Genomic DNA, 72,089 nt, shown 5'->3' with positions numbered 1-72,089 from the left:
GGAGCTGAGGTAGAGCTATCAGTGGCTTGGCAAGCCGGAGGGCTGCTTGGACCAGGTGGTGTAGTGGCACGTGGAGATGCAGTCATGCAGATGGGAGACATGGTATGGCTGGGAGATTGTGGAGGGGTGCCCTTCCACTTCTTGGGGATCCTAAATGGCTTACCTGACTTGGGATCAATGGGAAGTGGTGTGGGCACAACAGGCACACTCACCACCACTGCTGCAGCAGGTGCAGGTGCTAGCAGCCCCTCTGGTGATGTGCTGGACCCAGTGGAACGCTTCGCCTTGCTTCGCCTCTGCCCCCCTTCCCCTGTTTACTAGGTGTTACCCCTACAGTGCCCTCCGTCCCCTGCTTCACTGGACTTGGAATGGAAGTCGAGGTGGTTGGTGATACTGCCTTGGAGCCCTTCCTAGGTGTACCTTTGGCATGCACCACCTCCTTGGTGGGCACAGACACTGTACGATTATCTTTGCGCAATGCTTTAGGGGCAGGAGAGTCCTTGGATGGAGATGCCACTGTGGCATATGGGCCTGAGATCTGCTGCTTTGCTATTTGTCCACTGGTGTCACCTGACGGGCTTTATCTTCCTGCGCTCTTGGGTGTCTTTGGTCTTCTGTGGGGATGGTGTCTGCGCCCGGGACCGCTTGGGTTGCTGCTGCTGTGTGCTCTGTGTGCTGTATCGTGACTTTGATGTATGTGGACCGTGGTCACTATCGTCAGACGTGGCCACTGCCAGGGGTGTGGACAAAGGGACTGGAGCTGGACTGTGAGAATGTGCCTGTTGCAGGGCAGACATCACTGTTGATGACAAAGCCTGGACTGTCCGGTGCAGCCCACTCACGTCGGAATGTATGCCCTCCATGAAAGCAACCACCTGGGCCAATTTCTTGTCGTGGTCAATGAGGGCATTGAGGATAGCTGTCTGGCCTACACACAGCTGGCGCAAAAGGTCCACAGACTCAGCACTGATGGCAGCAGGGGGGACAGGGGCAGGGGCAGCAGTGCCAGGGGTGAAGGACACTCTTCCCCTCTTACTGAGGCAGACACGGGCAGCACCAGAGGAAGTGGCTGGTAGGGTGGGCAATGGCCGCTGTGTGGTGGAAGTTGGTGCAGAGTCGCCGTTCCCTGTGCCCTCCAACATGGATGCATCCCCGCTGGCATCAGATGATGTGGTGCTTTGCGTCTCAGGCAGGGACTCCTCCAGCAGACTCCTGTCCCCCTCTGAGGTGCTGGTGACATCTGTGTCACTGGGCTCCTGGGCAGCTGTGGTGCTAGATTCACCCCCACTGGTGTCCGTCTCCTGTCCCTCCGTAACCACAGGTGATGCTGCATGGGAGAGAGAGATGTAGGGTCAGGTCATTGGCAGCAACACAACAAACATATGCAAGCAATGCATGACAAAAGCTGACCAAATCTATATGTTGCACACCACCCTGTGCAATCACATTGTGCCAACTCACTACATAGACTCAAGCAGTGCGTGGAAACAGGATACTCAGGCATGAGTGAACCATGTGATGACCACACAGCACAACACCCTGCTTATGGCACTGTTCTAACAGACACACAACTAGTTCTGAGCACACCTAGGGACATGATGGGGGCACACTACTTGTTGCCAAAGACAGAACTTGATGGAACAGAAGAGGACAACACAGACCTAGACTACTACATGACAGTCCACAATGGACATTAGCCCATGCCACCCACCATGTCGTACCTTGGGGACAATATAATCCTGCACATTGCTGTAAGATGTGTAGGCCTCCCCAATATGGGTGCATGCAATGGACACATTGATGTACGCACAATCAGATTGGGCACACTGCCGTTCCCTCCCATGGGATTCCCAAGACTACCAATGCAGAAGAAACCTGAAGAGCACAACTCATAATGTAATGTGAAGGCACTGTATCCAAATCAGCTTTGTAAGTACAGGTAGAGCAAATGCATGCCACAGGCACCCAGGCCAGCAGCCACTTACATGCCACAGCATCACACTACCAACATCACAGAGACCAGCGCTGGCACAGGCTCTGTACACATGCAGCTCCTCACAGCCAAATTCAGACTCCCCAAATGCTCACCCCTGGCTTGCTGCTGAAGGTCCTTCAAATGTGCATCCAGCTCAGGCTGTGTCACCGCCAAGATGACCCCCATTAGTGGTGTCATACTGCGCCGTGCCAGACGCTTAGTGCGAGGAAGCAGCCCCAAGATCCTCTCCGCCACATTCTTTGCCAGCCGGCTGATGTTGTCCCATCTCTTGTGGCAGTGGGTGCGCCGTCGGTTTGAGACCCCCAGGGCTCGCACCTTCACTGCAATGGGCCTCCACACGGCTTTACGCTGGTGTACCTTGAGCTGCAGGCATGGGAGACAAGAGTGCAAAATGATCAGTGACACAGTGCCATGTACCGACATCTTATCAGTATAGCAGCAAGATACAAAATCATCACATGTCCAACGAAATTGGCAATCAGAGACTATAGTACAGCTCCCATGGGACATCTGCATGGGAAAAGCTGATGTTAAAGCATGCAGGTGTGAGGGGGAACACAGTCCCTGCACATCACATGCAGGATGCCAGCACTGAAACACCCATGTAGCCTGCCCACCCTCCAGTCCATTTTTGGCTTGAGCAACACATACATCACGTCAACCTGTGTTTGGGGGTGGACTTACTGTGTCCAAGACTGCGTAGCCATCAATATCCCTGTCCTGTGAATAGTTGAATGTGTCATGGTGGTCACATTGAGGGACATGATCACACAAATACAAAATGCCATTCACAAGGGCAGTTGTGTGGAAAATACAGTGCTGAGATGGCCCATAGCTGGAGTGCAATGTGAGAAGACTGATACTCTGTAAGTTGAGTGAGGTGTCCCTGTCTTAGTAGGCAGGGACTGTGCAGGCCAGCTGGACTCACACTGAGAAGGACTACAGGGGCACACACCGCCATCCAGCCAAGCAATCACTGTCCTGACTACAGCATTAACAACCTTCTGTGTCACTGTATGGCTGACAACACAACACAGGTGATTCATACATACATGTGCAGGGAGGGAAAGCTGTGGCATTGGGTACACACACCCTCCCACTGGAGACAGCATGTCAGGCAGTGCATTACACTACCCCACACTCCCAGGCACCAACTGCATCAGTCCAACTACATGTGTGGCCCCCCTGCCCTACCCCACAACTGTTGAAGACTTACCACAACATTTGGGGCACCATATAGCCTTGGGTACTGTGTGAGAACCTCGTCCACCAGGACCTCCAGCTCCTCGCTCGTGAAGGGACTGGTATGGATCTTCTCTGTCCTTGCCATCACTGTGGACGTGAGACAACAGCGGCGGAATTGGGTGGTGAGGGTTCTCAGGCAGCAGTTCCTGGAGGCAGCAGCAGGTGAGGGGTCTCAGGCAGCAGTCCCTGGAGGCAACAGCAGGTAAGGGGTCTCAGGCAGCAGTCCCTGGAGGCAACAGCAGGTGAGGGGTTTCAGGCAGCAGTCCCTGGACGCAGCAGCAGGTGAGGGTTCTCAGGCAGCAGTCCCAGGAGGCAGCAGCAGGTGAGGGTTCTCAGGCAGCAGTCCCTGGAGGCAGCAACAGGTGAGAGGTCTCAGGCAGCAGTCCCTGGAAGCAGCAGCAGGTGAGGGGTCTCAGGCGGCAGACCCTAGAGGCACCAGCAGGTGAGGGGTCTCAGGCAGAAGACTCTTGGAGCAGTGGAACTGTGAGGCTCACTCCCCCTGGGGTTTTTTCAAAGGTGCCAAGCTGCAGCAATTGGTGGTCCAGGTCTGCCTCTTTCAAATGCATCCAATGACTGCCTCCGCAGTGGCGGAGCACGCCTACCGCGATTTTAAAAAGTGCAGCATGCCACCGCAATCATGGCTCCCATTGGCTGTTAGGACATGCTCCATAGCGGTGACAACGCAGGGACCCGGGGTGCGCTACCACGATGGTGTATCTTTCAAATGCATCCAATGACCGCCTCCGTGGTGGCGGAGCACGCCTACCGCGATCTTCAAAATTTCATCATGCCACCGCAATCATGCCTCCCATTGGCTGTAAGGGCATGCTCCATGGCGGTGAAACACTGCCAGGGCCATGCGGTAGCTACCGCGATTTGGGTGCCATACATTGACACGAGGCTCCGCCATTCAGGTGGCGGAGAATGCCAACCGCCATTTCCACATGTCTCCATGCCTCTCACTACAGCACTTGTGTGAATGGGTGTGCTGGTGACACACCACCGGGGCCAGGCGGCAGCTACCGCGATTTGGGTGCCATACAATGGCGATAGCCATCTGTCAAACATTAACAGTGCACAGTGCCAACATGGTCAATGGAACATCATCGTGCACATGATGCCAATGTTCAATTTACTCCACTGATGGCTACACATGCCATGTTTGTGTGTGTGTTTCGTAGATTGGCCTGTACCCACTCACGTCACTTATGGATTTGATATTGGTGTAGGCAGGACAGTGTTGTTCTGGACTCTACAATATGTACACGTCAATGTGTAGAGGTCCAGTGACAATCACAGCGATGTTCGTCTCAATGAATGATGATCTATTTAGCATTGCCTTTCATGTCTGTTCATGAACAAATTTGTCATTCCAGCGCCGACAGTGGTCATTGTGTGGTGGATGTGTGTCAGGTTGTAATGACGCATTAAGGTGTGACAGGTACAGCAGCTAGGTATGAGACAGTGGTTTTGATAATTTGCACATATGCTGGATGCTATACTCTCAGCAATGCCCATGTGTACTGTGGCCATATCCCTATGTGCATTCACATTGACCAAGGTGGTGTTTGAGGTACTTGTCTTGTGTAAGTTGACACGTGTGCCCTTTGTGTAGCTGAAGGTGTCACTCCATGAAAGCTGATCTGTTAGTCACCATAGATGTTAGTCATTGTTGTTGTTGTGTCATCCAGAACGTGATATGCTGTGCACACCTCATGATGTATTGCATTGACATGTGTCCACTATCATCTCAAATAGGAGGAGGCCAAATTTGACTCGTCATTTGACAGTACTGGAGGACATGGAGGATGTTGCGATCATATGTAAATGCCGCCTGCACAGAGCCACCCTGAAAACCCTTTGTGATCTGTTGGAGCCCCACCTACAGCCCCGCAGGACATATCCAACAGCTTTCACCCCTACTTATAAGGTGACGTCAGCCCTGCATTTTTTTGCCAATGGATCATTCCAGGAGACTGTGGCCAGCGCTGGTGGGATGTCACAACAGATGTTCCGCATGGTGCTGCGTGATGTACTTTCCGCCATGATGCTATACAAGGACAGATACATCCATTTCCCCAGGGGTGCAGAATTGCCAGCTGTGAAGGGAGACTTCTATCCCCTTGGACACATCCCCAATGTTGTTGGGGCTATTGATTGCACCCATGTCGGTCTTGTGCCACCAAAGGCAAGTGAGCACATTTTCCGCAATCGCAAGCATTACCACTCCATCAATGTGATGTGGTATGCCTGGTAGATATGACCATCTCACACATGTGTGCCAAATTCCCAGGCTCGGCCCATGACTCCTACATCCTGCTGTACAGCATAGTGCCCCAGCTGATGGCTAATCTTCCCGAGCGTGCATGGATTGTGGGTGAGTATGCCTAGTTGTGTGGCGTGCTGTGCGTGTGACCTGCTGCCATGAGCCTCAGTGACATTGCAATGTCTATTTGTGTTTGTCATACCTAGGTGACTCTGCATATCCCAACCATCCCTGGTTGCTGAGCCCACTGCGGAATCCCAGGTCCCTGGTTGAAGTCCGCTACAATGAAGCCCATGGGAGGACACGTCTTGTGGTGGAGCGTACTTTTGGTCTGCTTCAGTCACGTTTCCGCTGCTTGGACAAGACCAGAGATGCACTGGCATACTCTCCCTGGAAGGTATGTCAGATTGTTGTGGCATACTGCATGCTCCACAACCCAGCCATTCGCAAGGAGATTCCCCTGCTCCTGGATGATGGGGAGGACCCAAGGCCCCAGCCTGCAAACCAAGCCATGTCCAGTGATGCGGACAGTGGAGAGGAGGAAGGTGTTGACCTGCATCAACAGCTCATCACCCGCTACTTCACGCGATGGTGGGTGTCAATGTGCAACATACCCATTGTCTGATGATATTGCTGTTGTCGTGAAGGGGCATGTGAGAATTGTAGCATCAGCCAGTTGTAGACTTAGTTGTGGCTGTAAAGGTTTCTGGGACATGTCATTTGAGAACATCAACAGGACGTGTATGTTGACACTTGTTGGCCATTGTGACATGTGCATGTTGGGTTATCCTTATGGTAGGGGCTGTGTGATGTCTGTGATGCCACACCCAGACCAGTGACAGTTGTTCTTTTGTGTTTCCCTAGGTGCCTTCGACTTCTCCTTGCCTACATACAGCCCTGCTCCTGGTACATTGTGATCATGTTGAAGACTGTACATCCTGCAATAAAGACGGAGTAGACATCACAACATGTGTGTGAGGATATTTTATTTACAATGGTGAGATGTGAGGGGGGTGTACATTTCCATTGGGGGTGGGGTGGAGCAGTGAGTTGACAGTTGTGGTAGATGAGATAGTCGAGTAGTCACCACATTGCTGTGGTGACCCAGTTCAACAGACAGATGCCATTCACAAGGCAGTGTGGGGGAAGGACAGTCCAAAAAGTCAATGCAGTGGTGGAGAGGGTTGCAGTCATTGCTGGCTCTGTGCCTGGCGTCTGGCAGGTGCTTCGCCTCCAGATACTCCCAGGGTCTTCTTTGGACAGCCCCTTCATCGTTTGGCAGGGGTGGCCCTTCTGTAGGGCCAGTGGGGTCTGAGGACTCACCCCTCTCTGTGGGCACAGGGGAGTATGGTGAACTGTCATTGTGCGGCCCACCAGAGGTGGAGGTGTTGTCTATGGCGCATGCCTGTCCCTCAGTACTGCCACTTGCTGGCCCAAGAGGTCCACGATTTTTCCCATGCAGGTGTCGATGGACCTCATCAGCAGGATGAGCTCGTGCAACAGTTCGTCCGACCGGCCTGTTCATCCCTGGGCCTGTTCATCCCTGGGCCTGTTCGTATGCACCCAGGACGCTGGTGATGTGTCCCAGGGAGTGGGCCCCAGCCTCCTGGTGTCCCTGGGTGACCCTGCCCCTCCCACCTGTCCTGCTGCCACAGACCTGTTGCCTCACCACGGTGTGCACCCGCATCCTCTCCCTGCCCTTCTCCATCGGTGGTTTGTGCTGGTCATCCTCTGGGACAGGGAGGGTATTGAAGGCAGCACTGGTGGTGGTGGTGGCGGGGGCCACACAGGCCCTGACAGCAGGGGTCTGCTGTGCAGTTGTTGTTGGCGCAGATGTAGTGGAGGGGAGACAATGGGGTCCTGGGACCTAATGCTCCCTAGCACATCAGATGGGCCGGCCTCGAGCTCATTGTCCATGGAATCCTGGGAGTCAACATCCGAGACTCCTTGTACCAGGGGTGGAGACTGGCTCTGCAGGTTGCTGGTGTTGTCCTTTGCAGTGAGTTCTTGGTCACCTGTGGGTCAGATGGGAAATGGTCATTGCAATGCACCCAACAAGCTTTGTGTTAGCTGTGTATAATTCACTGTTTGTACACTGCACAATTGACAGATTATCACATTGTTGACTATGTTCACTACTGTGCTTCCTGACATGATGCAGTGGTACAGGCATTACTTGTCCATGGTGTGAGGTGTCAAGTAGGCCTGGGCTAAAAATCCGTTCCGCTCTCGGAAATTGCGATAATTTGACATTTTCGCGTTCCGCGGAGAGCGCAAAAATGTCGAAATTTCCGCAATCCGCATTTTACGGGAAATGTTTTGCTTGCTCACGCTGTAAAATAATACATTCTTGCGTGCGAGTGATCGCCTTACCTGAATCCCCTCGTTCGCCGACAAGTTATCCCGATCCGGTCGCGTTCTCCACAAGATGTTGGATTGTTGGTAGCCATTTGCGCTGTCTCGCGACAGTTCGCACCCGCAGTAACATCACGTGATCACGTCTTTCTTCTCCCGATCATGCACCGCGAGACAAGTGAAAACAAGATGGCCGCTCCCGTGAGCAACCGCATGGGTAAGTTGGCGAGCCGCGACCACGCAGAACATACCGCGAATGGGCGGGAAAAAAACGTCCGCATCTTCGCGATATTTCCACATGTTTGCGGAGATTTTTAACATTTTCGCGATAATTTGCAAGAGTGAATTTCGCAAATTCCGCCCACACCTAGTGTCAAGGCATACCATGCAACCCGTGCACAATTAAGGTTTACAGGGACTTGTTGCTATCTAGGGCCTGGCACAACATGTGTTTAGTTGTGAACTCATTGTTTATTTGTCTGACCTGGAAGATGTCACATCTGGCCATGGACTGGCCATTGTCATCTCCTGCATACCTTTGTCCTATCATGTGCATATCTTGATTTGTGCCACCACACATGCTTTCATATTTTTCTAATGGTCCTTGTTTCACTTGCCCCATGGCGATGCACATGTAACTAGGTGCTGTGCATGATTGTGCCCTGCCTTTCTTCTACTTGTGCATTGGTGTGTCACACTTTGGTAGCTATGACAGTTTCCTTAGCTTACCTGTGTGCACACTGTGCTTGGCAATGGGGTAGCTCTGTCTCTTTGTGCATGAGAGGGCTGGTGTTGTCATATGGCACCATTTAATTTGTGACAAATGGGTGGGTGCACGTACTGGCTACTTACCTGTAAGTTTGTTTGGTGTACTGCAATGGCTTCCAACTGCTTCTGGGTGGGGGGAGTGCTCCATCCTGCTCAGGTGTGAGACAGAGGGGATGTTGGGAGTATTGGTGCAGGCCCCCCACCCCAGACACCCTCCCAGGCAAGATGGCTACCTACCTGTAAGTTTGTCTGGTGTACAGCAATGGCTTCCAACTGCTTCTGGGCGGGGGAGTGCTCCATCCTGCTCAGGTGTGGGACAGAGGGGATGTTGGGAGAAGTGGTGCAGGCCCCCACCCCCAGACACCCTCCCAGGGAAGATGGCTACCTACCTGTAAGTTTGTTTGGTGTACTGCAATGGCTTCCAACTGCTTCTGGGCGGGGGAGTGCTCCATCCTGCTCAGGTGTGTGACAGAGGGGATGTTGGGAGTATTGGTGCAGGCCCCCCACCCCCAGACACCCTCCCAGGGAAGATGGCTACCTACCTGTAAGTTTGTCTGGTGTACTGCAATCGCTTCCAAATGCTTCTGGGCGGGAGGTGCTCCATCCTGCTCAGGTGTGGGACAGAGGGGATGTTGGGAGTAGTGGTGCAGGCCCCCCACCCCAGACACCCTCCCTGGGAAGATGGCTACCTACTTGTATGTTTGTTTGGTGAACTGCAATGGCTGACACATGCTTCTGGGTGGGGGGGAGTGCTCCATCCTGCTCAGGTGTGGGACAGAGGGGATGTTCGGAGTAGTGGTGCAGGCCCCCCACCCCCAGACACCCTCCCAGGAAAGATGGCTACCTACCTGTAAGTTTGATGTGGGTTGGGTAATGGCAGACACATGCTTCTGGGTGGGGTGGGGGGAGGGATCCATCTTGGTAGGCTGTGGGACAGGGGGCATGGTGGGAGTAGTGGTGCAGGTCCCAGACACCCTCCCAGGGAAGATGGCTGCATACCTGTGAGTTTGATGTGGGTTGTGTAATGGCTGACACATGCTTCTGGGTGGGGTGGGGTGGGGTGGGGTGAGGGATCCATCTTGCTGATGCTGTGGGACAGGAGGCCTGGTGGGAGTTGTAGTGCTGTCTGCCTGTACACATGTCCCCATGGTAATGTTGGTAGATACGTTTGGGGTGAATGGGAGTGGGTGAATTTTGGATCTGTGAGCCATGTTTTTGTGAGTGTGTGGTGCAGATTGATGGTATGTGTCCTAGGTGGTGTAGCTTTGTAGTTGTGCAAGACAGTACATAGCAGAGTGGTGGTAGTCATTAGTTTGTACTTACCAGCCTCCACTCCCCCGGCTACTCCTGTGAGACTCTCTGGATGCAGTATGGCAAGCACTTTCTCCTCCCATTGTGTGAATGGTTTTGGTGGAATGGGAGGGCCACCGCCAGTCCTCTGAGCCAGCTCACGGTTCTTGCTCCTCCTCTCCTTAACCACCCTCTTCAGATCATGCCACCGCTTCATGATCTCCTTTTTTGATCTTGGGGTGGTCCCAACTGCATTAACCCTTTGGACTATCCTGGCCCACATTTGTGTCCTTGTGGCTAATGGTGTCTGTTGTATCAGGGTAACAAAAATCTGTGGTTCCACTCTGACTATCTCTTCTACCATGACCTTCAACTCACTCTCAGTAAATGTGGGCATTTTCTCTGTGGCCATGGTGTGTGGTGTGCAAAGTGGTTGTGGGTGCACGAGAGTGAGCGGTGGTTGTGCTGTGTATGGTGTGTGTTGTGCAGGGGGGTTAGTTGTGCTGGTGTGGAGGTGGTGGTGGTGCTGTGTGTGGTGTGGCTAGTGATGTGTCCTTTGCCGCTCCTGATAGCTGGGGTATGTGTCCCTTCTCTCCTGGAGTATTGCAAGGGATTGTGGTCAGGGAAGGGGCTGGTTTTATACTCAGCTATGTGGGTGTGTGCAATTGGGGTGTTGCTGACAGGTGTGTTGTCCTGGGATTTGTTTTTTTTGTTTTGCCATGTGCTTGTGTTATTGAGGTGTGTTTAGTGTATTTGGGGGACATGGCTAGTTTTCTGTGTGCACTTTTTGGCCTTCTTGTGGGGTTTTGGCTTCGTCCGCCATATATTTATCGGTTCGTCCACATCGGTGGCTGTGCTTCAGCTCTTCCGCTCATCCCATTGTGCGACAGCGGTGGTCGGAGACAGCGGTACATACCGCGGGACCATCGGGGATATCCTAATTTTCGGTGCGGTGTCTCCGCTATACTTGCGGCGGGTTGGTGTTTTTCCCCCGCAATTCTGACCGCCACAGACGGATTTGGGCCATCTCCGCCCGCTACGGGCAGTTTTTCTTGGCCTCGTTCTGCCGCGGTCAGATTATTTTGATGGTTAATACTAATTTACCTGCCGGTTTTCCCACGGTGCCGCCAGGTGGTTGTTTTCCGCTTCCATGGCGGTCGGGGTGTTTTTCCGCCCGCCATCCTAATGGGCCTCTAAAGGTTGATACCAAGCTCCATATATAAACTTTGAGAACTAATAAGAAGTATAAATATTAGGGCCTGATCAGGATGACGGTGAACCCGCCACCAGCAGGCTGCCGTTGGCAGGATCACTGCCATCGTAAGGCCATTCCCCGAAACAATCGCAATGGACCGCACTCCGCTAGCCCCTCCTCCGGGTCGCCCCTAGGGAAGCTGGTACATGAAGTTCTTGAGTGGTTCACCCCAGTGGGTGCAAGTAAGTACTTGTTGAACTGATGATCTCTGATGGAGTTCTTGAGTGGCTCACCCCAGTGGGTGCAAGTAAGTACTTGTTCAACTGATGATCTCTAGACCCGATACATGTCCCGGGTTTTAAAATATCGCCCGAGACATGGCTCGGGTTTCGGGATAACTTCCCTCATCAGTAGAGAAAATAGTTAGGGGTGGAAGAGAGGGCCGCCAAGCAACCGTCAAAGGCCTCAGTGCCCGCACAGGCACGCAGGTGCGCCGTCCAGGAGCTCGTCAGCTCAAAGCTCGAGGGAGCCATTTTTAGAAACAATCGCAATGGACCGCACTCCGCTAGCCCCTCCTCCGGGTCGCCCCTAGGGAAGCTGGTACATGAAGTTCTTGAGTGGTTCACCCCAGTGGGTGCAAGTAAGTACTTGTTGAACTGATGATCTCTGATGGAGTTCTTGAGTGGCTCACCCCAGTGGGTGCAAGTAAGTACTTGTTCAACTGATGATCTCTAGACCCGATACATGTCCCGGGTTTTAAAATATCGCCCGAGACATGGCTCGGGTTTCGGGATAACTTCCCTCATCAGTAGAGAAAATAGTTAGGGGTGGAAGAGAGGGCCGCCAAGCAACCGTCAAAGGCCTCAGTGCCCGCACAGGCACGCAGGTGCGTCGTCCAGGAGCTCGTCAGCTCAAAGCTCGAGGGAGCCATTTTTAGAAACAATCGCAATGGACCGCACTCCGCTAGCCCCTCCTCCGGGTCGCCCCTAGGGAAGCTGGTACATGAAGTTCTTGAGTGGTTCACCCCAGTGGGTGCAAGTAAGTACTTGTTGAACTGATGATCTCTGATGGAGTTCTTGAGTGGCTCACCCCAGTGGGTGCAAGTAAGTACTTGTTCAACTGATGATCTCTAGACCCGATACATGTCCGGGGTTTTAAAATATCGCCCGAGACATGGCTCGGGTTTCGGGATAACTTCCCTCATCAGTAGAGAAAATAGTTAGGGGTGGAAGAGAGGGCCGCCAAGCAACCGTCAAAGGCCTCAGTGCCCGCACAGGCACGCAGGTGCGTCGTCCAGGAGCTCGTCAGCTCAAAGCTCGAGGGAGCCATTTTTAGAAACAATCGCAATGGACCGCACTCCGCTAGCCCCTCCTCCGGGTCGCCCCTAGGGAAGCTGGTACATGAAGTTCTTGAGTGGTTCACCCCAGTGGGTGCAAGTAAGTACTTGTTGAACTGATGATCTCTGATGGAGTTCTTGAGTGGCTCACCCCAGTGGGTGCAAGTAAGTACTTGTTCAACTGATGATCTCTAGACCCGATACATGTCCCGGGTTTTAAAATATCGCCCGAGACATGGCTCGGGTTTCGGGATAACTTCCCTCATCAGTAGAGAAAATAGTTAGGGGTGGAAGAGAGGGCCGCCAAGCAACCGTCAAAGGCCTCAGTGCCCGCACAGGCACGCAGGTGCGTCGTCCAGGAGCTCGTCAGCTCAAAGCTCGAGGGAGCCATTTTTAGAAACAATCGCAATGGACCGCACTCCGCTAGCCCCTCCTCCGGGTCGCCCCTAGGGAAGCTGGTACATGAAGTTCTTGAGTGGTTCACCCCAGTGGGTGCAAGTAAGTACTTGTTGAACTGATGGTCTCTGATGGAGTTCTTGAGTGGCTCACCCCAGTGGGTGCAAGTAAGTACTTGTTCAACTGATGATCTCTAGACCCGATACATGTCCCGGGTTTTAAAATATCGCCCGAGACATGGCTCGGGTTTCGGGATAACTTCCCTCATCAGTAGAGAAAATAGTTAGGGGTGGAAGAGAGGGCCGCCAAGCAACCGTCAAAGGCCTCAGTGCCCGCACAGGCACGCAGGTGCGTCGTCCAGGAGCTCGTCAGCTCAAAGCTCGAGGGAGCCATTTTTAGAAACAATCGCAATGGACCGCACTCCGCTAGCCCCTCCTCCGGGTCGCCCCTAGGGAAGCTGGTACATGAAGTTCTTGAGTGGTTCACCCCAGTGGGTGCAAGTAAGTACTTGTTGAACTGATGATCTCTGATGGAGTTCTTGAGTGGCTCACCCCAGTGGGTGCAAGTAAGTACTTGTTCAACTGATGATCTCTAGACCCGATACATGTCCCGGGTTTTAAAATATCGCCCGAGACATGGCTCGGGTTTCGGGATAACTTCCCTCATCAGTAGAGAAAATAGTTAGGGGTGGAAGAGAGGGCCGCCAAGCAACCGTCAAAGGCCTCAGTGCCCGCACAGGCACGCAGGTGCGTCGTCCAGGAGCTCGTCAGCTCAAAGCTCGAGGGAGCCATTTTTAGAAACAATCGCAATGGACCGCACTCCGCTAGCCCCTCCTCCGGGTCGCCCCTAGGGAAGCTGGTACATGAAGTTCTTGAGTGGTTCACCCCAGTGGGTGCAAGTAAGTACTTGTTGAACTGATGATCTCTGATGGAGTTCTTGAGTGGCTCACCCCAGTGGGTGCAAGTAAGTACTTGTTCAACTGATGATCTCTAGACCCGATACATGTCCCGGGTTTTAAAATATCGCCCGAGACATGGCTCGGGTTTCGGGATAACTTCCCTCATCAGTAGAGAAAATAGTTAGGGGTGGAAGAGAGGGCCGCCAAGCAACCGTCAAAGGCCTCAGTGCCCACACAGGCACGCAGGTGCGTCGTCCAGGAGCTCGTCAGCTCAAAGCTCGAGGGAGCCATTTTTAGAAACAATCGCAATGGACCGCACTCCGCTAGCCCCTCCTCCGGGTCGCCCCTAGGGAAGCTGGTACATGAAGTTCTTGAGTGGTTCACCCCAGTGGGTGCAAGTAAGTACTTGTTGAACTGATGATCTCTGATGGAGTTCTTGAGTGGCTCACCCCAGTGGGTGCAAGTAAGTACTTGTTCAACTGATGATCTCTAGACCCGATACATGTCCCGGGTTTTAAAATATCGCCCGAGACATGGCTCGGGTTTCGGGATAACTTCCCTCATCAGTAGAGAAAATAGTTAGGGGTGGAAGAGAGGGCCGCCAAGCAACCGTCAAAGGCCTCAGTGCCCGCACAGGCACGCAGGTGCGTCGTCCAGGAGCTCGTCAGCTCAAAGCTCGAGGGAGCCATTTTTAGAAACAATCGCAATGGACCGCACTCCGCTAGCCCCTCCTCCGGGTCGCCCCTAGGGAAGCTGGTACATGAAGTTCTTGAGTGGTTCACCCCAGTGGGTGCAAGTAAGTACTTGTTGAACTGATGATCTCTGATGGAGTTCTTGAGTGGCTCACCCCAGTGGGTGCAAGTAAGTACTTGTTCAACTGATGATCTCTAGACCCGATACATGTCCCGGGTTTTAAAATATCGCCCGAGACATGGCTCGGGTTTCAGGATAACTTCCCTCATCAGTAGAGAAAATAGTTAGGGGTGGAAGAGAGGGCCGCCAAGCAACCGTCAAAGGCCTCAGTGCCCACACAGGCACGCAGGTGCGTCGTCCAGGAGCTCGTCAGCTCAAAGCTCGAGGGAGCCATTTTTAGAAACAATCGCAATGGACCGCACTCCGCTAGCCCCTCCTCCGGGTCGCCCCTAGGGAAGCTGGTACATGAAGTTCTTGAGTGGTTCACCCCAGTGGGTGCAAGTAAGTACTTGTTGAACTGATGGTCTCTGATGGAGTTCTTGAGTGGCTCACCCCAGTGGGTGCAAGTAAGTACTTGTTCAACTGATGATCTCTAGACCCGATACATGTCCCGGGTTTTAAAATATCGCCCGAGACATGGCTCGGGTTTCGGGATAACTTCCCTCATCAGTAGAGAAAATAGTTAGGGGTGGAAGAGAGGGCCGCCAAGCAACCGTCAAAGGCCTCAGTGTCGCACAGGCACGCAGGTGCGTCGTCCAGGAGCTCGTCAGCTCAAAGCTCGAGGGAGCCATTTTTAGAAACAATCGCAATGGACCGCACTCCGCTAGCCCCTCCTCCGGGTCGCCCCTAGGGAAGCTGGTACATGAAGTTCTTGAGTGGTTCACCCCAGTGGGTGCAAGTAAGTACTTGTTGAACTGATGATCTCTGATGGAGTTCTTGAGTGGCTCACCCCAGTGGGTGCAAGTAAGTACTTGTTCAACTGATGATCTCTAGACCCGATACATGTCCCGGGTTTTAAAATATCGCCCGAGACATGGCTCGGGTTTCGGGATAATTTCCCTCATCAGTAGAGAAAATAGTTAGGGCTACACAGCAACCCTGCACTCTTTCCTACTCCCTGCTGACGAGAGGCAACTACCTCGAAACACGTGTCCAGGGATGGCTAACGCTATTCACACTTGCACTCACGACACGAGCATAGGTGTATCCGCCGACGCGGACTACAGGGACCACAGTTCTTTGGGGTAACACACAGGTAGGTTAGCAGTGTGCGACCATTTGGATTTAGTTAGTAAGGCCATTCCCCACCTTCCAAATAAGAATGGCAGGCGGTGTGCTGGCGGGCAGAAAGCCCATCTGCCACATGTCCGACGGAGGCAATAATTACGATTGCCTGTCGGACGCGCCCCACATCCCTACAATGGTGAAGGTGCTTAGCAGGCACCATATGCCATATTAGGATACTGCATCCCGCCAGCCTTTCCATGGCGGTTCCCCCGCCATGGAAAGGTTGGTGTGATAGGAGCACTTTGGTTTTGCACTCAAGGGGCAACGTTTTCTTACACCATGTGGCAGGCACCACAAGGTGCCCGCCACATAGTGCAGGGAAATGTGAAACCTTCATTTTTTTTCCATTGCGGCTGGTGATGCAGGCAGCAGCACCCGCCTCAATGGAAAACATGTAGAATGCGACTGTCACTGTGGCGGTCGCATTGTAATTGGGCATGTGGGACCAGACATTATGTTGTGCGGTCCCCATATCCGTTAGGGTGGCGGCCATCCTAATCAGGCCTTTAGATTAGCTGCATCCTTTTGCTAGAAGATTTTAATTTGCATGTGGATGATTTAGACAGTACTCAACATAGTTTAATAATTGCTCATCTAGAATATTTCAGTTTTCATCAAAGAGACTTTGCTGCTGCAAAAGCTGCTTGCCAAACACATATTACACACTGCAAAATGCAATAATTGAACCAATGGCATGGAGTGGTCATCACTTATTGAGCTCCATATCAAGAGGGATAGATTAAAATAGGACCTGAAATAGTAATAATGATGCTTATTAAACGTTATGTTGTAAAATAAAGCTAAAGTCAGCCATACAAGGCATCACTAACAACAATTGTATCTCTTTGGATTTTAAAGCTATAAATCAGCCCATTGGATATTTACAGTTTTAGCAGCACTATCCATTATCTTGCTCTTACTGCAAAAAAGAAACTATCACTATAAAATGTAAAGTGGTGGCTGGTGAGATTTAAAATTGTTGAGGTGTAAAAGCTTGTCCCAAAGTTCAAGCAGCATAACTTACTTTTAAAAGATATAGTTCAAACTTGGCCCTAGAGCATTGGAGCACTTTACATGAGCACCAATTAACTACCACAAAGTCAGAGTCATTCTTTGTAGCCATGGGGAGGTTAAGTGATTTGACCAGAATCACAGGATGTTGAGCCCACAACAGCACTCTACTCTGGTTCCTGAGTTCATTAGCAGGCAGCTCTGGCCGTAACACAAAAAAAGACCAAGTACCACTGGTACCTTGGACTCCCGTGTGTATCCTACAACATAAACCACATTTTCAACCTAATGTAAAGGTTTTACTTTTAATATTTGTTCAGAAATAGATGGTTCACTGACATAATATTGATGTACAAAATATAGAAGTGAAAGATATTGATGCAAAAATATAGAATGCAAAAACATCTACTCCCTATATTTAAAAAGGTAAGTACAAAAATGTTGAAAAAAAGAATATCGATGAAAAATATAGTTGTACAAAATATCGAATTATATATACAGGATTGAGGAGGAGTCCACTTGCAGGGTCCATACAGGACAAGATTTGTGTGCTATCCAGACCACATTTCCCACAATGCACAGTCTCATTCGAGCTTCCCATTGGTGGGTGTGCAATATGAAAATGGCGAAGTGGGTTCAGCGTTTACACACACCGTCTCCGTTCAAGCCTCTGAAGAGAAGCATACGGAGCTTCGAAATGCATCAGGCAATTCCTTACAGAGCGGATTCTACAAGCGGATCCTCGTCCCTCCCTATCATAAATAAAGCTGCTGATCGAGTGCTACTCACCAGGTGGACAACCTTTGGAGCAAAAAATATGTGTTAAAATAATAAATACTAAAGGGACCTATTAGGATGGCGGGCAGATCGCCCCACCGGGCCAGTGGTAGCCACTTGACAGGGGTGATCCTCCCGCCATTTATGCCAGAATTACCACCTGCCATATTAGGGTGGCTGAGAGGTCTGCGGCAGAAGGGAAGACTGTCCGATAGGCAGAAAAGGGGCATAATATGGAGGCAGTGTCTGCAAGACACCGCCATCCCTATTATGATGCATGCGGCATAGAGCCTTTGGAAAGTCATGCAGTACTTCCTGTAGGGGTCCACTTGCGGGCCCCCAGAGTGTTGGGGGGTGGGTGGTGCACATGGAGGGTACCTATGGTACCCCCTGCATTTGCATGCACAAGGTGGCAGGCACCACGTGGCGCCTGCCACGTTGTGCATGCAAATGCACTATATGCATTTTGTACATTGCGGCGGGTGCTGCTTACAGCACCGCCCGCCGCAATGTACAAAATGTGGGATGCACCCGCCAGTGTGGCAGGCACATCTGATCTGTATGGCTGGACTGCCGCACCTATGGCGGACAGTCTCTTTAGCCGTTGCGGTGGCGGGCATCGTAATAGACCCCTATATATGTTAAATAATAAAATTAAATATAAAAAAGAAAGTAGACCTAATATACATTTTTTAAAATATAAATACACTTAATTAACCTCTTCACTGCGGCGCAAATTCCGCTGCGGTGCTGGACATTCCAATCGCGGGCGTGGTCATGACGTCTCCCGGCCGTCGTCCGCACACGCCCATCGTGACTCATGACGGCCGGGAGACGTCATGAGCATGGAAGAGGTTAAAGAAGTTAAACATACATACATAATTCATATATATTTCCAATTATTAAACTATTCATTTAAATTTATTGTATAGTTTTAAGATTATATATATATATATATAAATGTATGTATACATATATATATATATATATATATATATATACACACACACACACATATATATATATATATATATATATATATATATGCGCAATAACTAATCTAATTAAAAAAAATTCTATTATAAATTAAAACATTAAACTATTTCAAAATCTTCAAACTTAAATTTCACACTCCAGTGAGTGCAATAGTAGGGAAAGTGTTGGATAGCAGAGGGAGAAAATTACTTTTCCCACTCCACTGAGTGTAACAGTAGGGAAAGTCTTGGATAGCGGAGGGGTAAAAATTACTATTCCCACTCCAGTGAGTGCAACAGTAGGGAAAGTGTTGGATAGCAGAGGGGTAAACATTACTATTCCCACTCAAGTAAGTGCAACAGTAGGGAAGGCGTTCGTTGCAGAGGAATAAAAATTAATATTCTCCCTCCAGTCAGTTCAAAATTAAAAATAAAGTGTAAAGTCTTAACAACTAAAATACTTAAAAAACAAAATAAATTAAACAAATATAAACATGTTACAAATTAAAATAAAAATAGTTAATAATTCAAAAGAAACATATTATAATTGTAAATATGATAAATACCTACAAATATTATATTAAATAAAAAATAATTTCCAAACAATTTTTTTTTTAATAAAACATTATTTAGAAACAAAAACATTGATTCTTACGTAAATGTACTTTATTTCGCACCCTATAACACCACACAATTCACAACCCACTTCTAAATTAAAAAAAAATGTACTTCCTTAACAGAATTAATTACCAATTAAAGAAATATTATTAATTAAAAACCAAAATAAAACTCATAAAAATGATTTAACTTCCCACACTTTGCCCCTACAATCCCTACAACCCACAGCTAAAATTAAACTGTAAGAAAATTAATTATGCAATAAAACTTATTTTCAATTAAAAAAACTATAGTATTTGACTACTGTTTATAAAGAAAATAACATTTACTTACTCCCCACACTGTACCCCTATAACAATAAAACCCACACACAAATAAATATAAACAATTACACTAAAAATAAATTAAATATTAATGATCAAATATTTTTTAATTGAACATAAATTACTTCCCACCCTTTACCCCTATAAACCCCACAACACACCCCTAAAATAATTACACAAATTCCATATTTAAGTTTCAATTAATTAAATATTAACAACAAATTAATAATTAAACATAAATTACTTTCCACCCTTTACCCCATACACCCCACAACCCACACCTAAAAAAAACAAAAAAAAACACAATTACCATAGTTAATTATCAATTAGTTAATATAAATTAACAACAAATCATTAATTAATTAAAAAGTAAATTACTTCCCAACCTTTACCCCTATAAACCCCACAACCTGCACCTAAACTTAACTACACCATTTCCATAATTAATTTTCTATCCATTCATTAATATTAATTAGGAACAAATTAATAATTAATTCAAAATAATTTAACTAACACCCTTTATCCCACAAACCCCAAAACCCACACCTAAAAAAAAAAAATCATACATTTACCATAATTAATTATCTATTATTTAATATAAATTAACAACCAAATATTAATTAATTTAACAAATTACTTCCCACCCATTAACCCTGTAACCCCCACAACCCGCACCTAAAATTAATAAAACTATTTCCATAATTAATTTTCAATGAATTAATATAAATCAACTAATTATTAATCAAAAATAAATTACTTCCCACCCTTTACCCCTACAAACCCCACGACCAACACTTAAAATTAATTATACAATTAATATTAATTAACAACCAATTAGTAATTCATTACAAATAAATTACTTCCCACAATTAAAGATCCAAAATCTAAATTAAATAAATATTTTCTTTTTTAAAATGTATTATAATTAAATGACTTCCCACACTATTCCCCTGTAAACCCACAACCCGTTTCGGAACTAAAAAATGTAAAATGTAATTAAAATAAAATTCATAACTGCTAAAAATGTAACACATAATAAAAACATACATCACATACATTTAAAATATAAAATAAAATACATAACACTAATTAACAAATCGATATTTTAAACATCAATATTTGTGCAAACAATATGAAGGACTTCTATATTTTTAAAAACAATATTTAGTACCTTAAATTCTATATTCTTGACCACGATATTCTTGCTGTCGATATTTCTAAATTACAATGTTTCTAACTCGATATTTGTGTAAGTCGACATTTCCAACTTGATATTCTGTCTCAGCACCATATACAATGGTTGATCCACTGTTGGTTCCAATCGGAATTATAATGCCCAATGCATTTCGGGACAAATGGGGTCATTACGATGTCGGACAGAAAAGGCTACTGTCCGCCGTGCTTGCGGAAAAAATCCACCAGCATGACTCTCGGCATCTCCGTTGGTCAAATCATAATGCAATGCATGGAAAATCCTACCACGGCGGATGGAACTCACAAATGACCGTCCGCCATTCTCGATAAAATGTTGCAAATCTGACCGCGGCGGACGAGGAAATCAGTTCAAGGGGCTAAAAAGGCCGCTCCTGCTGCGGAATGACTGCAATGCCAATTACGATAAAACTGCGGAGCTGGAGGACGGAGCATTGCGTGCCGATTTCCTTGCTCGACATAGACCAAATGAATGGAAGTAGTAACAAACTGAACAACGATGCACAAAGTGTGCCTGTACTCGACGCTGCCCTCAATCACATCACACACGCCACAATGATACACCCTAGATGGACATTGGCATTGTAAGCCATGCCCAGCATAGAAGAAACACCTGGAGGACGTCACACATGTGGACACACCCACATAACGCAACATAAAACCAACCCCTACCTGGACCAGCATCCTTTGCACACCAGAAGCTGACACAGAGACACATGACACCATTTACGCACACAGCACAACATCACATACACCCATCTCCACACAACACCACTTCCCACCCAGACACCTGACACACTTCACATAACTCCACCCCCCACACCCTGCACTTTTCCTAACCTTTGCACCATGGCCAAACAGAAAATGCTCAAATTCACCGACACTGAGTTGAAAGTGATGGTAGACGAGATAATAAGGGTAGAACCACATTTGTAAGGAGGCTGGCCCAACACACCCCACTTGTGCACAAAACCCAAATGTGGACAAAGATCTACAACAAAGTCAATGCTGTAGGGACCACCCTACGCACACTGGATGACATCGAAAGGCGGTGGGTCGACCTCAAGGTCCGGGTCAAGCATCGGGCCCATAGGAACCACGAGGTGGCCCAAAGAACTGGTGGTGGCCCTCCCATACCACCACTAACCTTCACTGAATGGGAGGAGAAGGTGCTTGCCATACTGCATCCAGAGAGTCTCACAGAATTGAGGGGGGGGGAGTGGAGGCTGGTAAGTACAAACAAAATATTCACATCCGACTATAATGTACTGTTGTGCATAAGTGAGCCTCAATTGCCAGACATAATCAAACTCATGTACAATGCACGCTGTCAACATAAATGTCTCATAAGGCTAGCATTTCCTTCCTCTGCTTCACTTAACAGGTAGGTCACTATCCTACTCGGGAGGGGCTGTTGGGAACTGACAGCAAGACCACAACTCGCACATGGTCCTCTGTCTTCCTCCCAAAAAGCAGGGAGCTATCTGACCACCACATCCCGCACTTGTGAGCCAACTCTGTCAAGCTGCATAAGATGCAGCCAGTGCACACACAGAAAATACTATTGAGAGTTCACCTGAATCACAGTGTCATTGATGAAGTCACATGTAACTGCAAAGCAAAACCCAATAACGCATTGACAGTCTTTAGTACTTTAACTAGAGAAAGGGTGAAAATAACTGTGCATATACTTGCAGGTAGATGGTTGGCAACGTACTGTGCTGCAGGGGTCCTATGAAATAAGGATTCCCTTTCAAAATGGTGGGGCGCCAGTATGAATGTTGGTGGCCCCCTGGTAAATATATTCTGAATTTTGTATCATATATGATTCTTTCGTGGTTTGGGTCATTGGACACAAGTTTTGGATGTTCTGAATGGTTGGGAGTTTTAATCATGTGCTTTATTCTCTTCCTACCAGTTATCTGAGTATTTGAGATCCAGTGTGGGGAAGTCTGGCCCCGAGCCCTGAAGAAATTACAGTAAAGAAAAGTGGCAATGAAACATGTTGGCCCATCTTAAAGTGGTCTGAAACATGCAGTCTGGTTTTAAATTTGAAAAGGTTCACACCATAGAATAAAACAGAATTGTGTGAGTCATAACTCCATTTTAATTGGAGAAAAGTGGTGACTTTCTCACCGACGGGGTCTTTTATATGACACAAGATGTTTCTGTGCATATTCTATTCCATTAATTTATTCACCACTTACATTTTACACTGGACACTTTTTCTTTCTCTTCACGGATAAGAAAGTTACCGATGATGAGAAACGTGGGCAAACTGGTGAGTACCTACCAGCAGCACCCCTGGTGATGTTTACATGAGGTACTTTCTTTCCTTCACAACCTTTTTTCTTTACATACACCCTTTCAGTTATAGAGATGGATGTAACTGGGGTAAACAGGTAACTGTATGCTTTTTCAAAAATATAATTTTTCTGTAAAAAGGAACACTTTGGACCAGACATGAATGGTAATTTTTTTTAAACCAGTGGTTAGGGGGAGACTCTAGTAGAATACCCCTTGGTTCCCTAGGAAATCCTATATGTCCCAAAAACGGTCAGGTTTTAGTGCTTGATTGAACCAGAGGATATGTACCTGGAAATACAATATCTGTACATATGAAATTGTTGCTACAGCCATGTCACATCACTGACGAGCAATGTATTTACCTCCACATCATGTCCCACTACTGACAAACTGTCATGAATGACAAGTAATGCCTAGATGAAAAGTCATGTTGTCTCAATCGAAATGTGCCAAATATGAGCATCAAAGTTGTGCCGTGTACTGAACATCCTGACAATCCAACCTCTGTTCAACAGGTGACTCACCAGCAACAGCAGGTGCCAGTGCCATGGACAAGCCCAGACAGTCTCCCACCCAAGAAGCTGAACCCTCGTATGCAGACTCACTGGTTTTTACGGATGAGGAGTACCGACCTGGCCCTTCCGGCATGCCCAGACAAGCGCAGTCTCCAGCTCTCACTGTCTCCACCACCACCACTCCCACAACAGCTGCAACAACAAAGCTGACCCCTGCAGCACCGACCTGTGTGGCAACCAACTCTACCATCACCACTGATGCCTCCAACACTGTCCCTGTCCCTTTTGTAGTCAATTCCACCAGGCAGCCTCTGGTTGCTGGGGACAGTATGGGGCGGAATCACCAGGCGCCGCTACAGGTCCATGGCAGCAGGGCATGTGGGAGGACAACTGGTGGACAGTCACAGGAGGACAATGAGACAGAGTCCCAGGCCACCATGCAAACTGTCCTTGGGGCATACCAGCAGAACCAGGGACAGATGGGCCAGGTCTGTGACAAAGTATGAGAACTCCACCTGCTGCAGAAGTCCATGGACACTCGTTTGGGACAAATTGCCGAGAACATGGGCCAGCTTGTGGGTGTCCCGAGGGACATGCATGCAGCACAAATAGCTGGCCACCCCCCATGGCCAGCCAGATGATAGTCACACCACCTCAGCAGCGGCCAAAGCTAGGGGTGAGACACATCACAGCGAATCCTTAGACACCTCCTAGCATGCAGCAAGTTCCCCCCCAGGCCAAACAGTGTAGGGGGCATCCGAAAAAGTCCCAGGGAGGATCACGTGGCACAGCACCGTGCATTACCAGTTACCGGAGCAACCGCTGATGTCATCACTGTAACACCGAGCATTGACTTTGTTGTAAATCAGAACCCACATTGCCACAAGGATGGGAGGGTTCTGCTGTACTTTTGAACTCTACCATTGTGTGTTCTACCCTAACTATCCGTGTACCATCACTTTCAAATTCAACCCTCAGCTTTCACTCATTGTTAAATAAACACAACTCACAACAGTATGCCTTTGTGTCAAGAGCATTTTCATTACAGTAATTAGCAAGTTAACTCACATTGCAATGTATCTGAATATATAAAAGGGAAAATCCATTGAGAGAGTGAAGGAACCTGGAAAGACACAAGGAAACAAAAGTGTGTTGACATATTACGTAATAACTGCAAAAGCACACCACTAGGCAACACTGTACAATATGCCTACCAAATAACACCGGCCAACAGCATCAACATGGACAGTAGAGGGACTGGAGCAAACGACTACAACTCCCCACACAGTTCACCCCATAGCATCCTGGTAAATGCAGTTCAGCTGAAATGCTTACTTGTGTCACCATTGTTGTGTGTCAGCACTGTTGGTGCAGGTCAGTGCTTTCATTCTCTAGACACATATGTGTCGCGTTATCATCCTACTTCAGTAGCGGTAAGATACATTGTGATCGGTGTCTGCTGAGGAAGCTGCCACAATCCACTCGGGACTCTGTACTTCTCCCTGCCCAACTCAGGTGAAACACTTCAGTCCCATGACAAGTTAGCATTATGACTGAAATGCATTTATCAGAATGCTATGGGATGAACTGTGCTGGGACGTGTAGCAGTGTGCTACCATCCCACTAATAAAATCAACATGGACATGACGGAAGTTGTCACAGATCACATAGCACAGACCAATGAAATCCTTAGCAGTGTGCCCACAAGAGCCAGCATCACAACACATCCGGTCATGTGGACGATGTTGACATTGTCGCATTCACACACTCAAGTACTGTTGCACAGGGCTTATCATGTGACGTGTGATTTATGCATGTTTACCCACATGAACACCAGTCCCTGACAACATACCGATGCCAAATCTATTTTACAATCAAATTTAACTTCTCCTGAATGAGCACAACTGCTGCGGTCACAGGGCTGGCATCACGTATAGAGGAACTGTTGCACAGCGTGTTCCTTGTTGTAGCAATGTCCTCCTTACTCCCCCATATGTGATTGTGGATAGTCATTTGTGGCCTCACATTCCCACAGCAAAAGCATACTTCAATAAGTGTGCAGACACAATGGGCTTCTGTTTAGACAAGTATTCGCTCTCACATCTGCCCGGAGACCTTCGAATTTCAGGTGCCTTGACTGTCCCACATGATCCAGTCACTGCTGAACAAGGCACTCCCACTTTTTGTTTGGGGAACTGACACACAAATTATTGATAGTGTCTGATACTGAAGGCCGTTGCACACTTATTTCAAACTTGTGGGCACTGGCCTTGTCCCTTCATTTCATTCTATTTCTGGAGTACTACCGGGTGTCATTCTTCCAATTTTCATACTGCATTTAGTGGTTTCAGATCATTACTTTGGCTCTACAGCTGAGCGCTGGTTCTGAGATTGCTATCACGCCATGTCTGACCGTTCTATGGTCCCGGCCGACCCCGGTCAGTTTCAACTGTACCGTGACTGCATGTAGCTTCTCTTTGGATGTGTCCCATTAGCTGTTCCTTTATACTGCTGGATTGGATGGTGGTCCTTTTTGCTGAAGATGATTTAGATCGTCTTTTGGAAATGATTGCCTTCGAAGCTGCCTGTGCCTTCTTGGACTTGTAACTACTTAACAGCACCAGGAACTGTTGGTGACTTCTTCAATATACCTTTGCCTTTTTCATGCCTACTGACAGGAATTGTCATTCAGCTCTCTGACTTTAGCCCTGTCTGCATTGGCTTTGACTATACTGACCTCTGCCATCTGTTTCACTTGGTACCACAGACCTGAGCAAGTGGAGGCTGTCATCTGACCGTCGTGGACATTGTTGACTGGCATGACCCTGGCTTCCATTACGCAGCTGTAACGTACGGAAATTACATGGAGTAGTTGTTTTGCAAGTACCTTAGTATATGTCTGTTACATTAGAAGTGTCCACAGAGCTTGTTCTCTGCGTGGTCCAGAAGTACTGCCTGAACATTCTGTCCGTGGTCGGAGGACGTTGTCAGTTGTCATTCTGTTCTGGTCTGGCCCTAGCACCCCGACTTAACGAAGTCTCACAGCTACTAGAGGACAGGGGTACCTTTTAGATGTCATGGGGAGACAGGCTAGATGCCCCACACTTGGAGAGTGATACATCCAGTAATGACAGCGACACAGCACATGGGATGTACATTTCACCATGTATTGGCTGAGGAATGGGGTCTGCTGACAAAGCCCATAGATCTGGGACATCTCATACAACTCCTCACAGCAAGGGGTGGGGGATATGTTCGTGGGTCTTTGTCCAGATGGATTATTGATATGACATCTTGCTTAATGTGATATGGATGTCTCACTATGGTACCTGTTTTCATACTCATGCATACTCAACGTGTTGTGGCATATATGGTGCATGTTTTGACACTGTAGTAAAAAATGCACATTTCAAAGTGTTTCTTGTCTTCAACTTATGTACTTGTGGACACACGCTTAAATACCTCTGAGTGAGTAGGAGAGCTAGTGATTGAGGCACTATAGCAATTGGGTCCTGTGATTATGGGTGCTTCTGGGTGCTCAGTCCCTGCCTGCCCAAGTTCTCTAATCCTGCGCATAGTCCTGTATGTGTACAGAATGCAAGCAACAATTCTCAAAGTTTGTGAGGCACGCAGACACAGTCATAGTCGCTCATTGTTCACATACACTCAACGGACGTAGTTGACGATGAGCTGTTGACGCTGTTCAAGGCCTTCTTCCTCACCACGGTCTTCGTCACTGGGCATGTGTGGGTTGGGAGTGGGGAACTGCTGCTGTTCATCGTCATCCAGAATCAGGGGATCCTTCTGCGCAAGGCCACGTTGTGTAGCATGCAGCAGGCGACTACCATCTGGCATGCCTGCTGTGGTGAATACTTAAGTGCATCACCAGTCTTGTCCAGGTACCTAAATCTTGACTTCAGCAGTCCGAAAGTGCACTCTACCACACATGTCCTCCCATGTGAATCATTGTATTGGACTTCCCACTGGCATTGTTGGATTCTGCAGTGGGGACAGTAACCATGGACGATTGGGATACCTTGAGTCATGTAGTTGTGAGACAAACAGGCAAACAGTGTGATCTGAATATGTGAGGAGAGCAGCATGTCACACATACATCACAGTCACTGACACAGCCCACTCACCAACAAGCCAGGCCTGCTTGGGGTGCAGATTCGCCATCAATTGGGGTATGGTGCTGTTCCGCAAGATGTGGGAGTCATGTGCCGACCCAGCATACTTTGCACACACACAGGTGTGAGATGTTCAGATCCACCTAGCATACCACTTGCACGTTGATGGAGTGGTAGTTTTTGCGGTTCCTATAGATGTGTTCACTTGCCTGTGGCGGAACGAGGGCAATGTGGGTACCATCAATGGCTGCCACTACATTTGTAATGCCTCCCAGATCATATAACTCCCCCTTCACAGCTGCTAATTCATCCCTCCTCTGGAAGTGGACATGTCTGTCCTTGTAAAGCATCAATGCTGACTGGACGACACGCAACTCCATGCTGAACATGGGCTGTGACATCCCACCGGCGCTGGCCACAGTGTACTGGAAAGACCCAGTAGCGAAGACATGCAGTGCAGCCATAACCTTCACTGTAGCAGACAATGCAGCCGGACATATTCTTTTGAGCTTCAAATGGGGCTCCAACTGGGCACATAGGTTTCGTAGTGTGCGGCGATCCAAATGGAATTTATGGATGATTTTGATGTCCCCCATCATCAGTAGGTCAAAAGATGGGTGGTCTCCTCCTACGTATGTCAGGGTACACAAGCATGGCCTGAGTTATAGATGAGATGTGGTGAACAGCTTACCCAGTGACTCACACAACCACAACATTGACAGGACTCATGGTCACGTGAAATGCACAAGTGACCTGCATTCAGACGTTGTTTTTCCTTCACTCACTCGACATACTGACACTACAACATCCAAAGAAGTTAATGTGTATGGCATATAGTACACTACTACATCAAGGATGAGCTGTCCTGTGGATAGATGGCACAGGACCTGTGTTTCCCAGCATCAGTGCTGAGTTGCATGTCGCTGCTGTCACTGCACAACCGCAAGCTTTAGTCCCACAATACACAGCAACATTACGGAATGAGGGCAGTGAGTGTTATATGGATAAACGCAACATGGATATACAGCACGGTGGACAGAAACATGTGGACATAATGGGGTCAGTCATGCGTGAGTGTGCGAGGAATTTGTGTAACAGACATTGCAATGTTCACCTGAATGAGGCATAAATGCACATGGATGTGTATACATGCCCACATGGCTGACAATGGCCAATGATGTCGGTCAGAGCTAGGTTTATTTGTTCCACATATGCACTCCTATGATGTGTGTGAGAACATTTACATGCAATGGCAGCTAGGCAAACTGCACACCACACCAGTACATGTGTTGGGAGTGCTAGGGATTACAAGTATGTATGATCTGCAGACAATGGACACCTCTGATTGCCTGCCTACATCACCGACACTTCACAAGACCTCTGGCCTAGAGACGCCAGTCAGATGTCAAGAGATATTCAAGCGATGTTCACAAGTTGGATGTTTCGTTACACAACATTGGTACAGTGCGAGAGACCTTTGTCCTTTTTGACTCCTTCTGTCATTTCAGTCCATGCTGGCCACGAGACATGTCTATGTATGTAATTTTACTCTCATTTTCTTGGACATACCATGTGTGTGAAGCCTTGACTTAAAGGTCACGCTCTCTCATACCTTCACAGTGTAGTGACCAGATGGTCACTGTTCGAGTTGTTCTGATGTACCACCCACTCCCAGAGAGCTGGCTTACGCCCCACCCCCCAGCCACCCAGCACAGGCATCACTGGACATGTGACCCTGCCAAGAAACGGGCCGGACGCATGTGCCCTGGGACAGTTCTCCCATACAAGTACGGTATCTGTGTGGTTGCTTTATATGCATGGGGGCCTCGTGGCCCACAACATTACACATGGAGTGCAACAATCACTTTAGGCGAATGAGATGTGATGTGTGATGCAATTCGCATGGCAACAATGCAAATGCAGAATGTGTTTGCATGCACGTTTGCTAGCATCCGCAGCGATGACCCGCATTGGCCCCAATTGAATATTGCATGATTGCGGTCGCAGCTTTCAGGCTGCAGTGGTGTGTCACACACTATGCGAAAGGGCCATCAGACAAGGTCAGCCTTCGGTGGCGTACATTTTTTGATATTGCGGTGTGCGCGTTCTGCCATTACGGGGCTTCGCATTGGCCCCAATTGCCTTCAGGGGCACCAAGGGTCACTCATGGGGATTGGGTGAGCTTCGCACTTTGCATTTGGCAGGTTGCCACATTCATCGTGGTCACACCATGCTTGCTGGGATTTGTAGTTGTTCAGGGGTTGCATGTGTGGAGATGTTTGGTACGTACCTCTGCTGTTGGTGTCTTGTCTGCAGGAGGTGCTCAGGTAGAGCAGCGGGAAGGCCTGTAGCGCAGGATCCATGACGGCTTCGGTGGTTAAGATGGGTAATGTATCGGTTTTTCCTCTCCGTTTTGGTGTTTCCGCCATCCACGACTTTACGCGGAAGTGGGAAGGGATGTTTGCAACATCATAATCTGTTTGGCGGACAGAACATGTTTCCGCACGCCGGTTTTGCTCTGTTGGCTCCGTCCGCCACCCTTGTGTATGCAAAAAACTGTGCGGCGCCTTTAAGATCGAAGTGGACGGAAAATGGCCTCTCTTGGACCATTGTATTTTGGTGATCACAATGACCGCACCTGGAGCGGGAAAATGAAGGTTTTCTGCCACCAGCGTGGATGGGCTTCCATCCATCATCGTAATGAGCCCCAAAGTCTCTTCTTCAGGGTGCACTCTACACATAGACAACAATAGTACAAGTGGGGTGTTACTACAGCTTTGTTGGTTGAAATTCCAGTTTGCATTTTTTATGTAAAAGAATTCATGCAAAGCCCCTGATGTGACATAGCTCTAGTCAAGACACCACGACCTCACACTGTGACATGAACTGATTTAAACATTTAAACCCAATACACCTTGAGTTATCACCAAAGTCCTCAACAGTAAACAATAGTGTTGAATAAACAAAATAAAATGAAAAATGTGGTGATCCCGATGGTCACCTCATGTTGAGCGACAATGCCAAATAACTCTTGAATCATGCCATGCTCACCACCCGCTTCCACATCTGTGCAAATCGGAAAACTGCATGTAGTCCAAAACAATAATCACGACTTCTGACTCCAGTGTTTATACTTATAACATCCGCTGTTGCGGAATACTAATTAAAGGTGTTTTACAAAAGCAAAGTGTAAAATACACCACCAAACCTACTGATTCAAATAAAATATAAAATGATATCACCAAATAATGCCTACCTTTTGTCGAGGTTGAACCAATGCTCCGAACCACCTGACTCCAGACGCCCATAAAAAACCTACCAGTGCTCCCGACTTGCACTTTCCTTGTGATAAATGGTTCCTGTTAACTATAGGGAAATCCCTTGCAAAACAGAAGGTAAAAAGACTTTACTCTCCATCGTTTCCCCACGAGTACTTACAACCGAAGCCGGCAAATCCCTCCAAATACTCGGAATAGAGATCTCCAACTATCTTTTTCAGCGATTGCTCTGAACCTGCTCTTCACCGAACATACGAAGTTGCTGACAGCTCTCTGTAACTACTAATATAAATCCGCCACCTGAAGCTGGCATCTTCTGTGTAAAAGATGAAAATAGGACTGTGCATAATACCTCAAACTTGCTAAAAGCACCGGCGCCATTTTGGTGCTGGACCACATGAGAGGTAAATCCTCGAAATCAAAGGGCCACATGAACATAGCTTATCTAACTGATATTTCACCAAGATGACCCGTGGGTCATTTCCCTAGACAATGTTTGTGAACCGTGGAAATCAACACATGCTAACCTATGCTGCCCAAAAAACGTGTATGAAAACAAAATGACAAAAAGAACTCAAAGTCCCATCATGCACCAAAAGTGTTCCATAAACATTGACTCACGTAAACAAGTGCCAAAATGTGGCAAATACTACTCATTTCATTATAAATCTATGTTTATGTTTTGCACATGAACAAATTAAAATGACAGAAAAACACTAAAATCAACATGTCATAATGCTAAAAGTATGCACTGTGTTAATGCACAACATTTTTTGTTGAACAGAGACTGTCAGTGATTTGACAGCTGTGTGAATATAATACAGTGAAGTTTAAAGATAACAGCTCATATCTATTTTATCATTCAACCCTCAAAACTTCTAATCCAGAATATTTCTCGTTGCAGATGTGTTTTGCAATTATTATGACCTGGAGTGATGGAAAGTTTTTCTACAACTTGAAATCTCATCTGGGCTATAGTATGCATACATTCTAACCAGTTTACAACCAAGTTAGAGTTTACATTTTTGTTACGGATCATGCTTTTATTCTCCGTTATTCGGATTTTTATCTTCCTTTCAGTTTTACCAATATACATGAGCCGACAAGGGCATTTGATACTGTATATCACATTGCTTGAATTACAGTCAGAGGAAAGGTAAAGTTTAACTTCTTTGCCCCTTCTTGGTTACATGCTAATGTTTGTAGCCTATGACCACGTTATTACAATGGATGCAGTTATGACAATTTTTCAGTCCGTCTGCTGATTGTTTTAGCGTTGCCCTGGCCATAACTCCACATCATCAGACTGTATGAAAATTAAAGATTTTTGACTCATTGCCTTTTAGGAGAAAATATGTTTGCTGTGGTGATGCTAGAGTATTGTTTTCCAAACTCCTGTTTAAGTTGGATATCTGCTCTGATAGTTAACGAGCAAAACAAGCCTGTGCTGATCTACAATCTTTCGGAACACAGTCCTGCAGCTTTTGCTGTCCATCTGCCCAGCCAATCCCGATGCTGCTCTTTAAACTAAAGAGCAAGAGGTTCTTTCAATAGTGTATGAGAATGGCCTCAGGATTTGCTCTGTAGGGCACTTCAGCACTGTATCGGAGGAAAGAGGCTGACATCTCTGTCCACCTAGCTCTCAAATACAACGCTGATTCGGAAACCCCAGAGTGGATAGCCCTAGTCAAAAAGGAAGATCGTCCTGGAGTCATTCTGAAGCCATCTGATGACTCCAACAGGGCTATTCCTGTAATTATCTGGGGAAGTCATCCCAAGCCATCCTGAAGTATGCCTATAGGGCAAAATATTCAAATCGGTTGATTCCAGGCGGTCATCACAAAAACTACTTTGGGATGATGTCCTGATTACTTTAATTGAATATGCGTGATGATCTTTATCTACTCCAGGAACACCAACTGACAACTTCAGGATGAGTGTTAATTACTACGGGATGATTCCATAACAACTTCAGAATGACTGAGGATTACTCTAGGATGTTTCCAGGAAATCTTTTGGATGACTGCGAATTACTGCAGGTTGACTCCATGACAACTTTAGAGTGAATGTGGATTACTCCAGGATGATTTGATGAAAACTGCAAGGGGAGTGTCAATTACTCCAGGGAACATTATGATGGCTGTTGGTAACCAATGAATGATTTATTATCAAGTAAGGGTTGTAATACTCATTGCAGATTCTAGGACATCAGAACATTCTACGGTCACATCTTCTCAAGTCAAGTGTCTCTCAAGTACTTTAGATCAACTAATCTGTTGCTAAACAAGTACTTTGAGGTGCATGACCTATGTACCATCCTGTACAATAGGGAATTGTGTTTGACTGTAATAAATGCACCTTGTTTTTTCAGTCCAATGAATTCAAATAAATAATAAGAAGCTAAAATTAAACTATGGATTTGGCAGAATACTTCATTCTGCACAATAAAAGGTGGTGGCAGACTTAAGCGGTAAAAACAAATCTGAAGTAGGAATTGGCAAGAATACAACACACTTTGTATTCAAAAGAAGGCTTTTAACTTGTGATACTACCGCCAGTTCACCAGAGATTACCTGCAATTGTGTACAAGACATGTGTAGGAAAAGACTAAACAAACACATGTTAAAATAAAATGGATGCAAATTGACTTCTAAATTCAATTTTATTCAACTGAAGCACATACCTGCTCCCAAAGGGGCTCAGGTTATCACTAAATAGAATAGTAAAAGTAGACAAGAAATGGTCAATGAAAACCGGTACTGCGTAGTTTGCTTCTAGATTTGCTGGCTTCTTCAGATCTCTTCTGGCATGGCAGATCTTTATGGCAAGTTTTCGCCGCATCGTTTTGATGTTCATGGTTGGCCAGCTTTTGGCATCGTACACAGATTTCATAAACTCTGAAAGGTTAACAAAACCATAGATTAGGACCATAGATCAGGGTGAAAAGCCGCGCTTTACAAGTTTCATTGATTGATTTTTCAAGAGGGTGCTGCCTTCAAAATGCAACCCGACCATAAGCTTCCAACATTTTGCATATGGAGAGCGGTCAAAGGAGCAAGAGTGATAGTAGGTAATTATTCATTTTGAATGTGGAGAAAGAACATTTCTATTTCTGCACCGTGATAGAGAAAGAAGTAGATTCATAAGATCAGTCTCATAGTTAAGAGGGTGTAGCGCCAGAGATGGTCAATCTGCAAAGCGTTCACTTTTTGTTTTCTTTCTCAACAAGAGGAAAGAACACCTTCCTAGCTGTGCCCTACATGGACTCAATTGTTAGACAAGATAAAGTATTCAGAGATCGTGTTCAATTAGTTATAAGATTGCTCTGCCAACAAGTATCTGGTGCTTAAAAGGATTCTACACTTAAGTTGTAAAATGGGGCAGCTTATCTACAGAGTGCAAGTGCTGCACAAGTGTGAGGTACTGCATGGAGTGGTGTATGCCATAAGTGCCGTTTGTTGTCACCAGACTTCGGGGCATATTATCAAGACAGGCGATAAAATTATCACCGCTTTAGCTGCAGAAAACTGCCGCTAACGCGGCGATAATGGGCTTGATAATATGCTCGATGGAATTCCAATTGAAGCCCATGTTAGATGTTCTTCACATCTAACATGGGCTTCAATTGGTATTCCATAGAGCATATTATCAAGCCCATTATCGCTATTTTAGCGGCAGTTTTCTGCCGCTAAAGTGGCAATAATTTTATCGCCTGTCTGGATAATATACCCCTTCATGTTAGAGCCCTTTACATGGAACCAGAGCAGACCTGCTCATTGTCATTTGGAGACCATTAAGAATGAAAAGGAAATACTCAACCGCAACAATGGAATCCTTATGTGAGTAAGTGCCAGGTCGGGCAGGGTTCAGTGGTGTACTTGGGGCACCAGGTAGGGAGCGGCCAGGTGGCGCACCTGCAATCCAAGATTGATAGCATCCTGACATGGGAACCCCCAAAGACTCAGACACAGGTGAGAGATTTTTTAGGACTCACTGGGTACTACAGGAGGTTTGTCAAGGGGTATGGCAACAATGTTGCACCCTTGACTGAGCTGACTTCCAGGAAGCAGCCCAAGAAAGTGAACTGGACTGACACCTGTCAGAAGGCTTTTTGACGCCCTGAAGACTGCCATGTGCCCAGCACCAGCGCCCAACTTCTCAAAATAATTCATTGTTCAAACAGACGTTCAGAGCATGGTGTGGGGGCTGTTCTATCACAGATTAATGAACCTCATGTCTCCTTGCCGGGTCTGTCCTGTGTGTAAGAATTGTCTGGACAGACACTCAACATGCAGTGACCCAGTCATGTTGTGCTGGGTTTAATGTTTGTGCTTTGCAGCATGTGTCAAAAATGGAACTACATGGCTCATGCTCATCCATTTTTGGCACCAGTGTGTGGGCGAGATGCTACATAGTTTGGTCTGTGTGTGCTGACATCTGTGTGGACATTCTTGCTTGCCATGAGGGTGTCTCCTCAGTGCAGGTGCTCCTTATCCCGACACATTGCAGGCCCATTAGCTAATGCAGTGTCCTGTGTTTGGACATGTGTGCCACTCCACATGACAGGCAGTGGGTCAGATGTGTTGCCAACTGTGTCATCATGGTATGGATGGCCATGTGACAGGTGGCATGATTCAAGTTTTTAGTCAATAAGTAGTGTGTTTGCATGTGTGCAAGTCCTTGGTTGTTGCTGATACAAACTTACGAGTGTCAAGTCATCCAGACCACCGTGGTGCCATGTATATACCCCATTTCTTATTTACAGTGGCTTTTTAGAATTCAGCTGCCAGCTCATACAATGACTGTGTAAATGTATTTTTGTGTGCACATCATTGTGTGACTTCTGTCATACAGGCAGATGTGTCTTCTGTTCACGAAGTGGCACATTCACACATTCTAAACATGTACATTGTGTAAAATGTTGTGAGTCCCAAGGGATTGCAATGTTTTTGGCTATGGTTTCCTAAGTACTCACAGGTCTCAGAGTGGGGACACCTTCAGTATTGAGTTGTGTTATTTGGCCTTGGGTGCACCAATACAGTTTCGTTCACAGTGAACAAGAGGTGGCATGGATTCATATTCTTGCTGTGCTCAACTGTCCCCAGACACTAGCTTCTCAGTATAATTCGATATCAAGTTATTTGCTGTTGTGTCATGATCTCCATTGTTTCCAAGTGTCATGGTGGGTCAACCAACTGGGGAGTGCAGGGTTACATATGTGCACACTATTCTAGATGTTACTCATGATGCAGTTCCTGATATGCACTGTGACATTTTTATTGGGACTCATGTGTCTGTTGTATACAGGTGACTGATTTTTTTCTGTCTCTTCACCTTGCCCACAGCATCATCGGAGGACGCCGAGGGAGACACCTGCACGAACGTGGAGGAGGGATCCAGCACCGCTGCCACCACTGCTGCTGAGTCTGTGGGAGCAAGTGGCACGGAGGGCGAGGGGAGTCAGGCGGAGGACCTGTCTAGTGACAACACTGACTACGACGCAGACGGGTCCGATGCTGAACTCCTCCAGGGGGCTGCTACAACACCTGGCAGCAGCACTACATCTGTCACCGCCCCCTCAATTCCCATCACCGCCCTCCCAGTTGCTCCGGTCCCTTCTGTCTGTGCTATGCAACACCGTGTCTGTCTCCTTCGTGCCAGGCACCGCACCCCCTGTCCCTGTCCCCCCTGCTGCCCTCACTGCAGAGTCTGTGGACATTCTGCGGCAGTTGCAGGTTGGCCAGACATCGCTGCTGAATGTCCTCCATGGCCACACCCGAATGATGACACAGATGATGTCGTACATGGAGGGCATGTCATCAGTGATGTCTGACCAACGGATGTTGCTGAGGTCCATGGACTCTTCACTGACGGCAGCAGTGAGTCTCCTGCAGCGCTTCGTCCCCCCTACCCCTGCACCATCCACACTTCCCACTCCCATATCTGTCCCAAGCACACACAGACATTCACAAGCACGCACCCCACCAGACACAGGCAGCACACCACCACGTAAGGGCAAGCGCACTCCTCCTGGCACGTACACTCAGGGGGATGAGGGCACACCCACTGGGTCTGGGGCACACAGGCATACACGCAGCCACAGTCCAAGGCCGCATGGCGCACTAACCAGTCCCTCCAAAGGCACTCCCCTCGGCTCCCCTACCACACATCCAGAAAAAGAGGCCTACTTGGCTGTGCTGGGCCTCAGCCCCTCTGGCTCTCCAGCCCACTCCACGGGTAGGGGAGTTGAGTCCCCCCCTCACCCAGTAGCGCTGCACCCCATCACTCCGCCCCCCCCCTTCTTTGAGGCTGTGTTTTCTTCGGGTGAAGAGGAGACGCTGGACGACCTGGCAGCAGTGTGCAGCGCCAAGCTGACCTCCACCTTTGGCACTGCCCCACCCCCTGTGGTGGAGGCGTCCGTCCCTGCACCCACCACACCTACCCTTCCACCTCCTGTCCCTGCGGTGCCTGGTCCTTCCACACATGATCAACAAACCTGAGGGTTCTCATGTGCAGGCAAGCTAGGGGAGACGCGTGGCCATGTGTCCCCCCCAAGGACTTCAGATCTGGACTGGCCATGTGCCTTTGTAAATAGTGTCCTTAACTACATTTTCTTTTAATGCTGAATAAAGCATTTTCTTTTCAGTTTGAACACATTTGCATTTCAGGTATTGATGTGGGTGCTGATGGTCCCGGAGTTGGGGTGGTGGTTATGTGTTATGTTTCAGGAAAAAGTTGTAGTCTGATGCTAATGGGGTGGACCATGGTATCTGCATGCCATCACAATGTCTCTGCAAAGTATATTTGGTCGTGTGTGCTATTTGTGTTTGGAGACATTGTCCCAAGGACTGTTCCTTCCTCTGTGGCACCTGACATCTACCCTGCAGAGAGTTGCACTTTTGTTGTGCTGACCTTTGTCTACATTTCCTTTGTTGGTGACGGATCCCTTCAACTATGGCCATGCCTGCTCAGCACTGTCTCCGGCTGCATCCTCTGTGCCATCCTTGCTAGTCACTGAACTTGTGTATTGAGTATGTTGTCATGCCTTAATGGCAACATTCAGCATTTTCCGCACTATGCATGTGTGCTATCCCAGCCTAGCACACATTTGGTATTTGTTCTGCAGGGTATTTGAGCACCTGACTGACAATTGTGGGCATTGTATCTGTGGGAAGTCCACCCTATTCCTTCCATGAGAGGCAACATCTTGGTGGCTGTCCCAGCACCTGTACATTCCTATCAGTCCTGGGATGTGCGTGACAGTGTGTGTTCCCTTTGGCTGCCTTAGTGTAGTGGCCATTGACATGAGTAGACAGTCTTGTGGCATGATCTCTGTGTGTGTATTGTGCTGCATCCGCCAGGGGTGGGTATGCATGTGTCATTTGTCCTCACACCCACATGTGTTGTCTCATGCAGTGGGGGAAGGACATCCATCCTCATGGTAGTGGGATCGAAAGAATCAATCTTGGTTTACACCTCTGACACTAGGCTTTCACAAATGCGGTTGCTGCGGTGTTTGCAGATGGGCAAAACACAAGACTTTATCTTTTGTTGGACACAAGGGCAAAGAATATATCATCAGATCAAACATCAACTGCACCACCAAATATGTGGTCTATATTATAGAATGCACTTGTGGAAAACAATATGTGGGTAGCACCATCAGGGCGCTTAAAGAAAGAATTGGAGAACACACAAGAGCTATTCATCAGGGCGATGCTAGATACCCAGTAGCTCTACATACTGCCAGCTGTTCTTATCAGAACAGCCAAAAAGGTTTTCTATTCTTCGGGATCGAAACTATAGATGTAGGGGTTTGAGGCGGCAATAGAGAACTTCGCTTGAGACAGTGTGAGGCTATGTGGATAATGCGCCTTCAGACGGTGGAGCATGGTCTCAATTACGATTCTGAAATGCAATACTTTTTGGGTTAAGATTGTTATGCTCATATTACAGCTGATATAGCTATGTAGTCTTCCCATGTGTACAAATTGGTACTGTGATCTCTACTATATTGGACACTGATGTTATGTCGTTATTTAGTTACATTTGTCACTCTGTACTACTGTGGGCTGCTCCTTTACCTTTTATGACTTTTGATTGTGTAATGTAAATAGTTGTTGGGTCTTGGTTTACAATACACATGTGGGTTGGAATAATGCCTTGTAGCAATTCAATGTCTGCTATTTGGTTTCATGACCTTTGCTGTAATCTTTACTTATGTCATATCCCCACTAAGTTATATCTACCTATCTGCCTGCCTGTATGTTGCTCATGCGCCATTTGTAACTTTTGCCGTGATATATGTAGCGCTTGGTGCTTGTTTTACAAACCCTTTTGTGTTGTCTACCCTTGCATAGTGCCCACTGTTCAGCATATTTGTTTTGTCCCCTATTGCTTAACACTGTGTACAATTCTCTGTGTGTACTTATGTTTGTTCCAATTACTGGTTTCATCAGTAGCCTGAGATGTGCTAATACGCTGCATGTTACACACTACGTATGTTTAATTTTACTGTTGTGTTATATTCATCTGTATACTACCAGCGGCTCCGTTTTTGGAATGATTTCTGCTTCAACACTTCTGTATGTGGTTATTTCTGGCTTACACCGTTCTGTCTCCTGTTTACTCCTTCCTGCCTCTCATGTTGATCTTTCTTTACTCTATCCCTTTACTCTAGGGGATTCCAGTATTTGTTCTAAAGTTTCTGTAGTTTTGATAATGGCCCAAATTATTACACATAATACCATTTTTTGGGGGGTTTTTCTGTCCCTATCTCGGGACAACCATGCACCACGTGTGTTTGCGGCGGTTTGTCTGGGTTTATGACTCTCTCTCTACCGTATGACAGATGGCGGTGGCTGAAGCAGGTAACACTACATTGGTAGTGTTGAAATTTTTGGTTTCAATCTACTTTTATTTATAAACGGTTACGATTCGGTATGATTTTTACTTTCTCTTGGTTCCCCGTAATAATGATGTATAGTTTGTTGGGATCTTCCTTCTTCCGGTTACACTCACGATACGTTTAGCAACGCTCTAGTGTTTGGGCTCTTTTGGATTACTTAAGCACTTCCGGGTTGAATGGTCTCGTAATCACTCGTACACTGTATGAATGCCGCCAGGACGTCTCGATACACTTCTTCCGACGTAAGTCTCATTTGATTGGTACCGATACTGACTTAGTTTCTTTGCTTTGGAGCACGAGTGTTATTGTACATGTTGTCGTTGCCTGACTTGGGCTCTGGTTCTTGTTTTTATTGCAGAAAGTTCGGTCGCATAGACTCTCTCGTGCTATAACTCTGCCCTGTACTCACGGGCTTGGGCCATCATATGTTGAATAAGCTGCAGTTTTGACTCAATCTGACGTTACTGGTGGCCTGGCTTCTTGATGATTTCCTTTACTTCTATTTTAAGGTATGTTGTGTTTTTCTGCGCCGTGTTTTTTAGCTGACGCATCATACATGTACTTTCTGGCCACTCACACTAGGTAGTCTTCTTATATTCTTACAGAGATAAAACCAATGTGTTTGGCCTGACTGACTTACCAATCTCACCTAGTGCTTTACCCAGCCGGGTTGGAATTATCACCGGTTGAGGGGTAAGATCCTTTGTGTTAACCTTGTTCACGGATATTAAGTTGGGCTTACTGGTTATGCCTTTTTTGAATTCGTAATATTTTTGTCTAAAGTATTTTCCGCCTTAATTTTTTCCAGCATCCACTATCATTTTGGCTAAAGCTACAGGTATGGATGCATTTTTGGGTCTGTACTTGCATTTTGGACACTTTCCCTGAATCGCCTTTACACCAGTTTTTTAGACTTTTTTCTTGACCACGTGTTTGGTGCATTATGGCGGTCCATTGGAAAGAATTGTGTTCTTTTTGCTTCTTTCCTTCCCTTTTCTTTGTTTTCTTTTCACCGAGTGGTGGTGAGGGTTCTCAACATTGTTGTTCTGAATAGCACGTTTCTCAGTACCCTCTTGCAGTAGTGGTGTTCCCCCCCTTTCCTGTTTTCTTTCGTTCTTAGATAGGTGCGTCTATTTATTATTTTTTCCTTCTCATATTCTTGCACCTACTGTTTTTGTGGCATATATGTGAATATGAAATGTCTTGTATCTTTCCCAGCCCTGAAGAGTCGTGGTCCACTCTTTCCATGACTAAACACGTGTCGGCTGGTTACGCCTATTAAACAGAATTATCAGTGTACATGCGGATGCTTCGTTGGTCATTTCTGTACTTACTTTTTGCAACTTTGATTTGATAATTGTATGTGTGCACAGGATTGTTCCTACTCATGGTAGTGGGACACTGCTGTCAGTGATGTGTTTTTATGGCACTATGTAATGATAGTCAGGATCCGCTTAGAAGTAAAATGAAGGTTTATTAAGTGGTACAGCAAGATCCATAGAGCAGCACCAACCGTCTCAATCTTCCCTTCAATCCCTGGAATAAGTGATGCATCATACCATGCATCACACCATTCCATGACATAGAGAAGATTCCATATTGCATCAACAATTCCATTAGTACCAATCATAACACATCCCCTTCCCACCCAAATGAAAAGAATACAAAAGACCTTAAGGACTTATTCCAATGAAAGTTAACACAGCATCAAATGAAAATACAAAATAGGAGTAGGTCTCGATACAGTACTCAGCCAAAGGTAACATTAGTACAATACATAGTCCTTCATCTTAACAGGCACCCTCCTACACCTGGAAGGATACTGATCAGATTCCCTTTCAACCACAATACCCTCCCCTTCTGAATGATTACCACCCGTCTTGGAAGGATCAGAACTCTCCGCATTCCGGGAACCACCAGTGTGCTTGACCAACCTAGACATACTCCACCAGCACCCCGTGTTAACCTTTACCACATTTTTTTTGATGGCTACAATGGTAAAGGGACCCAAAAAACTCGTTCTACCTTTGAAAGTATGTCTAGGGTTCTTCACCAACACATGGTCTCCTACACACCATTTCTTGTACCTAACATTCATTCTGGAATCATAACTAGGCCTGGGCAAAAATTTCGTTCCGTTCGCGGAAATTGCGATAATTTGACATTTTTGCGTTCCGCGGAGAGCGCGAAAATGTCAAAAATTCCGGTTTCCGCAGCTTGGCGATAATTTGTTTCTTGCTCGCGCTGTAAAATGATACATTCTCGCGCGCGCGCGATCGCCTTACCTGAATCCCTGCGTTCGCCGACAAGTTTTCTTGATCCGGTCGCGTTCTCCATGAGATGTTGTATTGTTTTTAGCCATTTGCGCTGTCTCGCGACAGTTCGCGCCCGCAGTGACGTCATGCGTCGCGCGATCACGTCTTTCTTCTCGCGATCATGCACCGCGAGAACAACTCAAAACAAGATGGCCGCGCCCGCAAGCAACCACATGGGTAAGTTGGCGACCCGCAACCATGCAGAAAATCTCGCGAACATGCCGGAAAAAAACTTCCGCATCTTCGCGATATTTCTGCTTGTTTGCGATAATTTTAAACATTCTCGCGATAATTTGCGAAGGTTAATTCCGCAAATTCCGCCCACCCCTAATCATAACTAGACTTGTATTTGTCTTGATAATCAGAAATCCTATCTCTTCTAGTTTCAGCAGACATCTCCTCTCCCAAACTAGAAGGTAGCCAACTAGGATTTAATTTTGAAGAAGCTTTCCTCCCCCTCAAAACTTCAAAAGGAGACTTTAAAGTAACAGCATTAGGTGTGGTGCGGTGAGCCCACCAAGTATCTCTCAAAACAGTGCTAAAAGGTATCTTTGATTCAAGAGCCCGTTGAGCACAACCCTTGACCACCCTGTTCATCCTCTCAGCTAAACCATTGGCCTGAGGCGAATATAAAGCTGTCTTTTGATGGATAATGTTAAAGTCTTTAAGAAAGCTGTACATTTCATGGGAAACGAACTGCACTCCATTATCAGTGATTAAGAACCTAGGAACTCCCTCAGACACAAAGACATCCTTAAGGAAGTCTATTACCGTCCTAGTATTGGTCACTGATACACATTTGGTAACTACCCACTTAGAGGTATAGTCCACAAGGACCAGAAGAAACCTCTCAAAAGAAGGTAAAAGCTCAAACGGCCCAACAATGTCCAGACCCAATTTCGACCACACCTTATCAGGAACCTCAACAGGAGACAGAGGAGCATTGCTAGGAATGTGAGACTTGTCGTTGGAGGCACAAGACATACAATCTTTAACCACCCCTTCGATCATCCGATCCATACCAGACCACCAGTATTTCTCCCTCACACAGGCTTTTGTCAGACTCCTGCCCAAATGTCCCTCATGAGCAAGGTTGATTATTTTGTCCCTGAACACACAAGGAGGAATTACCCTACCACCTCTCATGAAGTTATCACAACAAAATGACAACTCTTCTCTCACAGCCCAATAAGATCTCATCTCCTGATCCAAAACCCTGTAATCAGGCCATCCATGACTCACCCACCTTTTCAGACAAGCAAATTCTTTGTCACTATTTACACCCTCCAACCACTCTTCAGATGAAAATGCAGGCTCAGCAACCCATGATATACACTCCACTTCACTGCAATCAGTGGATTGGCCAACTGGCAGACGAGAGAGGCAATCTGCAGATTTATTGTTCATGCCAGGTATATACCGAACAACAAAGTTGAATTCCTGTAGACCTTCACTCCAGCGTTTAAGCCTGGGTGTGATGTTCTCATTATGCCTGCACGAAAAAACTTGCACCAAAGGACGATGATCCGTTCGGACCACAAAAGGAATTCCCCAAAGGTAAAACCTGAAATGTTGTACCGCCCAGAACACACTCAAGGCTTCCCTTTCAATACACGAATAGTTGGCCTCTGCATCCTTAAGAGCTCTGGAGGCAAAAGCAATCGCCCTATCCTCCCCATCCACAATCTGTGACAACACAGCCCCTAAACCTTTAAGACTGGCATCAGTTGTAAGTATAGTCTTCCGATTAACATCGAAATGTCCTAGGGTAGGCATTTTACCTATTCCAGTCTTTATACAATCAAAAGCTTTTTGGCACTCATCAGACCAGGTAAACTGTGTCCCCTTTTTAAGCAGGACTCTGATTGGCTCAGCAACACTTGCAAACCCATGTATAAATTTGGAATAAAACTCAGCGAGTCCCAAAAACGACCTCACTTGGTCCTTATCCTGAGGAACAGGAGCTTTCACTACACTTTCTGCTAACTCCAACTTCGGTTGTATCCCCTTCCCAGAGATTACATGACCCAAGTATGTTACTGAACTTACACCTATGCGACACTTTTGTCTCTTAACTGTGAGCCCAGCATCCCTCAGTTTCTCCAATACTGCGTAAAGGGTTGTACAATGTTCTCTCTCATCTTTTCCATATATCAAGATATCATCTTGAAAGAACATCACATTAAGTATTTTCCCTAATACCATCTTCATGACCCTCTGGAAGCATGCCGCAGCCGACGCCAACCCAAAGGGCATTCGCAAAAAACGGTAAGCTCCCATAGGTGTTACAAAAGATGTGAGGTGTCTTGAGTCTTTATGCAATACAACTTGATGGTAGGCTGAGGATAGATCCAACACACTAAATATTTTGGCCCCAGAAAGAACACTAAGAGACTCGGCTATATTGGGCAAGGGTTGGCGATTTACCCAAATCCATTCGTTCAGTCCTCTCAAGTCCACACACATTCGGACACTTGCCCCCCCATCCTTAGGGGCAAGAACAATGGGGGCAAGCCACTCTGAGGCTTCAATCTCCTCAATAACCCCTAAATTAAGCAATCTCTGCAACTCAGCTTTAAGTAGTTCAATCATCATGTTCGGCACCCTCCTTACCTTGTGCATACAAGGAATAGCTTTCTCTTTAAGGACAATGCGATGCTCAAACCCCTTCAGACAGCCCAGGTTATCAGAAAATACTTCGGGGAATTTCTCAAAGCATTCACAGCTTGAATCCCAAGAATCTACCAACATGACTTGATTTTCCGGATCCTTAGCACAAGGGTTAAGCATGATGCCAAGATCATGCTGATGCCTCCACCCAAGCAGGTTGTCACCCCTTTCAGCCACATAAACCTTTCCCATGGTACACCTGTCTTTAAATTGGATAGATGCTTGAACATAACCTAGGACATTGATCTTGGAACCCCCATAGCTGACAGGATTGATATCTGGCCTTGACAATGCTACATTGTCAAGACCAACACACTCATCTCACTGTTTGTTACCAATCATGGTAAAAGGCGATCCAGAATCAGCCAAAACAGAAAAATCAAACCCATCAACCATTATTTTACACTCCGGCATAGTTATGCTATCAGCATCTACTTTCCCATCATCAGCTCTAACACTCAAAAGAATGGTGCGCACTACTTCCACATTTTTCTGCGGGTTACGAGCTTTGTCAGAAGCTCTGCAGACTCTAGCGTAATGCCCCTTAACACCACACTTGTTACACACCGCCTCTCTAGCAAAGCAATGTGGATAATTAGAGAAGTATGAAAAACTTCCACATCTCATTCATTTAGGTTTAGTAACAGTAGATGTGGCTTTATCAGGAGGAGAACTACTACCTCCTCCAACAGAGTGACTGTCACGTTCCACCCTGCTATGAGTGCTCTTCAAAGGAACGCGTACACGCGTGTCTTTCTCAACAGTCTTGCTACTACTAGGAGCAGAAATCTTTGCCAAACTGTTGCAAGTCTCGAAATTATCCTCTTCTTCTATGGCATGCACTTCATTAGGTTTCTGACTTTTTTCTTCCTTGTTTTTCCTAATTTCTTTAACCCACTTGGAAGTGTTCTCCATCCCCTCCACAATGGCCACAGCCTCAATCAAGGAGGGATTTTTCGATAGAAGTTAATCCTGGACTCGAACACTGTTGGTGCACCTTACCAATTGGTCTCTTACTAGCGAATCCGAAAGATCACCAAACTCACACGTGCGTGCGAGAGTTTTCAAAGCTGCCACATAGTTGCCTACACGCTCTACAGGACCCTGGATCCTAGTAAAAAATGTATGTCTCTCCAGAACTACGTTGATACGTGGACCGAAATACTTTTCCAACATAACCAGAGACATCTCATACACATCACTAGGAGCACCATCACCCTCTCCCACATGAATGATGTCCATACTGTCGTAAGTATTTCTTCCTTCTACGCCCAAGTTATGAAGAAGGATAGCTTGTTTCCTGACAGCCGAAACTTCTCCCCACCAATGGCCACAATGTAGGAGTCAAAAAGGTTTTTCCACCTCTTCCAGGGCAGAATGGGATCGCCCTCTTCTGACAAAAAAGGCGGTGGCTGTGACATACTGGAAGACGATGCTAAAGCCATTTTTATTAAAGAGTAGGAACACTGGAACTAGTCAATATAAATTGGTAAGTAAATAATATGTGTTTGTTCTCTACAAAATCCTATCAAGATCTGTCAAAACTCCATTATAAACTCCATATTCTTTGTTTACATGTTAACTGTCAATATACAACAGCTCGTTGTTGTGTTCCAGCAATATTTCACTGCACGCGTGCTTTTTCTAAAAGCTTTATTGATATAAACGCTTCGTTCGTGTCTCCGTTTGTGGCGTTGCCAGGGTAACACTCGACACAGAATGACCAATTACGTAGGAGGCGTTGCCAGGTAACCTCAGATGCTACGAAACTACGTGATGACGAGGCGCACAGGAGCGTGCGTACGGAGACGTGCGTTCCAGCCGGCAGAATACAAGCCAGCACGCGAAGGCAGGCGCGTGGAGGATAACGGTACGTTTTTCCTTTTTAACGTGAAAACCCAAAAAATTGTCCAAATTTGATCAGCAAACTCACGGAAGGTGGTGTGCTCCTCTGCTCCTCCTCCGCTCCAATTACAAGCAGTTCACGAGTCTCTGTAACTCCGGCAGAACTCGATAATGAGACGTTATGAATTCAGTCATTGCAGGGGAATTGGTGCTTCGCCGTGCTACCTGTCCCCAATCAGGCATTGTCTTCTCGTCGCCAGTGTAATGATAGTCAAGATCCGCTTAGAAGTAAAATGTAGGTTTATTAAGTGGTACAGCAAGATCCATAGAGCAGCACCAACCGTCTCAATCTTCCCTTCAATCCCTGGAATGAGTGATGCATCATACCATGCATCACACCATTCCATGACATAGAGAAGATTCCACATTACATCAACAATTCCATTAGTACCAATCATAACACACTATCAACATAGTCGAACATTAGGGATGCGTACATACACCCATGGAGTTGTGCTCATCTGATCTTGATGTACACACCCCCATGACTCTGTCCACTGCTGGTATTCCTCTGCACCCACCCCTCACATGTCTCTGTCCACTGCTGGGAGTGATAGGCACCCACACCTCACATGTCTGGGCACTTCTGGTAGTCCTCTGCACCCACCCCTCATATGTCTGGGCACTGCTTGGAGGGATATGCACCCACCCCTCATATGTCTGGGCACTGCTGGGAGGGATATGCACCCACCCCTCATATGTCTGGGCACTGCTGGGAGGGATATGCACTCACCCCTCACATTTCTCTGTCCACTGCTGGGAGTGATAGGCACCCACCCCTCACATGTGTCTGTCCACTGCTGGAAGTAATATGCACCCACCCCTCACATGTCTCTGTCCACTGCTGGTATTCCTCTGCACCCTCTGTAACACATATTAAAAACATACATCACATACATTTAAAATATAAACTAAAATACATAACACTAATTAACAAATCGATATTTTAAACATCAATATTTGTGCAAACAATATTAAGGACTTCTATATTTTTAAAAACAATATTTCTTACCTTAAATTCTATATTCTTGACCACGATATTCTTGCTGTCGATATTTCTGAATTACAATGTTTCTAACTCGATATTTGTGTAAGTCGACATTTCCAACTTGATATTCTGTCTCAGCACCATATACAATGGTTGATCCACTGTTGATTCCAATCAGAATTGTAATGCCCAATGCATTTCGGGACAAATGGGCTCATTACGATGTCGGACAGAAAAGGCTTCTGTCCGCCGTGCTTGCGGCAAAAATCCACCAGCATGACTCACGGCATCTCCGTGGGTCAAATCATGATGCAATGCATGGAAAATCCTACCACGGCGGCCGGAACTCACAAATTACCATCCGCCATGCTCGATAAAAAGTTGCAAATCTGACCGCGGCGGATGGGGAAATCAGTTCAAGGGGCTAAAAAGGCCGCTCCTGCTGTGGAATGACTGCAATGCCAATTACGATAAAACTGCAGAGCTGGAAGACGGAGCATTGCGTGCCGATTTCCTTGCTCGCACATAGACCAAATGAATGGAAGTAGTAACAAACTGAACAACGATGCACAAAGTGTGCCTGTACTCGACGCTGCCCTCAATCACATCACAGACGCCACAATGATACACCCCAGATGGCAATTGGCATTGTAAGCCATGCCCAGCATAGAAGAAACACCTGGAGGACGTCACACATGTGGACACACCCACATAACACAACATAAAACCAACCCCTACCTGGACCAGCATCCTTTGCACACCAGAAGCCGTCACAGAGACACATGACACCATTTACGCACACAGCACAACATCACATACACCCATCTCCACACAACACCACTTCCCACCCAGACACCTAACACACTTCACATAACTCCACCCCCCGCACCCTGCACTTTCTCACCTTTGCACCATGGCCAAACAGAAAATGCCCAAATTCACCGACACTGAGTTGAAAGTGATGGTAGACGAGATAATAAGGGTAGAACCACATTTGTAAGGAGGCTGACCCAACACACCCCACTTGTGTGCAAAACTCAGATGTGGACAAGGATCTACAACAAAGTCAATGCTGTAGGGACCACCCTACGCACACTGTATGACATCGAAAGGCGGTGGGTCGACCTCAAGGTCCCGGTCAAGCATCAGGCCCATAGGAACCACGAGGCGGCCCAAAGAACTGGTGGTGGCCCTCCCATACCACCACTAACCTTCACTGAATGGGAGGAGAAGGTGCTTGCCATTAGGGGTGGGCGGAATTTGCGGAATTAACCTTCGCAAATTATCGCGAGAATGTTTAAAATTATCGCAAACAAGCAGAAATATCGCAAAGATGCGGAAGTTTTTTTCCGGCATGTTCGCGAGATTTTCTGCATGGTTGCGGGTCGCCAACTTACCCATGTGGTTGCTTGCGGGCGCGGCCATCTTGTTTTGAGTTGTTCTCGCGGTGCATGATCGCGAGAAGAAAGACGTGATCGCGCGACGCATGACGTCACTGCGGGCGCGAACTGTCGCGAGACAGCGCAAATGGCTAAAAACAATACAACATCTCATGGAGAACGCGACCGGATCAAGAAAACTTGTCGGCGAACGCAGGGATTCAGGTAAGGCGATCGCGCGCGCGCGAGAATGTATCATTTTACAGCGCGAGCAAGAAACAAATTATCGCCAAGCTGCGGAAACCGGAATTTTTTACATTTTCGCGCTCTCCGCGGAACGCAAAAATGTCAAATTATCGCAATTTCCGCGAACGGAACGAAATTTTTGCCCAGGCCTACTTGCCATACGGCATCCAGAGAGTCTCACAGAATTGAGGGGGGGAGTGGAGGCTGGTAAGTACAAAAAAATAATCACATCCGACTATAATGTACTGTTGTGCATAAGTGAGCCTCAATTGCGAGACAACATCAAACTCATGTACAATGCACGCTGTCAACATGAATGTCTCATAAGGCTAGCATTTCCTTCCTCTGCTTCACTTAACAGGTAGGTCCCTATCCTACTCGGGAGGGGTTGTTGGGAACCGACAGCAAGACCACAACTCGCACAAGGTCCTCCGTCTTCCTCCCAAACAGCAGGGAGCTATCTGACCACCACATCCCGCACTTGTGAGCCAACTCTGTCAAGCTGCATAAGATGCAGCCAGGGCACACACAGAAAATACCATTGAGAGTTCACATGAATCACAGTGTCATTGATGAAGTCACATGTAACTGCAAAGCAAAACCCAAGAACGCAAGGATAGTCTTTAGTACTTTAACTAGACAAAGGGTGAAAATAACTGTGCATATACTTGCAGGTAGATGGTTGGCAACGTACTGTGCTGCAGGGGTCCTATGAAATAAGGATTCCCTGTGGTGGAGAGCCAGTACGAATGTTGATGGCTCCCTGGTAAATATATTATGAATTTTGTATCATATATGATACTTTCATGATTTGGGTCATTGGACACAAGTTTTGGATGTCCTGAATGGTTGGGAGTTTAAATCATGTGCTTTATTCTCTTCCTACCAGTTATCTGAGTATTTGAGATCCAGTGTGGTGAAGTCTGGCCCGAGCCCTGAAGAAATTACCATAAAGAAAAGTGGCAATGAAACATGTTGGCCCATCTTGAAGTGGTCTGAAACATGCAGTCTGGTTTTAAATTTGAATAGGTTCGCACCATGGAATAAAACAGAATTGTGTGAGTCATAACTCCATTTTAATTGGAGAAAAGTGGTGACTTTCTCACCGACGGGGTCTTTTATATGACACAAGATGTTTCAGTGCATATTCTATTCCATTAATTTATTCACCTCTTACATTTTACACGGGACACTTTTTCTTTCTCTTCACGGATAAGAAAGTTACCGATGATGAGAAACGTGGGCAAACTGGTGAGTACCAACCAGCAGCACCCCTGGTGATGCTTACATGAGGTACTTTCTTTCCTTCACAACCTTTTTTCTTTACATACACCCTTTCAGTTATAGAGATGGATGTAACCGGGGTAAACTGGTAACTGTATGCTTTTATAAAAATATAATTTTTCTGTAAAAGGGACACTTTGGACCAGATATGAGATTTGGGGGAGACTCTAGTAGAATACCCCTTGTTTCCCTAGGAAATCCTATCTGTCCCAAAAATGGTCAGGATTTAGTGCTTGATTGAACCAGAGGATGTGTACCTGGAAATACAATATCTGTACATATGAAATTGTTGCTACAGCCATGTCACATCACTGACGAGCAATGTATTTACCTCCACATCATGTCCCACTACTGACAAACTGTCATGAATGACAAGTAATGCCTAGATGAAAAGTCATGTTGTCTCAATCGAAATGTGCCAAATATGAGCATCAAAGTTGTGGCGTGTACTGAACATGCTGACAATCCAACCTCTGTTCAACAGGTCACTCACCAGCAACAGCAGGCGCCAGTGCCATGGACGAGCCCAGACAGTGTCCCACCCAAGAAGCTGAATCCTCGTATGCAGACTCCCTGGTTTTTACGGATGAGGAGTACCGAGCTGGCCCTTCCAGCATGCGCAGGCAAGCGCAGTCTCCAGCTCTCACTGTCCCCACCACCACCACTCCCACAACAGCTGCAACAACAAAGCTGTCCCCTGCAGCACCGACCTGTGTGGCAGCCAACTCCACCATCACCACCGATGCCTCCAACACTGTCCCTGTGCCAGTTGTAGTCAATTCCATCAGGCAGCCTCTGGTTGCTGGGGACAGTGTGGGGCGGCAGCACCAGGCGCTGCTACAGGTCCATGGCAACAGGGCATGTGAGAGGACAACTGGGGGACAGTCACAGGAGGACAATGAGACAGAGTCCCAGGCCACCATGCAAACTGTCCTTGGGGCATACCAGCAGAACCAGGGACAGATGGGCCAGGTCTGTGACAAAGTATGAGAACTCCACCTGCTGCAGAGGTCCATGGACACTCGTTTGGGACAAATTGACAATAACATGGGCCAGCTTGTGGGTGTCCCGAGGGACATGCATGCAGCACAAATAGCTGGCCACCCCCCCATGGCCAGCCAGATGATAGTCACACCACCTCAGCAGCGGCCACAGGAAGGGGTGAGTCACATCACAGCAAATCCTTAGACACCTCCTAGCATGCAGCAAGTTCCCCCCAGGCCAAACAGTGTAGGGGGCATCCGAAAAAGTCCCAGGGAGGATCAAGTGGCACAGCACCGTGCATTACCAGTTCACGGAGCAACCGCTGATGTCATCACTGTAACACCGAGCATTGACTTTGTTGTAAATCAGAACCCACATTGCCACAAGGATGGGAGGGTTCTGCTGGACTTTTGAACTCTACCATTGTGTGTTCTACCCTAACTATCCGTGTACCATCACTTTTAAATTCAACCCTCAGCTTTCACTCATTGTTAAATAAACACAACTCACAACAGTATGCCTTTGTATCAAGAGCATTTTCATTACAGTAATTAGCATGTTAACTCACATTGCAATGTATACGAATATGTAAAAGGGAAAATCCATTGAGAGAGTGAAGGAACCTGGAAAGACACAAGGAAACAAAAGTGTGTTGACATATTACGGAATAACCGCAAAAGCACACCACTAGGCAACACTGTACAATATGCCTACCAAATAACACCGGCCAACAGCCTCAACATGGACAGTTGAGGGACTGGCGCAAACAACTACAACTCCCCACACAGTTCACCCCTTAGCATCCTGGTAAATGCAGTTCAGCTGAAATGCTTACTTGTGTCACCATTGTCATGTGTCAACAAGGTTGGTGCAGGTCAGTACTTTGATTCTCTAGACACGTGTGTCGCGTTATCATCCTACTTCAGTAGAGGTAAGATACATTGTGATTGGTGTCTGCTGAGGAAGCTGCCACAATCCACTCGGGTCTCTGTACTTCTCCCTGCCCAACTCAGGTGAAACACTTCAGTCCCATGACAAGTAAGCATTATGACTGAAATGCATTTATCAGAATGCTAATGGATGAACTGTGCTGGGACGTGAAGCAGTGTGCTACCATCCCACTAATAAAATCAACATGGACATTGTTGGACCTAGAGACCTACGGTAGCTTGGCTCAGGTGGAAAGGCCTCGTTCCAGAGTAACATGTCGGGCCCGATTCACAGAACTAACTTAAGACAAAATCCTAAACTTACTACCATTTTGGTATTCACAGAAGGCACTTACTCATTTTGGTATTCACAGAAGACACTTACTCATTTCGGTATTCACAGAAGTTAGTAGTCCTAACTTTAGGACTCCTAAATGCCTTCTGTGAATACCGAAAGTCTTAAAATTAGGATTTTTCTCTGTTTAGGAGTCCTAAAGTTAGGACTCCTAACTTTACTACCACTAAATTGAGAAAAATCCTAATTTTAAGGCTTTTGGTAGTCACAGAAGGCATTTAGGAGTCCTAAAGTTAGGAGTCCTAACTATACTACTACTAAACTGAGAAAAATCCTAATTTTAAGTCTTTCGGTATTCACAGAAGGCATTTAGGAGTCCTAAAGTTAGGACTACTAACTTCTGTGAATACCGAAATGAGTAAGTGCCTTCTGTGAATACCAAAATGAGTAAGTGCCTTCTGTGAATACCAAAATGGTAGTAAGTGTAGGATTTTGTCTTAAGTTAGTTCTGTGAATCGGTCCCGTCGTGCTTGCATCACACTCACCTCAGCACTCCAGCGTACCATCACTAAAAACGACGCTACACCAGGGAAGTAGAAAAGCTTTATCTTTCCTTTTATCATGTTTTTTTTTCTTTCAAATTAAACCAATCAGTTTTTATCTAATTCACATTAGGGTCAAAACATTTCATTGTGACTAGATTGGCAGTACATAAATACCTTAGACCTGAAATTAAATCAAGCGCGCCACCTGGTGGTCAAACACAGCACAGCCAATTCAATAGCGCTTTTAAAACTTGGCATTCAACATAGCGCTGCACATAGCAATTTCATAGCGCTTGAAAACAGGTTATTGAACATAGCGCGGCACATAGCAATTTCATTGCACTTTAAACAGAGCATTTCAATTTAACGCCGCACTTAGCCAATTACTAGCGCCTTAAAACATGGTCTGTGTCATAGCACTGCACCTGGCAGAACATTCGCACTTCAATTATGACCCTTCCGCATAGCGGTGTACTCAGTACCTCAATAGTGCCACCCCTGGCAAGTACATGCGGCCTTAACGGTACACTCCATCTGGGGCGAGGTCCTTGGGCCCCAAAGTCCCTTATCCTGGAGCTCTTGAAAGGGCAGGAGGTGCTGGTGAGGAGGGTCCCGGGGAGTGTCATGGCTCCCTGGGCCTCCCCAGGGGAGGGGCGAACTCTGGGCCTCTCTATGGCCTTCCGCCCGCCTCCCCCAGGGGTTACCTTTCTCTTCGGCCTTCTCTCGGCCCTTGCGCCGGTTTCGTCCCTCATGAGCCTTCTGCCAGTCTGCTCTCCACTCGGCCACGCTACCCGGGGCCAGCGGGGACCTCACGGCGGGCTCTCCGGCCTCCCGGCTATGTCCGGCCCGAGGGCCTTCCCCGCAGTTGTGGTCCGGCGAGGTGGTGGGGGCTGAGGTACGGGGCTCCCGCCCGGGCCAGACGTGGCAGCGCGGCCTGCGGGGCGTGGCCCAGTCGGCAATTCGCACAGCGGCGTGGGCGGTGTCTCGCAGTCTACCCAGTCACGTGAGGGGGGGAAATCAGCTTCACGGCCTTGCGCCGCCCTCGCAGGATGGCTCCAGGCCTGGCGAGGCCTTTGCGGGATTCCAGCGGGCTTTTCCGCCCTCCGACGGCAGCGACAGGGCCCCGGTTTTCCTCGCGGGCCCCGGTGACAGGAGGGACGATCTTTCCGGCCCTGGGCCGCAGCGGTGAGCGATTCCTTTTGGGGACCCCGGCGGGGGTGGCTAAAATTAAGGGGGTGATCTGCAGCTCGGGGGCAATCAAATCGCACAGCGAATTTCCTGGGTCTGTGGCGGTGTTAACGTTTTATTCCGACAAGGGAAAATGACAGTCAACTAAATCCAGATTATTCCAGGGCTCCGGGCAACAGCAGGGATGTAGAGGATAAGGTCGGAGATGATACTCTCTTCCCCGGTTCTCTTCAGGGACCCTGACTAGGCGGGGGCACAAAAGGTTGACGTGATTCCAGGGTCAGAGGCTGAAGGCAGGGCTAGGTCATGAGGTAGGGGGTAGTGTCAACCGAAGGAGGGGGGAAAGCAGGCCCTAAGAACAGTCAGTTTCCCCCTCCAGCGCACCTACCTCTCCACTCAGGTGCCTTGCTCCTGACTACCTCACTTCACACCAAAATGGCCGTCGCACCTCACCTCTATATATAGCCTGGGCCTTGACTGTCTAGAGTGGCCCAGAAGGTTCTGGAACCCCTCATGCCAGCCTATGGCCCAGGCTCTGAGGTGACAGTTTAGGCCACCATTTTGTGCAGGAGCTCTCTCTCTCCCTCCATTTTAGGGAAGCACCTTGCGCCACACTATCAATTAGTGGTAATGGGGTGCCCAGAGCCTCTAAGTCATCACCAAAAAACTAGTGGACAGAAAAATTAGAGGGTAAAGGAAGAAAAATGAGGAGGGGACAGCCAAAGGGCTGGCAGGTCTAACAGACATGACGGAAGTTGTGACAGATCACATAGCACAGACCAATGAAATCCTTAGCAGTGTGCCCACAAGAGCCAGCATCACAACACACCCGGTCATGTGGACGATGTTGACATTGTCGCATTCACACACTCAAGTACTGTTGCACAGGGCTTATCATGTGACGTGCGATTTATGCATGTTTACCCACATGAACACCAGTCCCTGACAACATACCCACGCCAAATCTATTTTACAACCAAATTTAACTTCTCCTGAATGAGCACAACTGCTGCGGTCACAAGGCTGGCATCACGTATAGAGGAACTGTTGCACAATGTGTTCCTTGCTGTAGCAATGTTCTCCTTACTCCCCCATATGTGATTGTGGATAGTCATTTGTGGCCTCACATTCCCACAGCAAAAGTATACTTCAATAAGTGTGCAGACACAATGGGCTTCTGTTTAGACAAGTAGTCGCTCTCACATCTGCCCGGAGACCTTCGAATTTCAGGTGCCTTGACTGTCCTACATGATCCAGTCACTGCTGAACAAGGCACTCCCATTTTTTGTTTGGGGAACTAACACACAAATTATTGATAGTGTCTGATACTGAAGGCCGTTGCACACTTATTTCAAACTCGTGGGCTCTGGCCTTGTCCCTTCATTTCATTCTATTTCTGGAGTACTACCGGGTGTCATTCTTCCAATTTTCATACTGCATTTAGTGGTTTCAAATCATTACTTTGGCTCTAAAGCTGAGCGCTGGTTCTGAGATTGCTATCACGCCATGTCTGACCGTCCTATGGTCCCGGCCGACCCCGGTCAGTTGCAACTGCACCGTGACTGCATGTAGCTTCTCTTTGTATGTGTCCCATTAGCTGTGCTACGCATCAGTTATAGGCTAAGCTTCCGCTATGCCTAGTTCACCTGCGTGCAACCTGTGTTCTACTGTCAACGATGCCCCTTTCACTGGGCCATGGATGTCTGCCTTTCCAACACATCCCTTGCTGCCCTGGATCATGCGCTGTGGGTGAGTCCTTTGTTGGTCAACGACCAGAACTGCTTCGGTGATACACATTTGTGGGATGCCTTTTAATGTGTCGGACAGGCAGCCAGCTGCGCCTATGCATTTGCGCAATGGCTCCTGTGCCATGCCTACATCGAACCTCTCCCAGGTTGCCATGGGATGCTCTTTTGATCCTCGTGGTGTGAGGAGCACATCTGTTCCTTTATACTGCTGGATTGGATGGTGGTCCTTTTTGCTGAAGATGATTTGGATCGTCTTTTGGATATGATTGCATTCGAAGCTGCCTGTGCCTTCTTGGACTCGCAACTACTTAACAGCAACAGGAACTGTTGGTGACTTCTTCAATATACCTTTGCCTTTTTCACGCCTACTGACAGGAATTGTCATTCAGCTCTCTGACTTTAGCCCTGTCTGCATTGGCTTTGACTATACTGACCTCTGCCATCTGTTTCACTTGGTACCACAGACCTGAGCAAGTGTACGCTGTCATCTGACCGTCATGGACATTGTTGAGTGGCATGACCCTGGCTTCCATTATACAGCTGTAACGTACGGAAATTACATGGAGTAGTTGGTTTGCAAGTACCTTAGTATATGTCTGTTACATTAGAAGTGTCCACATAGCTTGTTCTCTGCGCGGTCCAGAAGTACTGCCTGAACATTCTGTCCGTGGTCGGAGGACGTTGTCAGTTGTCATTCTGTTCTGGTCTGGCCCTAGCACCCCGACTCAACGAAGTCTCACAGCTACTCGAGGACACGGGTACCTTTTAGATGTCATGGGGAGACAGGCTAGATGCCCCACACTTGGAGAGTGATACATCCAGTGATGACAGCGACACAGCCCATGGGATGTACATTTCTCCATGTATTGGCTGAGGAATGAGGTCTGCTGACAAAGCCCATAGATCTGGGACATCTCATACAACTCCTCACAGCAAGGGGTGTTGGATATGTTCCTGGGTCTTTGTCCAGATGGATTATTGATATGACATCTTGCTTAATGTGATATGGATGTCCCACTATGGTAACTGTTTTCATACTCATGCATACTCAACTTGTTGTGGCATATATGTTGCATGTTTTGACACTGTAGTAAAAAATGCACATTTCAAAGTGTTTCTTGTCTTCAACTTATGTACTTGTGGACACACTCTTAAATACCTCTGAATGAGTAGGAGAGCTAGTGATTGAGGCACTATAGCAATTGGGTCCTGTGCTTATGGGTGCTGCTGGGTGCTCAGTCCCTGCCGGCCCAAGTTCTCTAATCCTGCGCATAGTCCTGTATGTGTAGAGAATGCAAGCAACAATTCCCAAAGTTTGTGAGGCACGCAGACACAGTCATAGTCGCTCATTGCTCACATACACTCAACGGACGTAGTTGACGAGCTGTTGGCGCTGGTCAAGGCCTTCTTCCTCACCATGGTCATCGTCACTGGGAATGTGTGGGTTGGGAGTGGGGGACTGCTGCTGTTCATCGTTATCCAGAATCAGGGGATCCTTCTGTGCAAGGTCAGGTTGTGTAGCATGCAGCTGGCGACGACCATCTGACATGCTTTCTGTGGTGAATACTTAAGTGCATCACCAGTCTTGTCCAGGTACCTAAATCTTGACTTCAGCAGTCCAAAAGTGCGCTCTACCACACAACATGTCCTCCCATGTGAATCATTGTATTGGACTTCCCACTGGCATTGTTGGATTCTGCAGTGGGAACAGTAACCACGGACGATTGGGATACCTTGAGTCACGTAGTTGTGAGACAAACAGGCAAACAGTGTGATCTGAATATGTGAGGAGAGCAGCATGTCACACATACATCACAGTCACTGACACAGCCCACTCACCAACAAGCCAGGCCTGCTTGGGGTGCAGATTCGCCATCAATTGGGGTATGGTGCTGTTCCGCAAGATGTGGGAGTCATGTGCTGACCTAGCATACTTTGTACACACACAGGTGTGAGATGATCTGATCCACCTAGCATACCACTTGCACGTTGATGGAGAGGTAGTTTTTGCGGTTCCTATAGATGTGTTCACTTGCCTGTGGCAGAACGAGGGCAGTGTGGGTACCATCAATGGCTGCCACTACATTTGTAATGCCTCCCAGATCATATAACTCCCCCTTCACAGCTGCCAATTCATCCCTCCTCGGGAAGTGGACATGTCTGTCCTTGGAAAGCATCAATGCTGACAGGACGACATGCAACTCCATGCTGAACATGGGCTGTGACATCCCACCGGCGCTGGCCACAGTGTACTGGAAAGACCCAGTAGCGAAGACATGCAGTGCAGCCATTCCCTTCACTGTAGCAGACAATGCAGCCGGACTTATTCTTTTGAGCTTCAAATGGGGCTCCAACTGGGCACATAGGTTTCGTAGTGTGCGGCGATCCAAATGGAATTTCCGGATGATTTTGATGTCCCCTATCGTCATCAGGTCGGGGACAGGTCAAAAGATGGGTGGTCTCCTCCTACGTATATCAGGGTACACAAGCATGGCCTGAGTTATAGATGAGATGTGGTGAACAGCTTACCCAGTGACTCACACAACCACAACATTGACAGGACTCATGGTCACGTGAAATGCACAAGTGACCTGCATTCAGACGTTGTTTTTCCTTCACTCACTCGACATACTGACACTACAACATCCAAAGAAGTTAATGTGTATGGCATATAGTACACTGCTACATCAAGGATGAGCTGCCCTGTGGATAGATGGCACAGGACCTGTGTTTCCCAGCATCAGTGCTGAGTTGCATGTCGCTGCTGTCACTGCACAACCGCAAGCTTTAGTCCCACAATACACAGCAACATTACGGAATGAGGGCAGTGAGTGTCATATGGATAAACGCAACATGGATATACAGCACGGTGGACAGAAACATGTGGACATAATGGGGTCAGTCCTGCATGAGTGTGCGAGGAATTTGCGTAACAGACATTGCAATGTTCACCTGAATGAGGCATAAATGCACATGGATTGTGTATGCATGCCCACATGGCTGACAATGGCCAATGATTTCGGTCAGAGCTAGGTTTATTTGTTCCACATATGCACTCCTATGATGTGTGTGAGAACATTTACATGCAATGGCAGCTAGGCACACTGCACACCACACCAGTACATGTGTTGGGAGTGCTAGGGATTACAAATATTCATGATCTGCAGACAATGGACACCTCTGATTGCCTGCCTACGTCACTGACACTTCACAAGACCTCTGGCCTAGAGACGCCAGTCAGATGTCAAGGGATATTCAAGCGATGTTCACAAGTTGGATGTTTCGTTACACAACATTGGTACAGTGCGAGAGACCTTTGTCCTTTTTGACTTCTTCCTCCATTTCAGTCCATACTGGCCACTAGACATGTCTATGTATGTAATTTTACTCTCATTTTCTTGGACATACCATATGTGTGAAGCCTTGACTCAAAGGTCACGCTCTCTCATACCTTCACAGTGTAGTGACCAGATGGTCACTGTTCTAGTTGTTCTGATGTACCACCCACTCCCAGAGAGCTGGCTTACCCCCCACCCCCCAGCCACCCAGCACATGCGTCACTGGACATGTGACCCTGCCAACAAACGGGCCGGACGGATGTGCCCTGGGACAGTTCTCCCATACAAGTACGGTATCTGTGTGGTTACTTTATATGCATGGAGGCCTCGTGCCCCACAACATTACACATGGAGTGCAACAATCACTTTAGGCGAATGAGATGTGATGTGTGATGCAATTCGCATGGCAACAATGCAAATGCAGAATGTGTTTGCATGCGCATTATCTAGCATCCGCAGCAATGACACGCATTGGCCCCAATTGAATATTGCATGATTGCGGTCGCAGCTTCCAGGCCGCAGTGGTGTGGCACACACTATGCGAAAGGGCCATCAGACAATGTGAGCCTTTGGTGGCGTACATTTTTTGATATTGCGGTGTGCGCGTTCTGCAATTATGGGGCTCGGCATTGGCCCCAATTGCCTTCAGGGGCACCAAGGGTCACTCATGGGGATTGGGTGAGCCTCGCACTTTGCATTTGGCAGATTGCCACATTCATCGTGGTCACACCATGCTTGCTGGGATTTGTAGTTGTTCAGGGGTTGCATGTGTGGAGAGGTTTGGTAAGTACCTCTGCTGTTGGTGTCTTGTCTGCCGGAGGTGCTCAGATAGAGCAGCGGCAAGGCCTGTAACGCAGGATTCATGACGGCTTCGGTGGTTAAGATGGGTACTGTATCGGCTTTTCCTCTCCGTTTTTGTGTTTCCGCCATCCACGACGTGGTGGTATTTATGCAGCAGTGGGAAGGGCTGTTTGCAACATCATAATCTGTTTGCGGACAGAACGTGTTTCCGCACGCCGGTTTTGCTCTGTCGGCTCCGTCCGCCACCCTTGCGTATGCAAAAAACTGTGCGGTGCCTTTAAGACCGAAGTGGACGGAAAATGCCTCTCTTGGACCATTGTATTTTGGTGATCACAATGACCGCAGCTGGAGAGGGAAAATGAAGGTTTTCTGCCACCAGCATGGATGGGCTTCCGTCCATTATCGTAATGAGCCCCAAAGTCCCTTCTTCAGGGTCCACTCTACACATAGAAAACAATAGTACAAGTGGGGTGTTACTACAGCTTCGTTGGTTGAAATTCCAGTTTGCATTTTTTATGTAAAAGAATTCATGCAAAGCCCCTGATGCGACATAGCTCTAGTCAAGACACCACGACCCCACACTGTGTCATGAACTGATTTAAACAATAAACATTTAAACCCAATACACCTTGAGTTATCACCAAAGTCGTCAACAGTAAACAATAGTGTTGAATAAACAAAATAAAATGAAAAATTTGGTGTTCCCGATTGTCACCTCATGTTGAGCGACAATGCCAAATATCACTTGAATCATGCCATGCTCACCACCCGCTTCCACATCTGTGCAAATCGGAAAACTGTATGTCGTCCAAAACATTAATCACGACTTCTGACTCCAGTGTTTATACTTATAACATCCGCTGTTGCGGAATACTAATTAAAGGTGTTTTACAAAAGCAAAGTGTAAAATACACCACCAAACCTACTGATTCAAATAAAATATAAAATGATATCACCAAATAATGCCTACCTTTTGTCGAGGTTGAACCAATGCTCCGAACCACCTGACTCCAGACGCCCATAAAAAACCTACCAGTGCTCCCGACTTGCACTTTCCTTGTGATAAATGGTTCCTGTTAACTATAGGGAAATCCCTTGCAAAACAGAAGGTGAAAAGACTTTACTCTCATCCTTTCCCCACGAGTACTTACAACCGAAGCCGGCAAATCCCTCCAAATACTCGGAATAGATATCTCCAACTATCTATGTCAGCGATTGCTCTGAACCTGCTCTTCACCGAACATACGAAGGTGCTGACAGCTCTCTGTAATTACTAATATAAAGCCGCCACCTGAAGCTGGCATCTTCTGTGTAAAAGATGAAAATAGGACTGTGCATAATACATCAAACTTGCTAAAAGCACCGGCGCCATTTTGGTGCTGGACCACATGAGAGGTAAATCCTCGAAATCAAAGGGCCACATGAACATAGCTTATCTAACTGATATTTCACCAAGATGACCCGTGGGTCATTTCCCTAGACAATGTTTGTGAACCGTGGAAATCAACACATGCTAACCTATGCTGCCCAAAGAACGTGTATGAAAACAAAATGACAAAAAGAACTCAAAGTCCCATCATGCTCCAAAAGTGTTCCATAAACATTGACTCACGTAAACAAGTGCCAAAATGTGCAAAGACTACTCATTCCATTATAAATCTATGTTTATGTTTTGCACATGGACAAATTAAAATGACAGAAAAACACTAAAATCAACATGTCATAATGCTAAAAGTATGCACTGTGTTAATGCACAACATTTTTAGTTGAACAGAGACTGTCAGTGATTTGACAGCTGTGGGAATATAATACAGTGAAGTTTAAAGATAACAGCTCTTATCTATTTTATCATTCAACCCTCAAAACTTCTAATCCAGAATATTTCTCGTTGCAGATGTGTTTTGCAATTATTATGACCTGGAGTGATGGAAAGTCTTTCTACAACTTGAAAGCTCATCTGGGCTATAGTATGCATAAATTCTAACCAGTTTACAACCAAGTTAGAGTTTACATTTTGTTCACGGATCATGCTTTTATTCTCCGTTATTCGGATTTTTATCTTCCTTTCAGTTTTACCAATATATATGAGCCGACACGGGCATTTGATACTGTATATCACATTGCTTGAATTACAGTCAGAGGAAAGGTAAAGTTTAACTTCTTCGCCCCTTCTTGGTTGCATGCTAATGTTTGTTGCCTATGGCCACGTTATTACAATGAATGCAGTTATGACAATTTTTCAGTCCGTCTGCTGATTGTTTTATCGTTACCCTGGCCATAACTCCACATCATCAGACTGTATGAAAATTAAAGATTTTTGACTCATTGCCTTTTAGGAGAAAATATGTTTGCTGTGGTGATGCTAGAGTATTGTTTCCAAACTCCTGTTTAAGTTGGATATCTGCTCTGATAGTTAACGAGCCAAACAAACCTGCGCTGATCTACAATCTTTCGGAACACAGTCCTGCAGCTTTTGCTGTCCATCTGCCCAGCCAATCCCGATGCTGCTCTTTAAAATAAAGAGCAAGAGGTTCTTTCAATAGTGTATGAGAATGGCCTCAGGATTTGCTCTGTAGGGCACTTCAGCACTGTATCGGAGAAAAGAGGCTGACATCTCTGTCCACCTAGCTCTCAAATACAACGCTGATTCGGAATCCCCAGAGTGGATAGCCCTAGTCAAAAAGGAAGATCATCCTGGAGTCATTCTGAAGCCATCTGATGACTCCAACAGGGCTATTCCTGTAATTATCTGGGGAAGTCATCCCAAGCCATCCTGAAGTAGGCCTATAGGGCAAAATATTCAAATCGGTTGATTCTAGGCGGTCATCATCACAAAAACTACTTTGGGATGATGTCCTGATTACTTTAATTGAATATGCGTGATGATCTTTATCTACTCCAGGAACACCAACTGACAACTTCAGGATGAGTGTTAATTACTACGGGATGATTCCACAACAACTTCAGAATGACTGAGGATTACTCTAGGATGTTTCCAAGAAATCTTTTGGATGACTGCGAATTACTGCAGGATGACTCCATGACAACTTTAGAGTGAATGTGGATTACTCCAGGATGATTAGATGAAAACTGCAAGGGGAGTGTCAATTACTCCAGGGAACATTATGATGGCTGTTGGTAACCAATGAATGATTTATTATCAAGTAAGGGTTGTAATACTCATTGCAGATTCTAGGACATCAGAACATTCTACGGTCACATCTTCTCAAGTCAAGTGTCTCTCAAGTACTTTAGATCAACTAATCTGTTGCTAAACAAGTACTTTGAGGTGCATGACCTATGTACCATCCTGTACAATAGGGAATTGTGTTTGACTGTAATAAATGCACCTTGTTTTTTCAGTCCAATGAATTCAAATAAATAATAAGAAGCTAAAATTAAACTATGGATTTGGCAGAATACTTCATTCTGCACAATAAAAGGTGGTGGCATACTTAAGGGGTAAAAACAAATCTGAAGTAGGAATTGGCAAGAATACAACACACTTTGTATTCAAAAGAAGGCTTTTAACTTGTGATACTACCACCAGTTCACCAGAGATTACCTGCAATTGTGTACAAGACATGTGTAGGAAAAGACTAAACAAACACATGTTAAAATAAAATGGATGCAAATTGACTTCTAAATTCAATTTTATTCAACTGAAGCACACACCTCGTCCCAAAGGCGCTCAGGTTATCACTAAATAGAATAGTAAAAGTAGACAAGAAATGGTCAATGAAAACCGGTACTGCGTAGTTTGCTTCTAGATTTGCTGGCTTCTTCAGATCTCTTCTGGCATGGCAGATCTTTATGGCAAGTTTTCACCGCATCGTTTTGATGTTCATGGTTGGCCAGCTTTTGGCATCGTACACAGATTTCATAAACTCTGAAAGGTTAACAAAACCATAGATTAGGACCATAGATCAGGGTGGAAAGCCGCGCTTTACAAGTTTCATTGATTGATTTTTCAAGAGGGTACTGCCTTCAAAATGCAACCCGACCATAAGCTTCCAACAGTTTGCATATGGAGAGCGGTCAAAGGAGCAAGAGTGATAGTAGGTAATTATTCATTTTGAATGTGGAGAAAGAACATTTCTATTTCTGCACCGTGATAGAGAAAGAAGTAGATTCATAAGATCAGTCTCATAGTTAAGAGGGTGTAGCGCCAGAGATGGTCAATCTGCAAAGCGTTCACTTTTTGTTTTCTTTCTCAACAGAGGAAAGAACACCTTCCTAGCTGTGCCCTACATGGACTCAATTGTTAGACAAGATAAAGTATTCAGAGATCGTGTTCAATTAGTTACGAGATTGCTCTGCCAACAAGTATCTGGTGCTTAAAAGGATTCTACACTCAAGTTGTAAAATGGGGCAGCTTATCTACAGAGTGCAAGTGCTGCACAAGTGTGAGGTACTGCATGGAGTGGTGTATGCCATAAGTGCCGTTTGTTGTCACCAGACTTCGGGGCATATTATCAAGACAGTTTTCTGCCGCTAAAGTGGCAATAATTTTATCGCCTGTCTTGATAATATGCCCCTTCATGTTAGAGGCCTTTACCTGGAACCAGAGCAGACCTGCTCATTGTCATTTGGAGACCATTAAGAATGAAAAGGAAATACTCAACCGCAACAATGGAATCCTTATGTGAGTAAGTGCCAGGTCGGGCAGGGTTCAGTGGTGTACTTGGGGCACCAGGTAGGGAGCGGCCAGGTGGCGCACCTGCAATCCAAGATTGATAGCATCCTGACATGGGAACCCCAAAGACTCAGACACAGGTGAGAGATTTTTAGGACTCACTGGGTACTACAGGAGGTTTGTCAAGGGGTATGGCAACAATGTTGCACCCTTGACTGAGCTGACTTCCAGGAAGCAGCCCAAGAAAGTGAACTGGACTGACACCTTCAGAAGGCTTTTTGACGCCCTGAAGACTGCCATGTGCCCAGCACCCGTGCTTCAGGCGCCCAACTTCTCAAAATAATTCATTGTTCAAACAGACGCTTCACAGCATGGTGTGGGGGCTGTTTTATCACAGATTAATGAAGAGGGCCTGGACCAACCTGTAGCCTTCATCAGTAGGAGGTTACTTCCACGCGAAAAGAGGTGGAGTGCAATTGAGCGTGAGGCATTTGCTGTGGTCTGGGCACTGAAGAAGTCGAGACCATACCTGTTTGGGACTCACTTTCGGGTTCAGAAAGACCACAGGCCCCTCAGATGGTTGATGCAGATGAGGGGTGAGAACCACAAGTTGTTGAGGTGGTCCACTTCCCTACAGGGGAAGGACTTTACGGTGGAACACCGCCCTGGTACAGAACACGCCAATGCTGATGGTCTGTCCAGATATTTCTGCCTTAGTGAAGAGAACTCCCAAGGGGAAGGGTAGTTCTCCCCACATTTCAGCCGGAGGGGACATGTGTTAGACCTGGTACCATTGGTGTGAGTCTCCCTACCATCTTTTCTGATTGCATCCTCTGTTTTTGATATGTTTTGCTGGTTTAGATACTTTGGGCACTGTGCCACTGCTATTCAGTGCCACAAAGTAAGTGATCCCTATGTTAAATTGATGTATTAATTAGTGACTCCATGATTGGGTTATTTGATTTACTTGTCAGACCCTAGTACACTGCACCATGTGTGCCCAGGGCTTGTAAATCAAATGCTGCTAGTGGGCTTGCAGCGCTGGTTGTGTCACCCACAGAAGCAGCTTGTAAAGTGTGTCTCAAGCCTGCCACTGCAGAGCCTATGTGCAGTCTGGTACTGACATGCTGACTGATCAAGTGCACCCACTTGCCAGTTCCTAAACCTTCCCTTATCTTCATATCAGACACCCCTTTGGTAGGCCCAAGGGCAGGGTGCATTGTAAGTATAAGGTAGGACATGCCCTGGTGTGTGTGGCATGTCCTAATAGTGAATTACAGCCATTTTCGTTTTTCACTATTGCAAGGCTACCTGTTCCCCATAGGCTAGAATGGGCAGTTTGATTATTACATCTTATAAACCTAACTGACTCAGGGAACATGGTAGAAATTCGAATTTAGTTTGCCTGAACTCAGAATGATAAAATACATCTTTTAGTGTAGTTGGTTTTAACATTCTGTGTTTGAAAATACCACTTTTAGAAAGTAGGTATTTTCTTGCTTAACTGTCCAAGCCTGCCTCAGCTAGGTTGTGTATTGTATGTCTGGTTCTGTGAGTGACAGGGGCTGGGGATTCCAGAGGAGAGGGTGAGTCAGCACAGGGCTGAATAAGAAGATCTGCATGTAGATGGGTGGGAGTTGCACCTGGGACCTGAATAGGGCTGTGCCTTCCCCCCACAATGCGGGCTCCACCTCCTGTGGTGTGTCTGATGTCTCTGCCCTGCACCCTGAAAGGAAAGAAGGAGTCAGGTAAACAAAGTGCTCCAGGACTGACCAGAACTGGGTTGGACGAGGCAAAGGCCTCTCTGCCTTCAGAGAACAAAAGGAAAAGTAGTATAAATATGGGGACCCAAACCCCAAGACTTTAGATCACTTCTGGAACAACAAGAAGAAAACTCTGCCAAGGAGAAGAACCAAGGAAGCTTCAGGAGTTGGACTGCTCCCCTGCCAGTGTACTGTGTTGTTGGGTTGGCCTGCAGTGGTGTCTTTATTGCCAAGGAGAGAAGGACATTTTTACAGAACTTTCATCATCTTGCTGAATATTTCTCCAAGGGCTTAAACTTGTGCTTACCTCCTGCTGAAGTCTCAGGGACAACAGACTTCACCACCAGCTCCCCTCTGAATTTCCTTGCTGGGAATTCTATCTGCAGAAGCCTGCGTGTCGCTATGAGCTGGAAGCGTGACGCACCGAAAAGAAGATTGTCGCCGCCGCAGCTGTAGTCATCTCATCGCCGGAGAAGTGTGCCGCTGCCGCATCTCCCAGGAGCATGCCTTCGTCGCAGCTGTCTGCTGTCGCATCACTGGAGAAGCTCGTCGCAACCATGAGGGTCGCCTTCGCATCACCGGAGAAGTGTGTCGCAGGGCCTGTCGTGGCTCCAAAGTACAGAGTCGCCGCAAGGCTGCCAGGGCATGTCGCATCGTGTAAACATCGTCGCATCAAGGGCGCCATCTTATCGCATCACACCGGATTGTCGCATCGCATTGAGGCGCCATCTTGCCGCATCGCAACCGGGCTGCAGCACGAGAACCTACGCATCACCTCCTTTCCGGTAAGGATCAAGATGCATCCCCTACTCTGCGCAAGCATTGAGGTGCGACGCATTGTCTCCCCCGAAGTAAGGAACCGATGCTTCTCCAACGCTGCAAGCCTTTTGTTTATTTTGCGTTACACATCCAGGTACTTTTGTGAGAACTGTGTCGCATTTACCATCAACTTGAACTAAGCTAATTCTACCATCTTTAAGTCAATTTTGAGTACAGTATTGTGGATTTTTGTCGTTTGTGGTCTTGTGTTAGGTGTATATAAAGAATTCTTATTTTTATAAAACCTGTGTGGTGTCCATCTGTAGTGTTTTCACTGTATTACTGTATGTGTTCATAAATGCTTAACACACTGCCTCTGAGATAAGCCTGTCTGCTCGTGCCAAGCTACCAAGGGGGTGAGCAGGGGTTATCCAGTAGTGTAATCCCCTTTCCCTGACTTAGAAGCAAGGGTCCCTATTTGGTTAAAGGTACCTACCTCTGCCAACTAGAGACCCCCAGTTCTGAAGCATTGCAGAACTAAAAGAAATGTGCATTAATGAGTGGCTAGGATGACTAATCACAAATGAGCACAACTGCAGCACTGTGGAGATTAGACAAACGAGCATTACTGCAGTTTTAATGAAAATGTGCAACACGCACCTTACTTCAGGAGTCTAAAAGCTAGGCGCATTCATGTATCACTATCAAACTGGGTAAAACGTGCATTAGTGCAGCACTGTGGAGACTGCGTGAATATGTGCATTATTCTAGGATTCTGAAAATGGGCTAACTGCATTGCTGCATCTCGGGGTGTAGACTGTACAAAATATGCTTTAGTGCAGCAGATATGTGGAAACGGACATTTGTGCTCTACTGTGCAGTGTGAAAAATGTTTAGTTCTGTAGCGCGGCTGCTAAAGTGAAAGCGGCCCACACTGGTAATTAAGTACGCGAGGCCGCTAGAGTGAAAGTGGCTCGCGATGTAATTTAACTATTTAAATAAGCTCAGCCGCTATAGTTAAAGCGGACCGTGCTGTAATTTAAATAAATACATTAGAAACACGAGCCACGTGCTGCAATGTCGTGGGTGGAAGAGGAGATTATCATTAAAGAAAATAATCACCTTGACAGCTCGTAGATTGTTCTTTGTTGTTTATCACGCCCCTTTGCGTGTGGGGGGTAGCCTTTTCCCTGGAGTTAGGCCCCAACTCGCTACCTTGTTAGTCTCTTTTTGTGTCCCACCTTCTGGCGGGGGCTGGGCTGCGAGCGCCGTCTCCGTTTGCTACCCCGATTTTGTCAGGTGCACTCACCCTGCCGTGCGGCATTCCAAAGTGAGTGGCCCTCCTTCTACACACTGCCGTGTCGGTGTGCTCCCATACAAAACCAATACACTTGTTGTTTCCACCACGCCGCCAGGGAGGCTTACGTCTTCCTGCGGCTCCCCACACATCTGGTCAGCTCCGCAGCCACTCTTCCCACAAACGCAATGATGTGCTCTGTTCCATCTTTGCCCTTATGCCCTGGCACACCTGTGTCCTTCTTCAGTGTCTTACAATACTGTCTCCTCTCGCCATGGGCCATACATGAATAAAAAATTGGGAGACAGTCAGATACCGCTTGTGAAGGCGTGATACAGCATACATTCATTAAATAACCTCCTCTACCTCACCAGTGCCCCAGGCAGGCTTCCCTGGGAAGTGTCACTGTGAAACCAGTAATCCTGGTTAGTGTCCCCCAGGCTGTACTGTACTTATTGTTTGCTCGGGGGGGGGGGTGAACCGGAGCTAGCGCTGCCGGGGGCACCTGCCCGCGTATATGTAGAGGTTATTAATTTGTTCCTGCAATTGAAGTCTGCCCTTGCCTTGTTGCATTTTTTTTTTTCTTTTGCAGGGTGAACAGGGATTTGAACCAGTGGTCCTGAGGCAAGGGAAAGCCTCGACCTAGGTATGTTCTTCTAATCGATCATCCTGTGAACTGGTTTTTCTACAACCTTCCATCTCTCGCACACCTTTCTCAAATACCTTCCCAGCATATCGGCATATAAATAACTTAGTCCTATGGACGCTGGCCCCGGATGGTGCCTACGCATCTAGCTGTGAAACTACCAGTCGCACTTAAACCCCCATGGTTTATATTCTGCCGCTTTCATCTAGCACGTACTCTGCTGGAAGGTAACTGAGTGCGATAATGGTGTGGACGCCCCAGCTCGCACTCTTACCTCTGTCCCCGGGGACCAGGACACTACCAGAAAGCTGCTTTTGCCTGCTCTATTGGGATACAGGCAATCATTTCCATTAGTAAACGTTGCATTGGCAAAACGGCTGCTTAAAGTTTGTAGGCGCCCACTCTAATGTAATATTGTACGGATATTATTATTTTTTTTTACCACTTTGAAATGCTATTTGCTTCCTCTAATATACCATATACAAAATTAATTGCGCCCTTCATTGTGGTACTTCCACATTGGACATTTTTCCCTTACCTGCCACCCTGCTCATCAACTGTGTTTATTTCTTATGTGGCAGGAGGGGGGTCACGGGTTGGCGCCACCGGGGTAGCAGGAAACCTAACAGTCAAATTTGTAAAGCGCCTGTTCCCCCAGGATATATTTGCGCTGAACAACAGATGTTTATGGCTACCCCCCACTCTCTGGTGCTGCTTTTTTTTTTTTTTTGACCCCGAATACCTGCCCAGACTCTTGGCTTTATACTAACTTTGTTCCTCTTGCGTATCATTGAGTGAGAGTGTGAGCTACTGGCCCTCCCTGGACCCTGTCACCCTTCAGCCCCAGCTGGCATTATTTTTTTTTTTTTACATAAGAGAGTTTGCTAGAGTAACTTGTTGCATACATACATCCGCACTGAACGCCATTAGCTCAATTTAATCTCAACACAATAAAAAAAACAAAAAAACTCATGCTTACAGCACCTAGGCATTATACAATATGTTTTGTTTTTTCCCCCTCTTCTTCCTGCCAAAAAGTATCGTCCTCGGAGAGGGTCCCCATGTTATATTCAGCACCTGGTATTTTCGCGGGATCTCCCATCCAAGTACTAACCAGACCCAACCCTGCTTAGCCTCCGAGATCGGGCGCATTCCGTGTGATATGGCCCTAGGCTGGAAAGCTAATGAACAACTTGGTTCAGTGTCTGTAAACACATTGTCCTGTGTTCTCATTGCGCTACGTTGTTGCGAGTACCTTCATTCACTGACAGTTTTGGTCTACATACAGAAATAAAGCAAGCTAGTCAAGCTATAGTAACTGCACGGCAACTGCATTTACACTCATAAGTATTGGGCAAATCAGCCTTTCATCCCCACTGCATAGCCTGTCCTTGTGAACCCTGTCCTACCACAGGGCCATGAATGGGCATTTTTGCATAGCTAATGCTCGGTGTCAGGCGCTCAGCTGTGATCAAAGGTCCTCGTTTTATCGACCCTGGAAGGATGACCGGCGGCTCGGCGGGACTTACTTCCTGTCGTTCGTCGGTTACACAGAAATCCAATCAATCGGCTAGTCGCATCCGCGGGGCTCGAACAAGCCATCAACAGCGTATACACACCTCTGTACTGCACGCGCTTAACCCTGTTATGGATAGCCTGAGCATCTGACCAGTGATATCCGCAATCCGGATCCCAAAAAGACGTGCCGTCAATGCCGCGCAAAACCTCAATCACCTCCTTTTATTTATCAACCACCATGGCTTGGATTTCGCCGATTTATCTTGCGCAGCCTCAGCCAATACCCTACTTAGAAGTATCCGAGTGCCTCGCACGAACACCAGCCATGTTACTCAGGGCCTATTCCTTCCTGATTGGCACAGGGAGTTTTCATTGATTTGCCATTCGCATTCCCCCCCATGGCTTTCTGCAGATCCATACTGACTCGCCCCGTAGGCATCCAAGCGCTTTATGCAAGCATCAGCTATGTTACCCCGGCCCTAACCTTTCCCCATTAGGCCCGGGGAGCGTACATGATTAAGAAACACTGCATTGTAGAGGGCAAGGATAGTCCCAGAACGGCTGTATCTGAGCCCCCCTGTTCCGCGTGCCTAAGGGCCGAGTCTGAGGCACACATTCAGCTGGGGCCATACCAGTCCCATCTGCTGCGAGACACGTACCTTGACTGTGCGGCTCGGGGGCCGTTGGAAGAGACTGTTGGTTACATGCAGAGGAGGCTGTTGATTACACGCAGCGTGGCCTATGCTACACAGCCTACCAGGAGCTCTTACATCGAATAGCCAGCTACTGGGCCATTGCCGCGGATCAAGCCTGGTTCCCTAGTTCCCGGCAGCTCTGACCGTATGCCGCCATTAAACCCCTATTTTCACGTGTCAAAAAAGGCACGCAGCCCCTCCTCTCCTAACTATTGAAACCCTTACCCTTGCAGCTACGGCTCTTCTGTACCGGCCGGTTCACCTCTGGCCCGACAGTTTCTTCCTCTTTCACCACTGCATGGGGAGATGGGGTCATTCGCACGCCCCCTGTCCACGAGACTCCTGCTTCCAATCTACCACGGCTTGCCCTGTGCTGTACCTG

The 72,089-nt window shown here is 47.0% G+C and overlaps 1 long non-coding RNA gene across 1 annotated transcript; it reads right to left on the bottom strand.

The window, feature by feature from the left end:
- Positions 1-33,618: 33,618 nt before the first annotated feature.
- LOC146865786 (uncharacterized) lies at positions 33,619-61,618 on the bottom strand. Its single transcript, XR_014976699.1, has 3 exons — positions 61,364-61,618; positions 52,118-52,172; positions 33,619-33,767 (listed from the first exon to the last, which is right to left on the bottom strand). It is a non-coding gene; the product is annotated as an uncharacterized LOC146865786 (long non-coding RNA).
- Positions 61,619-72,089: the final 10,471 nt, after the last annotated feature.

The sequence above is a fragment of the Triturus cristatus genome, chromosome 2_1 (genome assembly GCF_964204655.1).
Source record: "Triturus cristatus chromosome 2_1, aTriCri1.1, whole genome shotgun sequence".
Classification (NCBI taxonomy): Eukaryota; Metazoa; Chordata; class Amphibia; order Caudata; family Salamandridae; genus Triturus; species Triturus cristatus.
Note: the sequence above shows the minus strand (reverse complement) of the source record. Positions and strands in the feature narration are given on the sequence as shown.